This window comes from Sceloporus occidentalis, unplaced genomic scaffold (assembly GCF_023333645.1).
Source record: "Sceloporus occidentalis isolate IW3139 unplaced genomic scaffold, rSceOcc1.0.p SCAF_3, whole genome shotgun sequence".
Taxonomy (NCBI): Eukaryota; Metazoa; Chordata; class Lepidosauria; order Squamata; family Phrynosomatidae; genus Sceloporus; species Sceloporus occidentalis.
Genome location: NW_028316983.1, coordinates 5,071,650 through 5,143,738, shown reverse-complemented (window position 1 = coordinate 5,143,738; position 72,089 = coordinate 5,071,650). Strand labels below are relative to the sequence as shown.

The following is a 72,089-nucleotide window of genomic DNA, read 5'->3' as shown; positions in this document are numbered from 1 at the left end:
TCAACATTCATTAACTCAAAGAAGGTATCTCTTAAAACAGGAGCCAAAATCCAAGTTAAAAAACAAAACAAACTTAAGGTGATTCCATAAGCCCAAAGTCAGCCCTGCTGTACTACGAAGTTCCCAGGCAAATCATGATTTTTGCCCAGTACAAAATATTGTTAAACTAGTAGTGGCCTGACAAAGAAAACTGGTTCTTCTGCATCTCTAAGCCCTGGCATGAATGATTATGGGAAAACAGAGAAGGGGTCATAAGGAAATCAGGAAATTAAACGACAAAACAGACAAGAAGAAAATGAAAAGAAAATGGTTTGGAATTTTCATTGCCATGTACATAATCAATTAAAATAATATGGTTTGAATAGGTTTTAAAGTAAGGTGTAATGGCTATGTTCTGAGAATGAACCGAACTGAAGAAATGAGGTCTGTAAAGAAGGGCCATGAAAAGGAAGTCATAAGGAGAGAAGAGCTATGAATTTCAAAGTGTATGGAAACTTGTATAATAATAAATTTATAATAAATAAATTTTATTTGTGTTTCCCCGCCTCTCCCTTTTGGGTCAAAGCGGGGTTACAGGCTATTAAAACCAATACAAACAGTGTCATAGAAATCCAATAAAAATCCAATAATACAAAAATTACAGTAAAACTCTATACAGAATCATACAATCAACCAACATTCATATCTAGGGTAAGGCAGAGAATCAGTGGTGTCCAAAATACAACTTCATTCTTCAGGGAGAAAGGTTTTAAGTCTCTTTTTGAATGTTTCCAGGGGTGTCATGAGACGGAGCTCCTCGGGAAGACTATTCCACATCCGCGGGGCCGCTATAGAGAAGGCCATCTGGGATGTGGACACATATTTGGAAGATGGTGTTTCCAGCAAAATAGTTTATGTTGTTAGGAACACTAATAAAACTAATAATATATATAAAAAGAAATGTGAGGATGGAGTTTTTAAGGGACTTGCAAAAGCTCTCTCGGTCAGCCATGTGTGGGGTGCATGATTCTTTGCATGCATCTGCCTCCTTGGCCTTGTTAAAAATTCAAAATTCTGTTTCGTATTTCTTGTTGTTCTTCCTTAAAAATTAATCTGTTATGAAGTCAAAGGCTTTCATGGATGGCATCCATAGTTTTTTGTTGGTTTTTCGGGCTATGGGGCCATTTGCTAGAAGAGTTCTCTTCTAGAACATGGCCACATAAACCGAAAAACCCACAAAAACCTAATAATCTGTTTATTTACTATATGCCTTAGATCTAGGCTAGCTGGTAGACCATATCTCCCTATATGAGCCTACCTAAACTCTGAGGTCCTCACATGAGGCCCTTTTCTTGCTCCCACCACCTTCACAATTACGGTTGAGGAGGACCTGAGACAGGGCCTTTTTGGTGGCTGCCCCTATGTTCTGAAATTCCCTTCCCAGGAAGGCCAAAATGGCCCCATCATTCCTGCCCTTCTGTTGGCAACAAAGACCTTGTTATCCTGAACAGCTTTTTGAAACAGTTTAAAAAGAACATGCTTTTATGGGAGTACTATATTTGTTTAAACTGAACTGTTTTTAATAGCTTTTAATCTTTTTTTTTGCATGTTTATATTCTTTCAATCCTGTATTGTGAATAGTTTAATCCCCTTTTAATGCTCCCTTTTATATGTTTTTAGCTGTATTGTCCTTGTTTTTAAATTGTAAGCCACCGAAAGTCCATCTATGGGGGAAATGGAGGATACTAATACTAACAATAACAATTTATAACCTTTGGAGTTTATCACCCAAAGGAATTTATCCTGTGAATATCCCAGAAAAATCACGTAATTACGAGAAACGATTTCACACAACTTTGCACAAAACCTGCCATTTAAGTGGTCACAAAGAAGAATTAACACACATCTTCTTACTTTTGGGTTTTCAGTGACAACACATTTCCAATATTACTTTATTTGCGCAACTGCATGTGATAATCATTCGTGCAATTACTCGCCATTTTTGCTTTATTTGCGGGATGCTTCAAATGTGCCTTAAGCTCTCTTTAATACCAAAATTAGCCCCAGTGTGATAAACTCCTTCGTCTCCTTCATACTAGCAGAAAACAACAGAGACATGTAACAATTACTAAGAAGAGTCAAAGTGCAAAGGCAGGCTTACTGTGGATCATTAAGAAAACAAGTAGGACTACTGGACTAAGAAACTGGGGTTCGAATCCTTGTTGGACCATGGAAACTCACAGGGTGACCTTTGGCAAGTCACACTCTTGGTCTCAAAGGTAATGGCAAACCTCCCCTGAGTAAATCTTGCCAAGAAAACCCGGTGACAGGACAGAAACAACTTGAAGGCAAAGAGCAAGAAGAGCCAGCCCTTGAAGGGACAAGGGTTCCATCCCCAGATAAGAGGCATTTTTATCACTGTTGGAATATGTATTTCCCATTTTTTATTGTTTTGCTTGCCATTGTTGCTCTTGTTCATTTTGTATCTGTATTTGTTATGGATACTTTGCTGTATATGTTGCTACCTTTTAACAAAAAGAGATAAAATATTTTTTATATTACTTTTTGCTTTTTTGTCTTTTCAGTCTTACTGTTTCAAAAATAATAAGGGTCTGGCAACCCTAATTTCTCAATTCATAGCAGTTAAAGTGGAACAACAGCACTAAAATGGTGCAGTGTGATACTGTCCTATGACTCTGGGGACCAGGGTTTGAATTCTGGTTCTGCCAGGGGAAAAACCCCATTGGCTGATCCTGGGCAAGTCACTCTCTCTCAGTCACAGGGAAAGGCAATGGCACACCTCCTCTGAACAACTCTTGTCCAAAGAACCCCATGCTAGGGTCCTCTTAGGGTCCCCATAAGTTGCAAAGGACTTGAAGGAACCCAACACACACACATAAGGTGACCCTATCATAGGAGTTTCTATGCAAGATTTGTTTTGGGGGGGGGGGGGGGTGGTAGTCCTTTGCTTTCCTCTTTAGGCTGAGAGAGTGTGACTCATCCAAAGTCCCTCAGTGGGTTTCCATGGCTGAGGAGGGATTCAAACCCCGGTCTCCAGAGTCGCAGTTTGAGGTCCAAAACACACTGCTGAAATAATCCAGTTTGAGACCACTTTAACAGCCCTGGCTCAGTGCTAGGGAATCCTGGGAATTTAGGTGGGTTACAGACTGCCGAAAAGCGGCGGCCTGCCCCTGCCCCTTTCCCCACCGGATTGGGGCGTCAGTGACCAGAGCGGCAGCCGCTGAGGCCCCGATCCGCCGCTTTCCAGGCTGCGGGGAAGCGGCAAAAGGCCCCTTTCCAGCAGCCTGGAAAAGGGTGTCCTTGGGGCTTCAAGCCCCAAGGACACCCCACAGCGGCGGGGAGAAGGAGGGCTTGGCCCCTTTCTCCTCTGCGTCGCTGGGCGCAGCCGTCTGAAGGCTGCGCCCAGCGACACAAACGGCAAAAGGAGCTCCATTTCAGAGCTCCTTTTGCGGCCGGGGAAGGGGCGTACTATGCGCCCTGGCACGGTGTGACGATGTCACGTCTGCGCCGCCCCGTATAGAGGCGGCGAGGTCATGACGTCGTAATGGCAGTGGCCGTGTAGAACGGCCGCTGCCATTTTGTGCGCGCTCCGCGCGTGCTAGGGTTGGTGGCATCCGGAAAGGACGCCCCTTTCTAACCCTAGCACGCGCGGAGCACACACTTTTAGGCCTGGTTGTAACAGGCCTTAGTTTGATTGTGGCCCTAGGACTATCTGACAGAGAAGGCTAAATGTCCAACAAAACTACAAGCCAGGGCAGTTAAAGCCGTCTCAGACTGGATTATTCTGCAGTGTGTTTTGGACCACGCAAGAACAGCCATGCAAGAATTATTATTATTATTATTATTATTATTATTATTATTATTATTCTATTTATTTATATCCAGCCTTCCTCCTGGTATAGGGACTTAAAGCAGATAACAAAATTTAAAACAGTCTAAGTATAAAACAGAATGAAAAATATAAAGTTTTTAAAAACCATTAAACAAATTTAAAAGATTAAAAACATTACATTGTTAAAATTTAAAACTTTTTTTTTAAAAAAGCCTCTCGTATAACCCTATAAGAAGTGTGTGTGTGTGTGTGTGTGTGTGTGTGTGTATCTATAAGAAGTAGCCCCTGATGAAATTTCTCCTCCTTTCCAAATTCCCAGGAAAGGCAGAGGTGCCCTCTCCAGTTGTAAATGTGGCAACCTGAAAAGAAGTGGGCCAAACTCTACCTGGATGGTGTTTATAGTAACAATAACAATTTATAACCTTTGGAGTTTATCACACAAAGGAGATCAGGCACTTCTCCCATGAATATCCCATAAAATTCACATCATTGTGCGTAATAATTTCACATGATGTTGCACAAAACCCACCATTAAAGTGGTCACAAAGATGCATTAATGCACATTTTTTTCCTTTCAGGATTTCAGCAACAATGCATTACTGATATCACTTTATTTGTGCCATTGCGTGTGATCATCATTCGCGCAATCACCAGTAATTTCTGCTTCATTTGTGGGGGGCTTGATATGCTCTTTAATCTCTCTTTAATGCCGAAATCAGCCCCAGTGTGATCAACTCTGAAGGGTTAATATTATTTGGCTTGAGACCTGATTCAGCAAGACAAGAGAAGAAAACCCCCATCAAGCGATCACTCAATTGGAAGTCACATACTTTTTATGTTATCTTTCTATTTTACTTTTGTTGTTGTTGTTGTTGTTGCTGTTGTAATATCGTGTTTGTATGTGTGTTTTGTGTATTTTAAAACATATATATATTAAAAACAAACTGTACCTGGATGGTGCCCATCAGGCTCTCCACCTTCTCCTGGTCCAGGACTGGAGGGATGGGTCTGATGATGACTTTTAAGGGCACCTCATGGACCATGGAGACATTGGCAGAGTGGATGCTGGGTCTGATGCCTCCATCCTCTTCCATGGCAACTTTCTCAGATGACAGCCTCTGTCTCTCTGCACAAATCCGCCACCATCCACTTCTCACTCTGCCCCACATGCCCTCCTTGGCTGCATCCACATGTATAGTAAGCCAAGCACATTCAGCCTGGCACCAGATCCTCCCATGCTAGGGATGCAAGGAGAGTCAGAGGAAAAGAAGGACAGGACTGAAGCCTTTCCAAGAGGCTTTCTCCTCTTGCTTGAGCTCCAAGGACCCCCAAGATGAGTGCTTTGGGTTGCAGAGAAGCAAAGGACCCCTTAAAGAGGCAAAGGCAAGACCCTTAGGATTGTAAAATGGACCTTTCCCCCCATGCAAAGGAATGGAAGGAGCCGGAGTTGCACAACTGCCAGCACTCATGTGCAAAAATGGGCTTTCCTGGGCTGGCCTTGGCTTTTTTCCATCTCCGCCTCTTCTTGCTGAATCACTCCGAGTCAGCAGGAAAAGCTATGCCAAAAGGCGTGGGGAAGAAGCCAAGCTAACAAACTACACCTCCCAGGATTCCCTAGCATGGAGCCAGGATAGTTCAAGCAGTGTCAACATTGCATTGCTTCTCAGTTTGGAAGCAGCCTCAGGCTGCATCTCTGCATTGCAGAAATGATGCACTTTGACACCACTGTATCTGCCCTGCCTCAGTGCTATGGATTTCTGGGATTTGTAGCTTATTGTGAGAGAGTGAGCCATCTCTGGCAGAGAGCTCTGGGGCCTCAGCAAACTACAGATTCCAGGATTTCATAGCATGAAACCATGACAGTTAAATTGCATTGCTTTTGCAGTATGGCAGCAGCCTCAGGCTGCATCTCTGCCCTGCAGAACTGATGCACTTTGACACCACTGTATCTGCCCTGGCTCTGTGCTAGAGAGTCCTGGGATTTGTAGCTTGCCTTTGTGAGAGATTGAGCCTTCTCTGGAACAGAGATCTGAAGGCATGATAAAGTACTGATCCCAGAATTCCATAGGACAGTTAAAGTGGTGTCAAACTGTATTGATTCTGCAGTGTGGCAGCAGCCTGAGGCTCTGCATGCACTGCAGAACTGATGCACTTTGACACCAGTGTATCTGCCCTGGCTCCATGCTAGGGAATCCTGGGACTTGTAGCTTTGTGAGAGATTGAGTCATCTCTGGCAGAGAGCCCTGGGACCACAGCAAACTACAAATCCCAGAATTCCATGTCATAGAACAATTAAATTGTATCCATTCTGCAATGTGGCAGCAGCCTGACGCTGCATCTGCACTGAAGAAAAGATGCACTTTGACACCACTGTATCTGCCCTGGCTCCATGCTAGGGAATTCTGCGATTTGTAGCTTTGTGAGAGATTTAGCTTTCTCTGACAGAGAAGGACAAAAACTACAAATCACAAGATTCCATAGAATAAAGCCATGACAGTTAAAGCAGTGTCAAATTGCATTATTTCTGCAGTGTGGAAGCAGCCACATCTTTTTTCCCTCCATGACTGTATTCCTGGCATGTGAAAACGGAACTGCAGAGTTACAACACTATGATTCCACCTTGGATGGGTCCACAGTGCAGAATGAAAGCAGTTTAATACCATTTTAACCATCCTGTGGAACCCTGTGATTTGTAGTTTGTTGAGGTATTCAGGCTTTTCTGTCAAAGAGCTCTGGTGCCTCATCGTGGTGGTGGTGGTGGTGTGCCTTCAAGTAATTTCTGACTTTTGGAGACCCTAAGGTGATCTGTCATGGGGTTTTCTTGGTGAAATTTATTCAGAGGGGCATTGCCTTTCCCTTCCTCTGAAGCTGAGAGAGTGTGACTTGCCCAAGGTCACCCAGTAGGTTTCCATGGTCAAACCAAGATTTGAACTCTGGTCTCCAGAGTCACACTGAAATCACAGTCCTTAAAGGTCCTGCACACTCTACACAACCAGTTTGACACCACTTTAAGTGCTGTAGCTCCATCCTAGGGGATCCTGGGATTTGTAGTTTTACAAAGTCTTTACCCTTCTTTGCCAATGAATGCTGATGGATCACAAAACTACAAATCCAAGAATTCTGTAGGATGGAACCTTGGCAGTTAAAGTGGTGTCAAACTGCTTTATTTCAACAGTGTAGCTGGACCCTGAGATTATGGCCACCAATCCTGGGTCATAAAAATTCCTCCCCTTACTCCATAACTGCATTTTATTTTTTTCCAATGCGCCTTTCCCCCATCTATGAGGTTTAAGGTTTCTTAATATTTCCCTTCTGCCACTGTTTGTATATGCTTTGCTATTTTAATTTTAAAAGCATTAAGTAGGCAAATGTCACATTCTAACTGCCCACTTTTGCAACGAAAATGATTGAGGTTAAGCATACATGGCCAGCCCCTTTTGTAAGATCAGACTCTTCCAGTTTTCTTTCCTTTTGCACAGAGAATTATTGCTAATCAGAACGTTACTCATCTAAAGTTTTTCACTGTTAGTTGAGAGCTCCAGCTAAATATTGAAGCAGCTTAGGCTTCAAAATATCTTCCAGTGAATAGCACATAACTTCTTATAATGACTGTGTACATTCTTAGATGGAGGGCTTGGATGTATTGGTGGCTATTGAAACTTCATGTTCAATCTTGCATCAATAGCTAAATGAAATGCTCATCTTCAGAACTAGTGCGCCATTGGATATATGATGTGCCTTCAAGTCACCTGTTGATTTATGGCGACTCCATGAATTTCACAGGGTTTTGTTAGGCAAGGAATGCTCAGAGGTGGTTTTGCCAGTTCCTTTCTCTGAAATATGGCCCACAGCAGTCTCTTATCCAAGTACTAACTGGGGCTGACCCTGCTTAGTTTCCAAGATCAGACAGGATCTGTTGCCTTTTAAGGTCTTTAGGGCTGGGCACCATTGCATGCCAGTTGCAAATACCAGTTCAAGTGCAGAGGAGGGGAGCAAGAGTGACTGCTATACAGTGGGCCCTTGGTATCTGCTGGGGTTTGATTCCAGGATTCACCCATGGATACCAAAACCTGTGGATGCTCAAGTCCCATTATGGGGCTTGAATATGTGTGAGCCTCCATTTTTGCGGGCAGGTCTGGGACAGATCCCCCGCAAAAATGGAGGGCCAACTGTATGTATGTGTGTGTATATATATTCAAGCCATCGTTGGTGAATCTGTGGATGCAAAATCCATGGCTGCAGAGGACCAACATGTACAGGCTGGCCTCAGCTGACAAAACCTCTGACAAAGAAACCCCTTTGACAAAATCTTCCATCACCCACCCAGCCCTATTTTCCTCCTCATCCTTTGCCTTGCTGGAGCATTTTTAGTGGCATCAGCTTTGGGAAGATGGTGAAGGAGGACTGGAGAAACACAGACTTTCAGCATTGGGTTGTGTGGAGTAAAGTGTGAATTTGAATTTAACTGCTAATGCTTTTAAAGCTAAAATGTGCCAGTCTTTTTGGTCCTATAGTTCTGTTCTGCCCAACCCAAGGATGCACCTCTTGAGGACTGCTATGAAATTGAATTTGGCCTTTAAGCTAACAGACATTACTCACCTGATACTACATGAATCAGCTTTCCATCACAGCTAGTCGGCCTTTGATATCAACTCAATATTAAAATATTGAGACATGGGTTTTCTTTGTCAAAAAGGGGAAAGGTACAACTTATCAGGGCTGCAGGATTTTGCAGTCTTCGGGGTTGCCAAGTGAAAAATAGGACAGGGCTGCTGTCCCTTTAATGGTTGTATGGGAGAGAGAATTTCAGCAGGTGGGACTTATGGACAAGCAACACCTGCTGAAATTTTCTCTGCTGCACAACTGTTAAAGGGACAGGAGTCCTGTCCTGTTTTTCACTTCACAATGTTAGCTCCTTTTTAAGAACAGTGAAGAAAATGTTGGAGACCTGTTCTCTTGGTCAGGGCCGAATTATCATAAGCAGTTCTCCTGTCCCCTTGGGGCTTTACTACATTACACTGTTATATGACGATGATTCCACTTTAACTGTGATGGTGCCATCTCCTGAAATCCTGGGATTTGTAGTTTTAGAATTCCCAGCCAGGGAGCTCTAGCACCTCAGCAAACTACAAACTCCAGGATCCCCTGGGTGCAAATATGGCAGTTAACATGTTACAAGTTGAGTCTCTCTTATCTGGAATGCTTGGGACTAGAAGTGTTTTGGATTCTGGATTATTTTCAAATTTTGGAATACTTGCGCGCATATATATATATATATATATATAATGAGATATCTTGGAGATGAGACTTGAGTCTAAACACAAAATTTGTTTGTTTTGTACGTACTGTGTATACATAGCCTGAAGGTAATTTTATACACAATATTTTTAATAATTTTGAGCATGAAATTAAGTTTGTGTACACTAAACCATCAGAAAATGTCACTCATGGTCTCAGCCATCCATGTGGACAATTTTGGATTTTGGAATATTTTGGACCTAACCTGTATAACTATTTTAATGTGAAAGCCTCCTTGAGTTGACTTGTGTCGGTCTTTTGACTGCAAAATGTTCAGGTCTTAGCTTGTCCCATATTCCCCTGCCCCATTCAACCACAAGTGACACAGCTGTGTAGCGGAAAAAAGGCCCTTTATTATCCCTGAATTGTGTTACAATACTGCAGGTAGTTTCATTTTGGAGAAGGTCTGTACCTCCCTGTAATATATCCAGTCCAAAATCTGGCGTGAAAAAAGCTCTATCATGCAGAGACAATTATTGCTGCCATATTTCATATTTACAGTTATATAAACATTGAAGAGAAGCTGGGTTTCCGTTACCATTCTCAGTGCAAAGACAACGGGGGAGTAACTAGGAAACCAAGGAGACATCGTTTCCAGAAGGAAGCCTCCTGCCTCTCATTGCCAACACTGAAGGAGAAAGGAAATCTTTTCATAACCAAATGATACCAGCAGATCCTTGCCTTTGTACTTCTGGTTTCTATGTATGATTGTGAAAGCTGGACAGTGAAGAAAGCCAACTGGAAAAAAACATCGAAATGGAGTGATGGATGAGAGTCTTAGGGATACCATGGACTGCTAAAAAGACAAATAAATAGTTCCTGGAGCAAATCAAGCCTGAATTTTTCCCTAGGAGCCAAGATGTGGAAACTGAGGCTGTCGTATTTTGGCCATATCATGGGACGACATGATTCAGAAAAGATATTCATGCTTGGCAAAGTGGAAAGCAATAGGAAAAGAGGAAGACTGCATTACAGGTGGATGGAGTCAATCAAAGAAGCCGCAGCTGACCTGAGTTTGCAAGACCTGAGCAGGCCAGGTGATATCAGGATGTCCGGGAGGCCTCTCATTCAAAGCACTGCTACACATTAAAGTTGTCTTGATCTCTGTTAATGATTAACAATGATATCAGCAGAGGAAGACCCATGAGAGAGTCAATATCCACAATATCTGTGTGTGCCAATGTGTGATGATAAAATTGTTCCTGAAAACCCAGAAGCATCAATGTGGCACCAAAAGCAATAGAGTATTATTGACTTTATGGTTCTTCAACAAGCATAAATTGTGCTATTTGTTCCCCTTTTGAGGAACTGCAAAGCCCCACAACTGGGGGACCATTTCCAAGGTTTGGTGGGAACAGCTAAGGTTAGAGATGGAAAGAAAATTCTGGTTGAAAAATGGTTGGGGAAAAACAACAACAACAGGTTTTGGGGACATTGGGAAACCCTGAGAAGGAGAATCGGAAGCATGAGAATCATGGCAGTCGAGGGCTTTATTCTTTTTTTCTTTTTTAATGCATGTGGGATTCTTTTTCCAAAAGAAAAAGGGTTTTTTTTTTGCACAGAAAGCAAGTTTACTTCACAGAAAAAAAGCATTTTCGCAGCATAAATACCATTTATGTGGAGTTTTCTGCTCAGGAAACTTGTTTTCTGGGCATAATAATAATAATAATGTACATATATTTATTTATTTGTTCCAAAATCCACATGCATTTTTTGGGGGAACAGAATAAGTCCCAGGCTGTGAATCATCTTTGAAAACCATGCAGTTTTCAATAACTTTCTTGCAGTGAGCAGAAAAATAATAAAAAATTATTCATTCTTGCTTGTGAGAATGAAATGCATGAAGATTTACTTCTCTGGCTTCTCTGGGAAGGACTGCATCACTGTATGTTGCCAGACAACAACCCTGGTTCTCTCTTGCTGTGTGAGTTCATGGCGGAGTGAAAGCCTTCTTTGCTGATTCCACTGAAGAGAGAAGGTGAGAGTATAGAGAAAAAGAGTTGGGTAGGAATGAGGAAAAAGCAGGGGAGAAACCAACAACCAAGAAAATGATAGCTCTTCCAGACTGGTCTAAAGAAACAGGCGTTTTCACAATATAGCTAGCTCTTTGAGTTTTGCCAGTTGTTATTGCCATTGCGCTCATTTGTTCCATTCTTTTGGGAGGGCTTTTTGTCATGATTTCTTGGATCTGCACTTGAGGCCTTCCAAACATTTTAAAAACAAGAAAAACAATGAGTGTGTGGTTTTATGGTGCTGTGGTTTGAAGGACAATTTTGCACCTCTTAGGATTTTTCATTTTTAAGAGTCATAGAGTTATCATGCAAAAGTGCCATTTCAATGAAGTGCCGTCACTTCTGACTTATGGCAACCCTAAGGCAACCCTATCATGGGGTTGTTCTGGCAATTTATTTTCAGAGGAGCTGAACTCCATCTCTTTCAAGGGGCCTGAGGTGACATTTAAAACCATGGGATCTCAATACGCAAAGGAGCACTTATAGTGACCCTATGACAAACCTATCGTAGGGTTTTCTTGACAAGATTCGTTCAGAGGTTGTTGCCATTGCCTTCCTCTGAGGCTGAAAGTGTGTGACTTGCCCAAGGTCACCCAGTGGGTTTCATGGCAAAGCTGGGAATCAAGCCCTGGTCATAGTCCAACACTTAAACCAGTTTGCCACGTTGCAATGTTTAGGAAAGCCCTCAGGTTTAATGATTTTATCCAGTTGGTACATGTACGTGGTTTTAGCTGACTTGCTCTAATTTTTTATATAGTTTAATAAATTTTAAAAATCATTTTTGTTTTGTTTTGCAGTTTTAAATTTTAAACAGTTTTAAATTGATTGCATTATTTATATTACACTGTCCTGAGACCTCTGGGTGAGATGTATCATTATTTTGTAGAGAGCCACCGTTTGTTCCAAAGGAGAAAAAGAGCAAAGTGGGATGCGGAGAGAGGAACCAGGATTTTTAAAAAGCATCTAAAAAAGAGAGGGCCTGCCGCTGCCAAGTCAGAACAATTGGAGGGCATGAGACCACAAAACTATGATAATGGGTATAGAAAATTGTGCAGAAAGGAAACTGAAACAGAGGATGATAGGAAGGAGTGCAGAGGAACTTGAGGTAGTGTAGAAGGGAGTGGGGTACAAAAGGGATGGACATGCTATGCAGAGAAGAATGAATGCAGAAAGAGAGAAAATGAGGATAAAAGGGGTGCAGAGAGAGACAGGGAATGCGTCTGTAGGGCAGAGACAGAAGTAGGGACAATGGAGAAAGGCTTTCACTTCAGTCATGGTGTTGCAGTGTAAGGAAATTAAAATGGGATCAACCATTACAACATATAAAAATGGCACCAAAACTGTGTTTCCAGCTTTAACATAATGATTTGGACCTGTCTTAAACAATGAAACAGATCAAAGCGGCTATTGCAGAGAGTTAGCTGATGCGCCACTGAAGCAAGCGATGTTGGATGAGCGATGCCTTCCGCAAAGAAATTGCAAATACAAGGGAAATCATTGTCCAGCCCACTGTCTCATTGCAGGGCGGATTCTTCTGAGCAGTCTATCTCAGACTTTGGGTCACTGAGGCATATTTTCCTCCCCTGAATTAAAACTGGAAGCACTTGTCACTTTGCCATCCCTCGAGAGAAGTAAAAATAAATGTTTCTGTACAAGTCGTAGGTCTCAGCGGGACTCTCGCACCAGATATTCATGCAGATTCAGAACAGGGAGCTTCCTCTTAACTAGATTCTTTGAGCTCACCAGAGCTTTTGACTGTTCGCTCCACGGGGTTCTGATAACGCATGAGAGCAGTCCTCCTGTATGAAAAACTAGTGCCTCTTGGCGCACTATGTGGGAATTATGACACTATAAGATATTTATGGAAGAGCTTATGCAAGAAGTGTGCATTCCTTGCATGTGGTGTCACCAGACGTTGCGTATAGCGATCATGCCTTATGAACTGTGGCCTTCTTGAAGCTCCTGACACGGCCACATTCTTAGACAACCATGGTGACTCCCAGCAGAGTTCCTCTGAGATGAGCCGTTGGGTCCGAGGTAGAAAATCAAAAGTGCCCCAGAGGCGATGATTCCTCTGGGGATGTCACACTGCATTTGAGGTGCTTCCTTTCCTAGATGTTGATGTCCATCCTGGGAAGACATGGTGTCATCATCAATGGCTCTTATCACCAGTGTTGAAAAGTTAATCCATGGACAAAGTGGCACACGTTCAGACAGGAGGTGCAGTGCCCACCTGGAGAGTTGCATAGAAATGGCCAGCTGGCTCCCATTACCTGAAGTTACAGCCATGGGGGACTAGGAAGAAGGACCTGATATATTCACCATCGAGGAAGACCAGATAAATAGAACAGCTTTGCTTTGATTGAACTGAACAGGGCTACTAGCACAGTCCAAAATACAGTCTGTTTAGAAGGGGACAACAATGCAACAACAGTGATCTTCCCCAAAACATTCCTTTCCCATCATGGCTTTTGCTTGTACAGCTAGAATATACAGTTTTGTCTCATTGCCTCGCTATAGCAGGGGCTGGATTGGATGGCCCTTGTGGCCTGTTCCAATTTTTTTCAGAGTCTATGAAAGCCCATCAGTTCAGCAAAATAGATTGACAAATACCATGGAAAGAAAAAAATAGCTCTTCCCAACTCGTAACTCTAGTCTTATAACGGAGACAATGGTGCAATTAAACTCTGGATTGCATGGGACCTAATCCTATTTTTCTCCTAACTTGAGCTGAATATTGAATTGCTTGGATTTACCTACATGTTGACTCACCAATCAATAATCGAGTCAATGAGTCTACTGTAGTCAGGACATGGTCTTCCTGCGGTTGGGGTTCCAAGTGAGCCTCGCTGTATTTTGGGCTCCATATTGCTCATTTACTTGGGTGAGGCTCCCAATTTTGCCCAAAGGTTTAACACAAACACTGCTCCTTTTTTAATCTTTGTGTTTTGCTAATCCCTGCAATCTCAGAAGGTCTGCCCATAGATATGCTTCAATAGCCCACCCCAAGTCTTCCTTGAACTCACTAGGCAGTAGACGGAGGCTGCATTTGCACTGCAGAAATAATGCAGTTTGGCACCGCTTTATCTGTCATGGCTCAGTGCCATGGAATTTCTGAGGTTTGTAGTTTTTCGGGACACCAGCGCTCTCTGACAGAAGATGACAACAACAATGATGTATTATTATTATTATCTATTTAGACCCTGCTCTTCAGTTATGAAGACTCTCAGAGCACCTTACAAATTATTAATTTGTCAGTCCTTGGCCTCAGGCTACAATCTAAATCCACAGCATTGAGCCACGGCAGTTAAAGTGGTGTCAAACTGCATCATTTCTACAGTGCAGATGCAGCCTTAGGCTAAGGAGCTCTGGTTGCTCAGTGGTTAAATGCTGGTGCTGCAGCCACAAGGTTGTGAGTTTGATCCCAGGGCTCCAAGGTTGACTCAGCCTTCCATCCTTTCGTAGGTCAGTAAAATGAGTACCCAACTTGCTGGGGGCAATTTGCTTACACATAGTCAACCGCTTAGAGAGTGCTGAGTTCACTATGAAGAGGTATAGAAATGTAAATGCTTTTGCTATTATTATGCATTCTCTCTGAGTCCCACTAATACTTAACTGTGGCATAATACTTGGTGAGGGCCTTTGCAGGGTGACAATCTCATGATTCACATGTGAAATGTCCTATCTCTGTTTCCCACTGTTCTATCAGCTAAACACATCTCTGGTAGAAGGGCTGAGGAAACCAATGCCTGAGAATTTAGGCTTACAGAGACGGATGTAGCTACAGGGTATGTGTGCAAAATGCCTATCCTCAAACTGTTCTGACAGACAGGTTCTGATTATTCCCTGTGCTGTCCCACATTTTCAGCTGCTTTTAAAATGTCCTAGTTTCTCTCTCCTCCTCCTGCTTTCCTCCTTTGTCCTTAGCTTACTTCCATTGCTGCAAACTGAGTTCAAAGTGCAAAACTAGTTTCTATTCTATTAATTCAGCAGAGGGAGAGAAAAGGAGGGGAGGAATCTGGTCCTTCCCAGTGGGCTCAGGCAAAAGCAAACTGCTCCATCCTCCCATTGCTCAGGGGTTATTTCTCATTAATAACTTCTGCCCTCTTGACCACACACTGATGAGACTGGGCCTAATGTATTTCACAGCACTTCCACGCTGCATAAATGAAGCAATTTGATACTACTTTAACTGTCGTGGCTGTGGAATCCTGGGATTTGTAGTTTGGTGAGCTTGGTCTGCCAGAGAATTCTGTTGCTTCACCAAACTACAAACCCCAGGATTCCATAAGATAAGAGTCGTGACAGTTAAAGTGGTGCCAAGTCGCTTTATTTCTGCAGTGTGGATACAACCCTCAGTTTTCATCGGTGAAATCTTGGAGGGTATGGAAATGAAGGCGCTGCCCCTTCCAGATAAGGATTCTGACTCCTGAAGGAAATTTTCTTTTGTCTCCAACTTTCTAGCATTGCACTCATTTAAAACTTAGCTGACCAGTTAGGAATTGAGTGCAGGCTTCAGGAAACGTTCTGGGTGTGAATGATTTTCAGCTAGAAATTTGGAGAGTGAACAAAAATTTCATGGGGGAGGCATAAGTCTTACTTAGGGGGCAATGCCCTTATCTACTCCACCCCAGTAGCTACATCCTTCTGATTCAGAGCATAAAACATTAGATAGGTTGGAACCATGCAAACCTCCGGATATTGCCTGAGTGCAACTCCCAGCAACACCTAGCCAGTGGTGTGGTATGCTGGAAGTTGCGCTTCAAAAGTATTGGGAGGGCCACACAGTTTCCCACTGTGCAATATGGAAGCCAGCTGGACTGGTGCTCTGATTCAGTGCAGAACACGGGAATATTTCATTTTTGGACTACAGCTCCCAAAATCCAGGTGGCCATGCTGGCTGGGGATTCTGCAGGTTGTCGTCCAAAAAGGCAATGTTTCCAATCCCTCACTCAGTATAAGGCAGTTAGGTGGTCTAATGTCCTTGCCAAATAGATTGGGGTATTAAAAAATATATAGGAACCCTGTTCAAAGCAGGTAAAAGTAAATGGGTGAGATCCTGCTTCCAAATTGCTGCAAATGTTTTTTTTTTTCTTTTAAAACAATCACGACGCAAATATAATCTGCTCCTAGCCTTATTTAATCTCATGCATCTGCTGCCTGCTACCGACACTAACCCTCTCTTTACTAAAATGCATGCATGCAAAGAAAATACAGTTTTCCCCCTCCTTCCCCTCACCCCTCCCCTTATGAGTTGGTAAACAATAAATAGCATAAATAGGATAAATTAGAACATTTAAATAGATATTTCTAAATTTATGGCAGCAGCTGCCCTTCTTGTTTGCTCCGGTCCCCCGCCCCATTTTTAAAAAGAACTTCCATCAAAAGGAAACAGATGGACTATTAAAATCCCTCCCCCCACACCCCTTCCCCATACAAGTGTGTGAATAGCACCCTATGCCTGTACCTCCGATTGGCTGGCAAAGGTGCCAGGAAGAGTGCTGAGCAACGAGGTTTCCAGATTTGCTGAAATGCCAAAAAAAATGGTCCACTGTATCCCCATTTGCTGATGCGAGAAGGAGAACAGAGGTATTGAATGGAGCAAATTGGGTACCACTGCACTTTTGCAAAAACAAACAATCCAGAAAATGACAAGCCAGATACCATCGGAGGGTTGGATTTTCACCTATGCGGTAAATGTCTGGGGAGCAACTACACAAAAGTACAGTTGGCCCTCCACATTTACAGCTTCAACTTTTGCGGCTTTGATTATTCACAGATTTCATTATCATGTTTTCTCTAGGACTCTCTAAGTGTGACTCTCTCACACTCATCCAGTGTGACTCTTTTGGAATTTGACCATAGAGTGATGCTATAGGACCTAGAGATCGCTAGAGAGAACACTACTCTAGGCATTTGTAAGTCCTCCAGCATGATTCTATGGCCAAATTCCCACAGATGTTGACCATAAGAGTTGTGCCAGAGATTCCTAGAGAGGTGATCTCTCAGATTGGTTTCTTATTTGTGGTTTTCCCACTTTCATGGGGGTCCTGAGCCCCTAACCCCAGCAAATGTGGAGGACCCATTGTACATCTGATTTGCTATCTTGGCCTTTTTAGTTCTCTGCCAAAGGATGGAAGAAAGAAAAGGTTTATTGTGCTGGTGCATCCACCTTTAGGCCAGTGGTGGGAAACTGTGGAAGGCTAGGGGGCCACATTAGCCCCCCAGGACCTTGGAGGGCTGATCTCCCAATGCACCCACTCCTATAAAATAATTGACCCCAATCAACCTCTAGTGGACATGGGAGCATCCTCTCTCTGGGTTTGGCCCTTTCTGAGTTTGGCCCTTTGGCCTCTCAACAGCATCTGGGAAGAAAAACGAATTGATAATTTTTTGACCCCTTGGAAACTCGAGGGGGGTGGTGGCTTCCAAATGTGGCAGGCATGCCCTGCATATCTGCACAATATCATTTTGGGGGCATTTTGGAGCCATTTTTTTAATTTTATTTTTTTTCACTTCCCAGGTCTGCTAGGTACAAATTAGATCAGATCCCTTTTGATGGTCCATTGGAATGTGAAGAATGCCAGAAGTGGATCTAGGGCTGCTAGAGTAAAAACTGCAGAGGGCTCCTGTGCCTTTGATGGTTGTGTAGATGAGGGACTTTCAACAAGGGCTGCTTGTTACCTGGTTGCATGACAAGCAACACCTGGAGAAATTCCCTTGTCTAGTGAATGTGGTGCAATACTTTGAGCATTCAACTAGGATAGGCTTGCCATATCTCGCCTGGGGGCGGGACTTTCCCAGTTTGGGGTGGGTCCGCACGGTCCCGCCCCAGTTTGGCCCCAGCCCCGGGATTCCCCCCCCCCCCCAGCGAGGCCCTGGAAGGCTTCGCCTGGGGCTTGGGAGACACTCTCTCCCAGGCCCCAGTGAGGCCTTGGACAATGTTTTAAAATGTAGGACCTTTTTTTTTAATTTCCTGGCCAGGAAATTTAAAAAAAAAAGGTCCTACATTTTAAAACATTGTCCTACATTTTTCCTGGTTTGGAGGTCCTCGGGGATGGCAACCCTAAACTAGGACACTGACTGGGAGAGCAGGGTTCAAATTCCCATGTGACCATGGAAACTCACTGGGTGACCTCCAGCAAGTCACATTTTCTCAGCCTAGGAGACTGGCAATGGCAAACCCTTTCTGAATAAACTTGCCAAGAGTCACCTTAGGGTAGCCATAAGTCAGAAAATGACTTGAAGATGAACAACACATGCACTATAAAAGGTACAGCAGCCAAGTCCTGTATTTCACCTGGTAACCTTAACTGGATCCAGTCTACATCCCTAAAGGGCCTGGGAAGAGCTAGATGTACCTGTTGTGCTGAGGATTCTTGAGCATCATATGAAATGTTCTTCTGAAAGTCACATTATTTCCTTGGGTGAGCAATGCAGGGGTATTCAGGTCCTATGTGAAGCCTTCATGCTGCAAATGGTCCCTTAGCAACTGTCACTTTCACATCCTTTCACAAGAAGGAAGGAGGAAGCAGCAGCGAGAGCAAATTCACAGCAAAGAAGTTCAGGACTTCAGGTCTTGGTGTGCACAAATGTGTATAAATTATGGCCAGGATTCTGCATGAGCTAATTAGTTAGGGATGCTAGGTATAACTAACCATGGGTGCATCTACACTGTGGAAATAATGCAATTTGACATCACTTCAGCTGCCATGGTTCCATCCTACAGAATCGTGGGAATCCAGCACTATTTGGCAGAGAAAGCAAAAGACCTTGTAAAACTACAACCCCCAGGATTCCATAGGATGGAAATACAGCACTTAAAGTGGTGTCAAACTGCATCATTTCAATAGCGTAGATGCACTCTTTGTTAAGTAGACCTAATTAAGCAGATGTTTTAGAACACAATCACCTCTTCACATTTGCGGCTTTGACTTTTGCAGATTTGATTAATAGGCTCTCCTTAGGAATCTCTAGGTCCTCCAGAGAAATTCTACTGGACGTTGACCATCAAGTTGCACTGAGGATCTAAAGATTCCTAGAGAAAACACTTCTCTGGACATGTGTAGGTCCTCTAGCATGATTCTATGGTCACATTCTGGGAGATGTTGACCATAGAGTTGTGCTGGAGGACCTAGAAATTCCTAGGGAGGTGTTCTCTCGGGTTTGAAAAGTACTGCTTCTTTACAGTTGTTTCCACTTTCACAGGGGTCCTGTGCTCCTACCAGAGAAGATGGGGGGACCATTGTATTGCCCTATACCACTATTTTTCCATCAGGGTTACAGGCTGGTCTTGTACTAGAGTAATGTCTGGCTTGAATTTACATTTGTCCTTCAGCTATATGGGAAATTAATGTGGATGTTCCTTCTTGGTGGTGACAGTCAACAGACTGTTGTAACCCATCACACCAGTTCTGGCAATATGCATGTATTAACCACTGAAATTCCTATCTCCCTCCCCTCTGGCTGTTCTTGCGCATCTCAAACTCTTCATTCAAATGCACAAAAATCCCATTTTACTACACCTAATAGGTTAATCTCTTCCTTGCTTGTAAAAACTTGACTTTTTAAACCAATCATTCACCTAACCATTCAATACCTGACCTTTGACAGCTCCACAAATAACCCCATTCTTGCAACAACCCCTCTTGCAAACTTTCACAGCTTAGGCATTGGTTCTTGTACTCCCAAGACAATCATTTCCCGAAGGGCAACACTGAAGAGTTTCGTTCTTCCCCCAAAAGGGGAGAAGGAGCAGCACTCAAATAAATACTGTAAATAAATTAAATAATAAATAGACCCAGATCCCCCCCTAAAAGTTTTCTGAAAAAGAGAGAAGAGATCCCATCTTTCTTCTTCTCTTTCAGTAATCCTGAAAAACAGTCAAGCGTCATCTTGCTTATGAGAATTTCCAAGGTGTCTCTCAGCTCTTTCTAGCAAGATTGGAGTTATTGCTTCAGCTGATGATATGGAGATGGAAGGAGAAAAAAGGAAACGGGGTGAAAATGTCATTGGACCTCAGCATCAACTGTTGATACCCTTCAAAAGCCACAAACGTGTTTGACGAAGGAAGAGATTCCATCGAATTGACAGCCTCCAAGGTTTTCTCCAAGAGCATCCTTCCTGTAACTCAATGACTTGCAATTTGTTCCCGAGGTCCTATTTGCTTCTCCGAGTTTGCCACACCCTCCAACATTTCACAGAGGGAAAAATTGGGACACGTGTGGCCAAGCAACATCCCATCATGGTCAAGATGGCAAAAGTTATTAATGAGGAAGAACAGACAAGTGAGGAGAGGCTGCAGCAGTTTGTTTTTGCCTGAGTCTACAGGGAAGGGCAAGATTGGGTCCACTCCTCTCCCCTCCGCCCTGCGGAGTTAATTGAGTGCCAACTACCATATACACTCATGTATAAGTCAAGGGCAGGTTTTGGGACCCAAATTATGGATTTAGATATAATCCATGAATAAGTCAAGGGTAAAACTTAGGGGCATGTAACAAAGGATATAAAGGACAAAACAAAGGAAAACGATGCCAAAGAATGCTACTCTTTTCCTGCTCAGATATTCAAAGAAGCCAGAAGTAATGCCATGGTGGAGTACATAGAAGGGTTGGTGCTTCTTTTAGGTATTCCCTGGACTGACTAAATTCTCACTTTTCACCACTCTGCTGAGAGAAAGAGATGGTTCATTTTTTAAAATAAGAGTTAAAGTACAGAGTTGACACTGACCCATGGACAATTCAACCCAGGTTTTGGGGGTCAAATTTTTCCCTAAAATTTCTAGACTTATACATGAGTATATACAGTAGTTTCCCATTCTGAATGCAGTCTGCAGAAATTGGAGTAAGCGGAGGATGAAGGCGGAAGTGGTAGGAGGCAAGAGAAACCAGGACATTTTAAAAGCAGCTGAAAAAAATGGGATGCCAGAGGATTAGTTAGGTTGCACTCATTTCTCCCTTTGTTGCTTTCTCTCCCTCTTAGCTTCAGATCCCTGAATGTGGCCGATGCGGGACTCCTTTGCCCTCCCAAGAAAGGGCCTCTCAGTCCTCCATTTCGCAACTGTGCTCAGCCCCCTTGAAACAGGCCGACTCGTAGTGCTTGTTGAGGTATGACTTGAGGGCGAAGGTCTTCTCACACTGCTTACACTTGTAGTGCTTGAAGGCCGAGTGGGTCTGCATGTGGGCTCGCAGGTTGGAGCGGTCGGCAAAGGCCTTCCCGCAATGGGAGCAGCCAAAGGGCTTCTCACCCGTGTGGGATCGCATGTGTCCTTGCAACAGCCATGGCCGGCTGAAAGCCTTGCCACAGACCTCACACTTGTGTTTGAGGTTGTGGGTCAGGATGTGCATGGCCAAGGCTGGCATGGAGACGTAGGCTTTGCTGCAAGTCGGGCACTTCCTCGCCATCTTGCTGTCCAGGCTGCGGTGGGTCTGCTTGTGCCGGCTGAGGTTGGATGAGGTGGCATAGGTCTTGCCACACTCGTTGCAAGAGTGGCGGTGGCTCCCTCTCCGTGGGCCGTCACTCCGCCGTCGGGAACGCCCGTCGGTGATGAAGAAGGCATCCATGGAGTAGCTCTCAGTGACAGCAGCTTCGCCATGGAAGTAGTGGGAGGAGAGGCTGGACTGGGGGCTCTCTGGGTCACTGTAATCCTCATGGATCGGGACATAGATTGGGTCTGAGGAGGGCAAGCGGAGCCCCGGCTTCTTCTTTTCATTCTTATAGCTTGACGATGAAAGGCAGGTCTGGACATAACCTGTGGAGAACAAGCAGAGACATTGCAAATGGTGCCATTGGTTTAGTAATAAACTAATTTAAACAAATAACTCAATTAATTTTAAGTGCATTCAATAAATATATAAATAAATGGGTCCTGAGAGCCAGCATGGTATGGTGGTTTGAGTGTTGGATTACAGCTTTGGAGATCAGGGTTTGAATCCCTGCTCAAGCGTAAATACCCACTGGATGATTCTGGGCAGGTCACACTTTCGCAGCCTCAGAGAATGGCAATGGCAAAACCCCTCTGAAGAAACCTGCCAAGAAAACCCTATAACAGGTTCACCTTTTGGTCACCATAAATCAGAAACAACTTGACAGCACACAACTACAAGAACAACATTAACATATAATATATTGTGTTATAGGTAATACATTATTAATATGTATTAAAATTGAAGCACACAACAACAGTGACAGTACTGTATGTATTAATTAATATGTGCCATACATTTCTCCCAGTGTGGGATTCACGCTGCCATACAGAGCAGATTAAAACAAAAACTGTTGTCGTTGTGATGCAAAGGGATCTTGTAACTCGTCATACTGTTCAACGCCATTTTCGTGATCTTCAATCTGTTGACTCTAACCATCTTGGTCAGACCCTGGATTCATCTCTCTCTTCCCTAAATCTCGGGGATTCTACTGATTCAGCAATGTCTTTATTTAACTCCACTCTCTCCTCGACTCTTGACCATTTTGCCCCTGTCTCTGTACGCACTTCTTCCTCTAAGACTAGGCCTCTGCCCTGGCTTACCCCCATCATCTAGTTTCTCCGGTCCTGCTCTAGAGCGGCTGAACGTCTTTGGAGAAAGTCCAAACAGTGGGCTGCTTTTATCCACTACAAATTTGTTCTTTCTTCCTTCTCACGCGCCCTGTCTATGGCAAAACAGAATTATTACAAATCATTGATCTCCGCCAATGAGAGGCATCCACAGCGTTTGTTTTCCACCTTCAACACTTTGCTTAAACCTCCCTCTCATCCTGTCTCTTCATCATTCTCTCCTAATGACTTTGCTAATTATTTCATCTCTAAGATTACCACTATTCGCTCTGAGATAGTCTCCCCCCCCCCCCCCGATTCTTGTCCTGCTCTTAATCTTCTATTGCCCTCACCTAAAAAAATTTCTGTGTTTCCTTCTGCCTCTTTGGATGAACTCTCTACACTTCTGAACTCTTCCAAACCTGCAACCTGTTCTCTTGATCCAATTCCTACTCGTCTTCTAATCTCTATAGCTCCCTCCCTTCTGCTCTCGCTTCTCCATATCTTGAATCTCTCTCTCTCTCTCTACAGGCTTCTTTCCGTCAGACTTCAAACATGCTCTCATTTCCCCAATTCTGAAAAAAACTTCTCTTGACCCCTCCTCTTTGTCTAGCTATCGTCCGATTTCTCTTCTTCCCTTTCTTTCTATGGTTTTGGAACAGGTTGTTTATTCTCGCTGTCTTGAGTTTCTTGAAGCCAACTCCATCCTCGATCCCTTTCAGTCTGGTTTCCGCCCAAGGCATTCTACAGAGACAGCTCTCACTAAGATCTCGAATGACCTTTTACAGGCCAAGGCTAATGGCCTTTACTCTGTTCTCATCCTTCTTGATCTGTCTGCAGTCTTTGACACTGTTGATCACTGTCTCCTAATTGACATACTCTCTGACCTTGGGTTCTCAGACTCTGTTCTTGACTGGTTTAGATCTTACTTGTCTGGCAGATCTTTTGCAGTAGTTGCAGGGGGCCAGACTTCTTCTCCTGCTCCCTTATCTGTTGGAGTTCCCCAGGGCTCTGTTCTGGGTCCCCTTCTGTTTTCTCTCTACACACTGTCCTTAGATAAACTCATTAGTTCTTTTGGTTTTTCCTACCATCTGTACGCTGACGACACCCAGTTGTATATTTACACCCCCGACCTTTCTCCAAGGCTTGAACAGCAAGTTTCATCATGTCTCACAGCTGTCTCGCAGTGGATGCGCCATCGGCGTTTGAAGCTCAACATGTCCAAGATGGAGCTTCTTGTCTTTCCTCCTAAGCCCACCCTTCAACACTCCTTTTCTGTCTCTGTGGTCAACATTTCTATTCAACCAGTCCAGCAAGCCCGCAGTCTTGGTTTTATCTTTGACTCTTCTCTGTCGTGTATCCCTCAGATCCAGACCACAGCCAAGGCTTGTAGATTCTTTTTGTACAATATTGCCAAAATCCGACCATATCTCTCCACCTCTACTGCCAAGATCCTGGTCCATGCCCTAGTGATCTCAAGACTCGATTACTGTAACGTCCTCCTGGCTGGGCTTCCTCTTTCTCACCTCCGTCCTTTAATCTCTGTTCAGCATTCAACTGCACGCATTATCACTTCCACCCACCGCTCTGACCACATCTCTCCTGTGTTGGCATCCCTTCACTGGCTCCCCCTCCCTTTCCGCATTCAGTATAAGTTCCTGCTGTCGACATTTAAAGCCCTCCATGGGCTGGCCCCTCCTTACTTATCAGACCTTCTTTCTCCTCACCTTCCCACTCGGGCCCTCCGTTCTGGTAGTCAAGGTCTGCTGTCCCAGCCCAGGATTTCCTCTGCCCCATCTCGGATTTGCCCCTTTTCACTCGCTGCCCCTCACTCCTGGAACCTTCTTCCCTCGTGAGACACAAGGGCCATCACTTATTTAACCAGCTTCAAAACAGAGCTGAAGACCATCCTGTTCAGAGAAGCATTCCCAGGCATTGCATAATTGTCACCTGCTATTTGATGTTCTTTTGATGCCTGTTTTATCAAACCATTTCCTGTACTGCTATGTACTGTATATGTATTATCCTACTTGAGAGTATGTATTTTCCCTGGATGAAGATTAACCTTCCATTTTGAAACCAAGCCCTCCCTCCAGTCCATCTGCCTTGGTCCAGGCCTCAGAGGTAGAGAGGAACTGCTGGACCTCTTACCCTTTCCCTCCACCACTCCCTTCTCCTTCTGTGTCATGTCTTTTTAGATTGTAAGCCTGAGGGCAGGGAACAGTCTAACTAAAAAGATTGTATGTACAGCGCTGTGTAAATTTACAGCGCTTTATAAATAAAGGTTAATAATAATAATAATAATAATAATAATAATAATAATAATAACTGTTGGAGTATCAGCATCAATGCTTGTGTGTAGCTCTATGTGTTCCTTGAGAAGGGGGTGTCTTCTACACAGGAACACTGATATATATCTCTATGGTCCTTTGGTCAGTGTGACTATGAAGAGGTCACTTCCAATACCCCTCCTTTTTATGGGGGTCAATAAAGTTTATTGCTCTTTGTTCAGTCTCTTCCTCTCTCTACTCTCACCAAGCATGGATGCAAAAACCAGGCTGTGCTACTAAAGATGTTTTTCTTCTTACTTACACACATGAGAGTCAGCTCTAGAGACTCTTCGACCAAGCATAGTTTTCTCTACCGAATATTTTTGTAGAACATAGATGTAACAATAAAATAAGTTTCTTTTTACCTACCAGTGTATCCTGTTTATTTACCAGAAGCTCAGATCTAGATTTTTACCAAATACCTGTGGAGTACACACTTATTGCTGTGTTGCTGCTGCTGCTGCTAATCTCCTTTTGACCACAAATAACCAAACTATTTTTTTTTCTAACAGTAACTAACAGTGCATCTCCTTCATGTATCTGAGGAAGTAGACTAGTCTCAAAGATGGTACAAGATCCCTTTGCATACTGATATTCCAGACTTACTGTCTGCAAAACGTGAGTGATCTGCTGCTGTGCAGTGCTGAAATAAGTTACTTTTTGTACTATAGGACTCAGAATCTTGCACCCAGCGTGGCATGGGAACTTTCCCCAAAGCTCCCAGAATCCCATAGATTCTGGATGGGGAAGCACTTTATGGATGGGGCAGCACTGATGAAAATGATAGCCATGGGCCTACCAAAGAAAAGTGGGGAGTAGGATTTGCAGATGTCAGGGTCTGGCCCCACTTCTGTGGGCCTCAATGCAAAGGAAGGGATCTCAGGGTGAGAGTACCACCCTGGAAAGGAAAGGCTTTGTTGCAGTGGCATCTCTAGGGTTGGTGTCACCCGGTGCAATAACTCATGGTATCATCTCCCTCACTGACCTCATCCCATACCACACCATGCAGAATCATTAGCAATGTTTTTTACACTATCATTATCCATAACTCACATATCACTGAATGCAATGGTCATAGTTGTGACATAAACAACTAGCCAAATTAAAGCTATCCCTTTAAATTACAATCGCATACACACAGCCATAATGTATTTGCATGCACATATTTTCGTGTGGTTAAAATGAAAATTTGGAAGGATGTGATGTTTTTAAAGAACATTTTGAAAGACTTTAAAAATAAATTTAGAATATTGCATTTTCAGCGCTGTTTACGCACAGTTCTAAATATACACTGGACTGACTATGTGACAAATGTTGCTGTCCTTGAACAAGCAGGGATCACCAGCATTGAGGCCATGCTACTGAGGACACAGTGAACTCGCCACGGGTCAGCGTAAGAGGGGCGCCCCAAAGAAGAGATACAAGGACTCCCTGAAACAACATCTCAGGCTTGGCCAAATTGATCACCAACAATGGTCCACCTTGGCCTTGCATCGGGAGGCATGGAGACACACTATTCACGATGCTGCAGCCTTTTTTGAAAGCTCACGCCGAACGAGTCTCAAAGAGAAATGACAATGCAGAAAGAACCACAACCCGGAAACATCACCCAAGGAGATTCTCTGCTGTGCTTTCTGCAACCGGACTTGTTTATCTCAGATTGGCCTTTTTAGTCATCAATGCACTTGTAGAAAGCGCGGGATGAGTCCTTCCTGAATCTTCATTCGTGAAGTAAAGCCAGAGAGAGTTATAGTTTTAGGAAATTAGTCTATTTTAATATTTTATAGTGTGGTGTTTTATCGTTTGTTTTTGATTATAGGTGTTTGATGTACCACCCTGTGGTGGAAAGGTTGTTATAAATAAACATTATTATTATTATTAGTAGTTATGTTTTTCCCCCCCGGGTACGTGGCCATGTTCTAGAAGCGTTTATTCCTGATGCTTTGCCAGAATATGTGGCAGGCATCTTCAGAGAAGATGACAGCTTCATTCTCTGAAGATGCCAGCCACAGATACTGACAAAATGTCAGGAATAAACTCTTCTAGAACTTGGCCACATTGTCTGAAAAACCCACAAAAAGCTATGGATGCCGGCCATGAAAGCCTTTGACTTAACATTATTAGTGTTATTAGTAGTAGTAGTATTTTTAAAAAATTAAAATTATTAATTTTTTTAAAAAGTGCAATTAAATTTTTTAAAAGACTAGGATCTCTCCTTTCTCCTTCCACTGAACTTTGCCCCATTCAAACAGTCTCTTTGGTGTTTTGAAGGGAAGCAAGTGAACCTCACAGGCCATTTCTGCAAAAAGGCAGATATTTGGAGAGCAATGGTATCACCCCCACTTTGCATGTCACCTGGTGCACCATGCACTCCAGCACTCCCCTTGTGACACCCCCAGCTTTGTTGTTGTTGTTGTTGTTGATATTATTATTTTTTTAAAACCTGTGTTTTCTTGGTTTCCATTGCTGCAGGCTGCATTGAGGGATGGCTGCAGACTCTTGCACAACTTTTGTCACCTTTCTGTTGGACTGTCGAAGCTACAGCCAAAAGAAAGCTCTTTTCCATCCTCTGTCCTCTGAGCTATGGTTGTTGTTATTTATTTATTTGTCACCTTTCTCCCAGTATAAGGACTCAAGGTGACTGGATTGCACTAATGTTAGGTCTGCTAAGTCTGAAAACAGGACATGCCCCCAGGCGCAATGCGGGGAGGGTGGGTTTACAGGTCTGTGTCAGCAGAATGCAAAATACATTTATTTGGAAATAACGAAGCCAAGGGATTAAGGGGAAAGAATTCTCTTTCTCTCTCTCAGAGCTAATTTCTTTTTCAGAGGAGCAATAGAAGCCAGCTATTTCTGCCAGCAAAGAGCAGATAAGCCTCGGATCGAGCTCAGCAAACAAAGGAACATCATGCACACAGTCCCACCGCAATAGGAGAGGCTATGGATGTGCTTGTCTTTCCTTCTCTGGGGAAATAAGAGGAACTGAAGTGGAAAGGAGGTAGGTAACCTCTTTTGCAGGCCTTTCTTGTCCAATTTCCTCTCTACTGATGAAGGGAGAAGCAGAGGCGAGATGGGTCAGCACACTTGTCTGTGTCTGAGTGATGCCAAAAATAAATCAAAAGGAATTGGATAAAGTTGGCTGCCAAACAGCCCAGCAAAGCTTTCCTCAATGGAATGGCTTACAGAGGTGCTGGACCCATGCTTTTGACCAAAGCTGGCTGGGGATGATAGGAAGTGTGGTCCCACAAAGCTGGAACGCTCCAGGTTGGGGATGGGTGACCAAGGAGAAACAAAATGGAAATGGTTTATAGATGTGATTCAGGAAGAACATAGAGACTCTTGAGAAGAGCACTCCGTGCAGCATACAGCCAGCCCTCCATAGCCACAGATTTATCCACATTCAACCATCCATGGCTTGAAAATATTTTAAAGATATATAAATTCCAAAAAGTAAACCCTGATCTTGCCATTTGGTATAAGGGACACCATTTCATTGTGCCATTGTACTCAGGGGGACTTACCAAGGGCCCACTATCCTGATTTGGCAGGGAAAGTCCCTATTAATCCTTTGTCTTTCCACTTTTTCAACCGCTATTAAAGCTTCCCGGTTTCTCTTTCCTCATCCCCCTTTTCCTTGCCTGCAAACTGACATCAAAGTGCAAAGGTAGTTGAATATCACACTGCACTATTATAGTGCTATTATTCCACTTCAACTGCTATTGCTGGGATTTGCAATTTAGGGGAGAGGCATTGATCATTCTCAGCCAGAGAGCTCTTAGGCCTCACTAATGCACAAAACCTGGCATTCTACAGGAAGCAGCCATATCAATTAAAGTGGAACAATAGCACTAGAACAGTGTAGTGTGATACTAGTCGTAGTTTGCTGTTGTGTGCCGTCAGGTCATTTCCGACTTATGGCAACCCTAAAACCAACCTATCACAGCGTTTTCTTGGCAAGTTTCTTCAGAGGGGGTTTGCCGTTGCTGTCCTCTGAGGCTGAGAGAGTGTGACTTTCCCAAGATCACCCAGTGAGTTTCGTGCCTGAACAGGGATTTGAACCCTGGTCTCCAGAGTTCTAGTCTAACGCTCAAACCACTACACCACAATTGTTGCACATTCAGTTAAACTCAGCTCGGGGAAATGGAGAAGAGGAGGACAGAATCCTGCCCTTCTCAGTAAGCTTCGGCAAAAGCAAACTGCTGCAGCCTGTCCTAGCTTCTCAGTCCTTTTTCATTAATAATGTGTTCCAACTTCACCATGCTCTGATGTTGCTTAGCCATGTGTATCCTGATGCTAGAGTCTGTTCATAAGTAGTCCTCTCCCTCTTGGACAAAACTCTGAGAAAACTTGGTAGGTTAGGTCATTACAAATCCAGGCACTATTACTAGTGGCCATACTGGCTGGGGGATTCTGGGAGTTGTAGTCATCGAAAGTAAATTTCTCCAAATGTTGCTGCATGTTTTTGTGGCTGTATCCAGCTGTGCACTACACTGACTAGTGGACTATTTATCACCTCCCTCCCTTCCTAAGTGCCCTTTTCCAGCCCTTTAAAAATGTTGTGGAGTTAAAACACACACACACACACACACACACACACACACACACACCACTCAATAATAATAAAATTGGTTACAATACTATTATCAATAATAAGAATACAGGTTGAGTCTCCCTTATCTAGCCAGCATAGTATAATGGTTTGAATGTTGGACTATGACTCTGGAGACCAAAGTTCGATTCCCTGTTGGCCATGAAACCCACTGGTTGACCTTAGGCAGCAAGTCACACTCTCTCAGCCTCAAGGGAAGGCAATGGCAAACCTCCCCTGAACAAACCTTGCCAAGAAAACCCTCTGATACGTTTGCCTTAGAGTCGCCGTAAGTCGGAAATGACTTGAAGGCACACGACAAGAAAGAAAAATCCTTTATCTGAAATGCTTGGGACCAGAAGTATTCCCTATTTTGGAATTTTTAGGATTTTGGAGTGCCTGTATTTGCATATACTTAATGAGATATAATGAGGCTGGAGCGAGGCATAAGATCTGCGGGAGGCATGGATTCCCACCATTTTACAGATCTTTGTGTCTCTCTCCAGCTGCGTTTCTCTCCAGCCTTACAAATACAGTACTTTGCTACTTGCATTATAATTTCAAAAGTTTTGGATTTTGGAGAACTTTCAAAATTCCGGCTATGGGATGATTAACCTGTAATAATAATGATACTAATGATAATAACAATGATGATGATGATAATTGGGAGAAAAGCAGGAATTATTATTAGTAGTAGTATTTGTATTATTCTTCTCTCCCATTAATTACCAAGGGAACCTTTGAAGTCTTTAAGAGAAAGGCAACCTGCCAGAAGCACGGTTAGAAGCGAAAGACAGAGGACTCCCTGCAAACATACAGTTCACTGATAAGTAGGCCTGTCATTGAGAAGACAGGGGGAAATTGGATTTCCTTCGGAGGAAGAAGGGGGAAAAAGACCATCTGTGAATTACATTGTCAGTGACAGTTTAGCTCAGCATCTAGCAAGTCGCCCTCCCTTGCAATTCAAAGGATAGAAATGTAAGAATGGAGACTTTCCCAAGCGATTAAAAACAGCAATTGTCCTGAAGTGTGTAAAATAAAATGATATTTTTATGCTAGGACAGCAGTCAGTGGTTTGTGTGTTGGACTAGGAATCTGGGAGTCCTGAGATTGACTCCCCACTCAGCCTTGGAAACCCACTCTGTGACTTTGGCAAGTCACATTCTCTCAGCCTCAGAGGAAGGCAAAGGCAAACATGCTCTGCAGAAATTTTGCCAAGAAAATCCTGTCACAGAGTTGCCATAAATCTAAAACAACTCGAAGGCATGCAACAAACAATGGCCAGTGTGGTATAGTGGTTTGAGTGTGGGACTATGAATCTGGAGACCAGGGTTTGAATCTCTGCTTGGCCATGGAAACCCTCTGGGTGACCTTGGATGCGTCACACACTCTCAGCCTCAAGAGGAAGGTAAAAGCAACCCCCCCTCTGAAAAAATCTCCCCACCCCAAAAGGGTAGGTTTGCCTTAGGGTCACCATAAGTCGGTGACAACTTGAAGATGCACAACAAAGACAAGACCTGTTCTTAAGAGAAAGGCCATTCAGAAGACATGGGTTAAGGGCAAGCTCCACTGTAGTTCTCAAAATTATCCAGTAGAAGGAGTATTTGTGCAAAAGAAAGCTGAAATAAGGAGGGCATGCTTGCAAAAATAACAAATCCTCCTCCCACTAGCCCTTCCAGTAATGTTCCTATCAACACTCATCAGTAGTATTCTTGCCACAGTTTCCTGTGCTTCAAGTTGGGCTGAACACGTCTCATCTCTGATGCAAATACACATGAGTGCACACAATGCGCAAACATTAGCGTGCCACGCGGGTGCTCAGTTTTCTAGTTCACACACTGGGGAGTCTTTTTTCCAACTGTTGATAACAGGCCACCGGGTAATTTTGCTTTCCAAGCATGGTTTTAAACAGAATAAGCATAGCAGGACAATTTTTTTTAGGGCAAGTGAATGTAGCTGAAGGAGCAGAACCTTCAGGAGAGTGGAAAGAGTGATGAGCTGTGTGAGAATAAAATTATCCTAACTGTGGCGCTTTACAGACCACCCAAAAGGGCAGTCTGCCGGCACCGGTGTTTGCTGCGCCAGTGAACCGCAGCAGACAAACCACGCAATTCCCTGGCTCAACAAAAAGAACTCGCAAAAAGCAGGTTCTTTTTGCGGCGCGGTTATGACACCACAAGGCACCAATGATGCACTTGTGGCATCATTTCTGCACTGCGACATGCGTCCATTAAGCGTCCGATATGTCAAAATGGCGGTGCCCATATAGAATGGGCGCTGCCATTTAGTACATGCTTGGCACATACTACGGTTAGGGGCGTCTGGAAAGGACGCCCCTTCCTAACCCTAGTACGTGCCGAGCACGTATTTTTGGCGGTGTGAAACCTGCCTGTGCTTCTCTTTTGAGCCTCTGAAAGATTGGAGAGGATGCGGTTTTTACTAGAAGATTGATATATATATATATATATATATATATATATATATATAATGAAAGAAAGAAAGAACGAAAGACTCTAGAAACACTGAGGTTGAATCCAGAGAAAACGGAGGTACTTGCTGTAGGATCCTTAGACCTGGGGAAGGAAATTTGTCAACCACTCCTAGACGGGCTCACACTTCCCCTGAAGGATTAAGTTTGCAGTTAGGGAGTACTTCTGGATCTGTCTCTACGTTTGTCATCTCAAGTAGATGCGATGGCCAGAAGTGCTTGGTATCAACTTCGGTTGATACGCCAACAGCGACCCTACCTCAACCGAAGGGACCTTGAAGCTGTAGTACATGCTCTGGTAATCTCTCATCTCGACTTCTGCAATGCGCTCTACATGGGGCTACCCTTGTATCACGTTCGGAAGCTCCAATTAGTGCAAAATGCAGCAGCGAGGTTGGTCACCGGATCCTTGAGATTTGACTACATAACACCTATTCTGAAAGATCTACACTGGCTTCCGATTAGCTTCCGGGCACAATACAAGGTGTTGGTTATTACCTTTAAAGCCCTACATGGCTTGGACCCGAGTTACTTATGGGAACGCATCTCCCTATACAATCTGCCCCACACTCTCAGAACAAATGGGAAGAAATTGTTAGAGGTTCCAGCATCTAAATATGTTTCTACTTCCCAAAAAGCATTTAGTATAGCTGCCCCCAGACTATGGAATGGACTCCCAGAGGAGATCCGCCTTGCTACATCCCTGGAAACTTTCAGGAAGGCGGTTAAGACAGAGCTTTTTTACCCAGCTGACCTTCTATGAATTACAGACTGTTCTGTATGGAACGAGAGCATCTGACCCATGATTGTTAATTTTATGTTTTTAACTCTGATTTTAACTTGTGTGATAATATTGGAATGTTTTAATTGTATTTTTTAAACTCTGCTGTGATCCCGCCTCGATCCAACTGGGAGAGGCGGGAAGATATAAATAAACTCTATTATTATTATTATTATTATTATTATTATTATTATTATTATTATTATTATCAGTCTATTTGGTTATATTCTTACATCTATATTTGACTATTAACAATATTGGAAGGAGTGTCTCTCCCCATATATACCTGTCCAAGGACCGAGATCATGTGGAAGGGCCTTCCTCTGCTTCCCAACTTTGAGGGCAATATACTGTTGTTATTGTTGTTTATTTATATAGCACCATCCATGTACATGGCACTTTACAAACAGTTGCGGAATAAAACATTTATACACGGTTCAATAATACTATATTAGAATACAATCAATAAATAAAAACCTACATAGACAGAACACAAAATAAAACAAAATAGGCAATAGAGATAATCAAATACACATCCCTCTATATTTGCAACTTTGATATTTGATATTTGATTATTCACAGATTTGATTAATATATTCTCTCTAGGAATATCTAGGTCCTCCAGTGAAAACTTTATGGTCAACTTTAACTAAAAGTAGCACTGAAAGACCTAGAGATTCCTGGAAAGAATACATTTGTAGCTCCTCCAGCGCAGTTTTGTGGTCAGTGTCTGTTGGACATTGACCTCAGAGTTGCACTGGAGGACCTAGAGATTCCTAGAGAGGTGTCCCCTCAGTAAAACATGGCGTTTTTGTTATTTGCGGTTTTTTCATATTCACAGGGGTCTTGTGCCCCTAATCCTAGTGAATATGGAGGGACAAATGTATACCAAAGATGTGGGAGGATGTGAGAGAGGGCAGTGGTATCACAGACGTTGGGTCCTGGAAAGGACAGCGGAGTGTGTTGTGTGGACTGCTCCTCCCTGTCTCCTTCCCGTTGCCTCCTGTCCCCCTGTGCAGCTGGTTGACCATGGCCTGGCCAAACTGCTGCTTCCTCCGGAGGGCTTGTTTGGGGTCTGGCACTGCCATCAGTCATACCAAACTCTGGACAGAAGGCACTGCCTCCCCAGCAGGAGCCACTCCTAAGGGACAATGGTACTGCTGGGAGAGTGTGGGGAGTTGCACCCTGCACAGGGTGACACTCCAAAAGAGAGGTGACACCCAATGGGGCCGCCTACCTGCTGCAGGTGAGGAGGGCCCAGTATGCCCCTCCAGGTTTTGCCTCAGTGATGGAGGCCTTCCTCTCTGGGAAAATAAGAGGAACTGAAGTGGACAGGAGGTCGGCAACCTCTTTTGCAGGCCTTTCTTGTCCAATTTCCTCTCTACTGATGAAGGGAGAAGGAGAGGCGAGATGGGTCAGCACACTTGTCTGTGTCTGAGGGATACCAAAAATAAATGAAAAGGAATTATATAATTCAAAGCCTAGCAAAGCGTTCCTCAGTGGAATGGTCTGCAGAGGTCTTGGACTCATGTATTTGGCCAAAGCTGGCTGGAGGATGATAGGAAGTGTAGTTCCACAAAGCCAGAGGGCTCCAGGTTGGGGAAGGGTAACCATGGGAAAACAAAATGTAAATAGGCTATAGCTGTGCTCTGGGAAGATGGTAGAGACTTTTGGGAAGAGGACTGTATGCAGCAGTTCTGATGAATCCTCTGTCTTCCCACTTGTTCACCATCTATTAAAATGTCCCAATTTCTCTCTCCTCCTCCCACTTTACCCCCTTTGTCCTTTGTTTACTTCAGTTGTTGCAAACTGACATCACTGTGCAAATGTAGCTGAATATCACACTACAGTGGTATCACTAGGGGATACAGGGGTGCAGTGCACACTAGGTGACACCCCAAAAGAGCGGTGACACCCAGTGGGGCCCTTCTCCTGCTGTGGGGTGAGTATGGCCTTGTTCTGGCTTTGCCATGGCAAGGGAGGCCTCCTTGTGACATCCACCGCCATGCCAAAGGTTAGGCCTGAGTTTGCCTGTCCTGCCCTTGCTGCAGTGATTTCTAGAGAACACTTCTCTAGAAATCTCAAGGTCCTCCGGTGCTGAAAGTTGATTGTGCAATTGTGCTGGAGGACCTACAGATGCCCAGAGAAGTATTCTCTCTAGAAATCTCTAGGTCCTCCAGCATGGCATACAGTCTTGCTGGAAGACCTAGAGATTCCTAGAGAGAACATATTAATAGATTCCATGAATAATCAAATCTGGAAAAGTCAAAGTCACAAGCATGGAGAGCTGACTGAACGTTGCAAGTTAAGGGGGTGATCTCTCGGTAGTGCTTGGTCCCCAGGATAGTGACTACTCAATGTCCTTCCTCTCATCTTCCAGCCCCAAGGCAACTGACACTCACTCTGACCACTGATGGATTTCATAGAAGTGGGACTGTAAACCCAGTTTTGTTTTAGTCCAAAGTTTAAAGGCACTCCCCAAGATCTGAACCTATTTTGGAGACAGGGTTCAGCCCCTCAGACAGCTCCTTTAGACTAAAACCCAGAGCAATTCACTGTCCCAGTGGCTGAAATGTCTTAGCATCAGTCTCAGGCTGCGTCTGCACTGCAGAATTAATGCAGTTTGACATCACTTTATCTGCCATGTCTTAGTGCTATGGAATCATGAGATTTATAGTTTGATTAGATATTTAGCCTTCTCTTTCAAAGTGCTCTGGTGGCACAACAAACTACAGATCCCAGGGTTCCATTGCATTGCATCACAGCAGTTAAGCAGTGTCAAACTACATTACGTCTGCAGTGTAGATGATGCCTGAGCCAGCATTGGACAGTCACTGGTGAGTTCCTTAGGGGAAAGGGGCAGAAAACCACCCTTGCATTTGGATTCAAACATTAAGATCAGGGTGATCTCCTTCTCCTTGTGTTATTGCTAGAAGAGAGGGAGCAAACTCTAATTAGGAATAGGGCGGGAATCCTTGAAGGCAAAAGAAAGCAAAGCTGTCAAAGATTTTGAACCATTTGCAAAAAAGAAATTTGCAATCTGAGTAAATTCTTCAGAAACATACAGAAACAAATTTCTCCCTTGTTTGCATTGGGAAGGGAAGAAGAGTGTCTTGTACCTGCCTGCCATTACAGTGTTAAAAATGAGATTCAGTACAACCTGTGGGACTGATATACATGGTTTCACTTAACCACGTCTGAAAAAATATGTGTCTCTCTCTAGGCATTTTCTAGGCCCTCCAGTGCAATTCTGTGGCATGCTTCTGGTGAAGGTTGGCCATAGAGCTGTGCTGAAGGGCCAAGAAATGTAGATAGATATTCTTTCTAGGAATCTCTAGGTCCTCCAGTATGACTCTATGGTCAACTTCTGCCAAAACTTGTTCATTTTAATAGGATTTGCTATTATCTATGGTTTCACATCTCCACAGTAAGTCCAGGAATGTATCACTCAATAGATATGGGGGTTGTGCTGTACCTTTCAGAAATAGACTAGGGATGGAAAGAAAATTTGAAAATATTTGGAAAATTGTTGAAAAAAGTGTTTTTAGAGTATGAGAAAACTTGATGAGGTGAGTCCCGAAAGCAGAACCTTGACAGATGAATCTATCTCCCCATTTTCTCAATTAAAATCTAAGTTTGTTCCATTTCAGATCATAGAACCATAAAATCGTAGTGTTGGAAGAGACCATAAGGGCCATCCAATCCAACCCCCAGCATGCAGAAACTCACAATCAAAACATCCCTGAAAGATGGCCATCCAGCCTCTGTTTAAAGACCTCCAAGGAAGGAGCTTCCACTTTCGAACAGCCCTTACTGTCAGGAAGTTCCTCCTAATGTTGAGGTGGAATGTATGTTCCTGGAGCTTGCATCCATTGTTCCGTGTTCTAGTCTCTGCAGCAGCAGAAAACAAGCTTGTTCCCTCCTCATCATGACATCCCTTCAAATACTTAAATAGATATCTACAGATGTTCAGATTTTGGTACATTTTTATCCGAAAATGAACTGAAAAGTAATTCTTACCCTTTCTGACCCTCCCATAGCCTTTTTGCTCTGGATAATTCTAACATTTTTGTGGTGTGTGACATTTTGTGTAGTGGTGTGGGAAAGGACTTTGTTTTGCCTGTCCTGAACCTGTGAAATGGAAGCAGTCTGTTTCACTGGGTGATTTTGAGAGCTAGCGTTAAGGCTCCTTGTGTATATAATGGTGATTAAAGTTCATAGAATCCTAGATTTGGAAGAGACCCCCAAGGGCCATGTATTCCAACCCTATTTCTGCCATGCAGGAATCCACAATCCACAATCCATCCTGACAGATGGCCACCCAGCCCCTGTTTAAAAACCTCCAAAAAAGGAGACTCCACCACACTTTGAGGCAGTGTAAGTTAAGACTACAATAATATCATTGGCCAGATAATCAGATTCTGAGCAAGGCTGCAAATGTCTTCAGTTATGCATTTGGCTCTAGATGGTGCTAAGAAAGGGGAACGTGCCATTTTGGGGTCCATTTGAGAGCCAAGCTTTTTTGTTTTGTTTTTTTTGCCCTAACGTCTGCGCTTTGTGGGAAAGAATCAGGCAAATCCCTTCCATTTGGTGTACTGTAAAAACCACAGATGGTCCCCCATTTGACAAGTGAGAGATTTGAGGTCCCAGATAAATAAGATGTTTTACAAATAGCTAAACTAGGGGTTGTCTTCTGTTTTCTCTGAATGTTTTGGATTCTGTGCAGAAACACACATGGTTTTTCTGCACAAAACTCATTTTTAGAGTATTTTGCAAAATAAATTTTACTTTGTACATAGCAAAACCAAATATGTTTCATGGTAGAATAATTTCCTGGATCACGGCAAAATGTGAATCCTGGCAGAAAATGTTCAGAAATCTTGCCACTGCATTATATTTTTTCCAACCGGCTTTCCTGAGCATCAGGGAAATGAATAAAAACAACGTTTCCTTCCATACTTATTCTAAATGGATTCCAGTTGGCAAAGAACACCGACTGGCTTTGGAAAGAAATGTATGTATCTTTCATAGCGTCCCTGGTCTGAACAATGGCTGCCCCAAGCTGGTTGTTACCATGGCCTATATATCCAATGTGCCCTAGGAGCTTATCACATGAGCGAAATCCCAAAGAGAAATGGGATTTAAATAAGATTTAAAAAAAATTTAAACCCCCCAAAATGCAGGAAGTTTATCACACGAAATGGGAGCCAACATAAAATAACACAAAGTTAAAGTGAAGGTAAAATGGAGGAAAAGGGCAGCTTTTTCTTTCAGGAAGTTCTGAAAATAAAAAGCTGCCCCTTTTCTCCATTTTACCTTCACTTTAACTTTGCTTATTTCACATCAACAGTGTGATAAACTTCCCACATTTGCTGTTTTTTGTAATTTAAATCTCATTTAAATCCCATTTCTCTTTGGGATTTCGCTCGTGTGATAAAGTCCTTATAGTCATTGTGACAATGAAGTGGATTCATGGTGTTACTCCAAGGGTACTTTCACACCACACAGTTATAGCACTATGATTCCAACTGTCATGACTGCATATTATGGGATCTTAGGTTTTGTAGTTTGGGGGTGATACTGGAGCTCTCAGACTGAGAATTCTAAGTTGTATTCTTCTTATTGGCCATCAAGTCTTCTTCAGCTTATAGTGACACTATGAATGAGAGTTCTCCAAGGGCCCCTATCAACCATAGCTCTGTTCAGGTCTTGCAAATGTAAGGCAGCTGTGGCTTCCTTGATAGAATCAATTCCCCGATAGTGCAGTCTCCCTCTTTTCCTACTGACTTCTACCTCATCAAGCATTATTGCCTTTTTAAATGAGTCTCATGCCTTTTTATATGAGTCTCATGGTTTCATGATATATCCAAAGTATGATAGCCTCAGTTTAGCCATCTTGGGCTGCTACCATAATAGTAATAATAATAATAATAATAATAATAATAATAATACTGTTTATTTATACCCCGCTTTTCCAAAAAAATGATCAAAGCGGGGTACAGCATAAATGTAAGCAATATACAATACAATACAATATAAAAACATAATAAAAACATCCCAGTAATAAAGCACAGTAAAATTCACAAGAATAAAACCAAAGAAACAAACTAGCTGGATAAGCAACTGTATAATGGGGGAGAATAACAGATGTCAAGGCAGATGGGGGAATGCTTGTTGGAAGAGATAGGTCTTAAGTTTCTTCCTGAACAGGTCAAGGGAGGTGACAGAGCGGAGCTCGTCGGGAAGGGAGTTCCAGGTCTCTGGGGCAGAAACAGAAAATGCCCTTTGGGAAGACGAGGTGTATCTCATCTTGGGAACCTTTAAGAATTGCTTCCCGACCAATCTGAGAGTGCGGGGTGGATTATATGGGGAGAGGCAGTCCTCCAAGTACCCCAAGTACTGCTTTAACTGCCATGGTTCCAGCCTACGGAATCCTGGGATTTGTAGTTTGTTGTGGCACCAGAGCACTCTGATAGAGAAGTCTAAATAGCTCGCTAAACTACAAATCCCAGAATTCCATAACACTGAGCCATTGCAGTTAGTGAGGTCAAACTGCATCAATTCTGCAGTGTAGATGCAGCCTTGGTTTCTACTGAGAGTTCAGGCTTGATTTGCTAAAAGGCTTTTTATTGGTCTTTTTAGCAGTATGGCTCTTCTCTGGCACCAGATTTCAGGTGAGTTGAATTACTTCCTCTCAGCTTTCTTCACTGTTCAGCTTTCATAGCCATACACAGAAATCAGAAATACGATGGCATGGATAATTCTGACTTTGCTATTTAATGTTATCTCTCCAAAGTGCAACTGTCATAGAACTATGACAGTTAAGGTAAAATATAGGGCTTATAATTGTGAATGGGTCCCAACTGCTGTACAGTTAGGTTATTCTAAACAAGGGGTGTGCAACCCCAGAGCATTGGGGTATGTGTGTATGTGTATACATTTCTGATAAGAAGGGTTTGTGGTCCACTGACCCCCTTCCCACTATGAAATGCAGCCTCCAGTGACACACACACACTAATATATCTTTAATATATATATTAAAGAAACCAGTGTGTTGGAGGAATATTATCTAGAAATCTTTGTAATGTGTCCTTTGCACCTCAATAATAGTTCCAGAATCTCTTTCTGGATTATTATGGTCCCATCTATGTCTTTCTGTGGTTTGAAGGATGGAATGGATCACTTAGGGAACACGTTGCAAGTATTCGAAAGTTTTCAAAATAGCAATTAAGAGATGGCTGAAATGCATGGCTGGAAAGCTAAGTGTGGTTTAGTGGACTGAGCGCTGGACTGGGACTCGGACAGACCGGGGTTCAAATGCCCACTGAACCATGGAAACCCATGGGGATGATCTTGGGTAAGTCATGTTCTCTCAGAGGGAGGCAAAGGCAAACCCTCTCTGACCAAATCTTGCCAAGAAAACCCCATGATAGGTTTGCCTTACGGTCGCTATAAGTCGGAAATGTCTTGAAGGCACACAAAAAACACAACAACAAGGGCTGACAAACTGTAAACATCTATTAACAAGAGTTTGTGTTCTGGAAAAATATCAAATGAAAGTACTGATTTCAATTAACCCAGGCATGGATTTCTTTGTAAAATTAAGATATTGTCCACATTTATAAATTAAATTCATTATAACTTATTAAATTACACATACATTTCTGTCTTTATGAAAGACCCACACCAAAAATTCCAGGATTTGAGGCAGGGAGGTCATGTTCATTTATGTGAAAGGAAAAGATTTCCAATCTTCAAATAAGGGACATCTCATATAATAGGAAACACCTGACAGTCTTGATAATGGACATGTTTTCAAAACTTCAGATAAGAGCCATCTTTTGGCACCTGCCAACACTACATGGAGGTGAAATTTTCATATGAGAAATCAATCACAACTAAAACTATGCCAGTGTGAATGTGCGTCAGAGAATAAGAAAGAGTGAAGATCTGTCTGTCTGCTTAGAGGACCATTATTTGGGAAGTCTTCAAAGGCTTATGCCTTACTCATTTCTTTTCAAAGAAAAGAAAGTGATGGCATCTCTGAACAGAAGATGGGATTGCCAAGGACAGAAAAAAGCCACAGCAATGCCACTCAATACCAATGGGTTGGTGTCACCCGGTGCCATAACTGATGGTGCCATCCCTTGCATTAACCTCCTCCCATACCACACCATACAGAGTCCTTAGTAATCTTTTTTTGTACTAATGTTACTCATAAATCATAATCCCCATATATCACTGAATGTAATGGCAATATTTCTGACATAAATAACCAGCAAAATTAAAATTATACCTTCAAATTACAGTGTCCTACACACAGAATGGCATAGTGGTTTGAGCGTAGGACTATGACTCTGGAGACCAAGGCTCAAATCCTGGCTCAGCCATGTAAATTCACTTGGGCAAGTCACACTCTCTCAGCCTCAGGGGATGGCAGTGGCAAGCCCCCTCTGAAGAAGGTTGCCAAGAAAATCCCATGAAAGACTCACCTTAGGGCTGCTGTAAGTCAGAAACAACTTGAAGGCACATAACGGCAACAAAATACACAGAACCGAAATGTATTTACACACTCATAGGAGTTTATCACACAAAGGAGGTCAGGAGTTTATCCTATGAATATCCCAGAAAAATTGTGTAATTATGCAAAACGATTTTACATGACGTTGAACAAAATGGTCACAAAGAAGCATTAAACATGCATTTTTTTACTTTTGGGATTTCAGTAACAGTGCATTTCCGATATCATTTTATTTGCGGAACTGCGTACGATAATCATTCGCACAGTTACTCACCATTTTTGCTTTATTTGTGGGATACTTTAAATGAACTTTAATTTCACTTTAATGCCAAAATTAGCCCCAGTGTGATAAACTTCATAATTTCATGTGGTTGCAGTGAACATTTGTTAAGCTACGATGTTTTTAAAGAAAATTTGAATAGAATATTTCTTTTAATTCAAATTTTTTAAAATATTTAAAAATCTGGGGCTTCTCCTTTTGTTTCCACTAATAGTTGCTCCACTCACCCCATCTCTTCCACTGAGCTCCCATGTTTCAAAGGAATGCACACAAATGACACAGCCCTTTCTGCTAAGAGGCAGATCTTTGGAAATCAGTGGTATCACTCCTTTAGGACATCGTCTGGTGTGGTCCAGACCCCCCAGTGATGCCCATGCTCATCACCACTGCATTGTGCACTTGAGTGCCAAAGTCACAACAGGCTGGCAATGCCCTCCTCTCCTTACCCCACTCCCAGGTCACTGTCAGAATATCAAATTTGTGTGGGGGAGAATCATAGATTTGGAAGAGTCCTCAAGGACCACCCAATCCCCCCTTCTGCCATGCAGGAATTCACAATTAAACAAACAGCTTCATTTATGTACCACTTCATACTGAACTGACAGTGTCTAAGTAGTCTACAACTGGAAGCTAATTGCCCCCACCAATCTGGGTACTAATTTTAGCGACCTCTGAAGGATGCAAGCCTGAGTCAAGCTTGAACCCTTTTGCTGGTATTGAATTTGCAAACTTATGGTTTTGAGTGAGTGGCTGCAGAACAGTCATTTAACCACTGCGCCACCAGGGCTCAAAGCACTCCTGACAGATGGTCATCCAGCCTCTGTTTAAAAACCTCCAAAAAGGAGGCCGCACCACCCTCCAAGGGAGTGTGTTCCACTTCTGAACATCTCTGACCATCAGGAAGCTCTTCCTAATGTTGACATGGAACCTCTTTTCCTATAGTTTGAATTCATTGCTCCAGGTCCTGCTCTCTGGAGCAGCAGAAGACAAGCTTGCTCCAGCTTCAGTATGACACTTGTTCATATACTGAAACATGGCTATTGTATCACCTCTTAACTGTCTCTTTTCCAGGCTAAACATACCCAGCTCCCTAAGTCTCTCCTCATAGAGCATGGTTTCCAGATCCTTCACCATTTTAGTCACCCTCTTCTGGACACGCTCAAGTTTCTCAACATCCTTTTAAAATTGTGGTGCCCAGAACTGGACACAATATTTCAGGTGGGGCCTGACCAAAGTAGAATACAGTGGCACTATTCCTTCCCTTGAGCTAGACACTATACTCTTATCAATGCAGCCTAGAATCGCATTGGCCTTGTTAGCTGTCAAATCACATTTTTCACTCATGTTCAGCTTGTGGTCTACTAGGACGCCTAGATCCCTGGAGTTTATCACACAGGACGGGAGGCTCTCAATTTCGAAAGGGAAGATAGTGAGGTCTATTTGAAAATTCACACAATTACATGATTACGTATCATACCTTAAATTCGCTGTAATGGCCTTCCCAAAAGTGACCCAGATTCTGTGCAAAGTAAGCCATCACATCGGTGGGTTCTTAATCGTGAATTGACACCCTTGCACATGCTCAGTGTGACTCCAGAAGACTGGAGCATAGCATATTTAGGCGAGTGAGAGAGAGGAACCAAGGAACCCCACAATTTACAAAAGAGGTTGGGGGGGGGGCGGGAAGAATAGTTGAAAGAACATGCTCTATTCACATTAAAATGAGCATATATTCACTCGTGTCATGTTAAAATGTGAATATAATGGTTATCCAATAGCTCCAGGTCCATGCCTCTTAATTAGCAGACAGCAGCCCCCCCCCCCCCCCTCAGCAATGCTGAAGGACTAGTGGAAGCAAAATTGAAGCGGAATCGCAGTGTGGCTTCATGGGAACCCCCCTTCCAGATTAGGGGGGGACCAGGACCAAAGGAGACATGCACATCACACCAAACAGCGCACTGAGTGCAAAGTTGCCTAGGAACAGGGTTTGTGACTTCGCTAGTTCACCGAATTTACTTAACTGTGGATTGACGTGTGATTGCATTCGGAGTGCGTTCGGACTGCCAGCGATCGTATATGGTAACCTTTCGCGCAATAACGCAAATACACATGATTCTGTTCAGGATGACACTGGATTATACTTCCAATTTCAGTTCTGTGATATCCTCCCCTTTCACATGTAGTCATGTTAAGCCAGGTGTCCCTCATCTATGCATGTCATTTCATTTCATTTATTTTATTTTTTGTCTAAGTGCAGTACCTTACATTTTTCCCTGTTGAAATTTGTTTTGTTAGTTTGGGCCGGCTTTCTAATCTATTGAGGTCATTTTGAATTCTGATCCTCTCCTCTGGGGTATTAGGAGAGCCTTAAATGACAGAAAATTGTATTTTCAGGCTCTTCCTCCGCCTTTCTGTCAAGGTGAGGTGGTGTCCTGGGCTCACATTCAAAAACAAGCAAACCACAATTTATAATGATGATGGGGTGATTTTGAGCCATCTGAAATTCAAAGGGTTTAGCAGACATCTGCTCTTTCTTTCCTCACCCCCCCCACCCCAGTGATTTTCCTTTCTCTCCTCTGCAGATCTCTCCTCCCTTTCTCTGCTTCTCTCCCTCTTGTTTACCGAGTGCAGTCACACACGCTTGATGGGGAAAAAATACTGCTCTCCTCAGCAATTTTTCACACCTTCTCCGGAAGGCGCAGCATGGTGGGTTATTGCTACGAGAGACGCAGCAATGCTTCCCTCCCTCCCTCCCTCCCTTGCACTCCTTGAACCAAGAGCTTGCAAACTATTTCAGAGAAAAGGCTCTTCTGTCCCGAAGGGTGGAAAGAAAACTGTGTACAGTGATGGCAGTCTTTGGGAGTTCATTCTGTGTTTCATGCCTAGCAAGCGCCTCAAAATTATTATCACACAATGAATTCCCCATCTCTTTTGTACTGCGTAGGGCAGTGGTGAATTTGTAAAAGGATGTTGTCTGAGGCTGAGGGACAATAATGTACTCATTACTCATTTGGAGGATGGCAATGGCTGTACTCATTTCCGTTACTAAGCCAAAGAGCCAGCATTGTCCAAGGACTGCTCCGGTGGTCATGTGGCTGGTATGACTGCACCGAAAGCTGTTACCTTCCCATCAAAATGATACCTATTTATCTACTTGCATGTGCATGCTTTCAAACTGCTAGGTTGGCAGAAGCTGAGGCTAGTGATGTGGCACTTGGGCCTCAAACTGCCAACCTTCCAACCTTACGGTCGTCAGAACTGGAGTCTTAACCACTAAGCCACCACATTCCAAACCTTTCTGGGGCTGAGAGGGTGTGACTCACCCAAGGTCACCCAGTGGATTTCCATGGCTGATCAAGGAATCGAACTCTGATCTCCAGAGTTGTCATCCTATGCACAAACCACTATACCATGCTGGCACTCAAAAGCAGAGTTTGCTCTCAACTCAACTCAGCAGGGAGAGGAGCAAGTGGAATCATGCCCTCCACTGCAGACTCGCGCAAAAGCAAACTGTTGCAGCCTTTCCTAGCTTATGTGTTCTCTCTTCTTAATAACTTTTGCCATTTTGACCCTACTCTGATGTTTCTCGGCCATCTGTATCCTGGTTTTCTTCTGTGAAATGATAGAGGGTGCGTGAGCAGAATAGGAAGGTTTAGCTAGTCACCTTTCTAATCTTAACTGAAGATGATTTGGAGAGGGGAAAAAACCCTAATGCTTGCTTGGTGCAGAACTGGCCCCATTAAGCCTATGACTTGCCTTGCCTCATGGTGGAAAAAAACCCACCCTGGATTTGCTTAGTTGGTACTCAGTCAGCATGATTCAAATCTGTATGTGCTGGTATCCACCTCCAGAAGCAGTTTGCTTCTCAAGGGCACCCCTGCTCCCTCTGACAAAGAGCATGCGGCGCTTTTATGCTTCGCTCAGCTTATTTTAGCATTGGAAAAGGGCCTCAAAGCCCCTGGGCAGGTATTTCTGAGTTGAGGAGAGAGAAAGTGGAAAAGAGGGAGGGAAGAAGGGAGGGAGCCAGTCCTGATGCCAGCAGGCCTGCCTTGCCTCTCATGCCTTTTCCCTGACTCTCACTGTTCCTACTCGAAATCACTTGACATTGATTGCTCCTTAATGCAGAGTGCCTCATTTCCCCCCTGATTCACAAAGGGAAGAGTCTTTCTCCCCATTCCTTTGGCTTTTCAATGCACACTTATGCCCTGAGTGGGGATTCAGCCATGTTGAAAGAACACTTGCGCACTCTTTCAATCAAAGAGCCATCTAAGGCAGCATCCTGTTTGTCCACAGGGTTGGCAAAGGGGCAGGATCCGTCCATATGCACATGCACTCAACTCTGTTGTATTTTGCAATGTCGAATAAAAACTGCTTTGATATGGTCGCCCAAGAAATCAATAAAATGTAATAGTTTTTGTAGGTTTTTCGGGCTATGTGACCATATTCTAGAAGGGTTTATTCCTGACATTTTGCCAGCATCTGTGGCTGGCATTCTCTGAAAAGGCCAGCCACAGATGCTGGTGAAACATCAGGAATAAACTCTTCTAGAACATGGCCACATAGCCCAACAAAAAACTATGGATGCTGGCTATGAAAGCCTTTGACTTCACAATAAAATGGAACTTTATCCCATATGCACTGTGCATGTGTGAGTCACTGGACAGATTCAGTGGATGGGTCAATGCAAGGAAGGGTCTATACTGAACCACTGCAATTCAGGAAGAGAATGAAGCTGATGCCACACTGTAGAATGAATGCATTTGACACTGCTTTAACCACCCTGGTTCTATCCTATGGAATCCTGGGATCTGTAGTTTGTTGTTGCATGAGAAGTCTATGACAGAAAAGGCTAAATATCTTGTTGGGTGCTTCAAGTCACTTCCAACTTATGGCTACCCTTGGGCAAACCTATCATAAGGTTTTTGGGGGATAAGAGTGTGTGATTCATCTAAGGTCACCCAGTGGGTTTCCATGGCTGAGCAGGGAATCGAACTCTGGTTTCCAGAGTCATAGTCCAACACTCAAACCACTACACCACAATGACTCTCAAAACTGCAAATCTCAGGATTCCGTAGCATTGAGCCATGGCGGGCAAAATGGTGTCAAATTACATTAATTCTTCTGTGCAGATGCTGTCTGAGTGAGCTGTGAATGCCAGGGACAAAAATTAGACCCTTGTCATAGCGAATAAAGTTTGCTGTATTGTATGCCTCCAAGTGGACTGAGATTTATGGGAACCCTATCTTAGGGTTTTTTTGGCAAGATTCGCCCAGAGGAGTTTGCCATTGCTTTTCTTGTTAGGCTGAGAGGTGTGACTTGGCCAAGGTCATTCAGCAGGTTTCTATATATTGAGCAGGGATCTCCTGGAGGCCTAGTCCAACACTCACACCACTACACTACACTGGTTCCTCACCGTTGTTGGAGTAGTCAAGTCAACAAAAACTTATGGCAGCCATATTCTAGAGTTTTATTAGCAAGATTTGTTTAGAAGAGGCTTATTGCTGTTTTTCTCGGAGGACGAAAAAGTGTCTTACTCATAGGCTGCCTCCCTCTTCACTCCCAAGTGGCCTCTCAAGGTTAAGAATACCCATTTATCCCTTACTTAGAATCATCAGATTGGAAGAGACCCCCAAAGGCCATCCAACCCAAACCAGTTCTGCCATGCACTCCCAACACCGTCCGAGCAACAAATGGTCATCTGGGCTCTGTTTAAAAACCTTCAAAGAAGGAGACTCCTCCACTCTCCAAGACAACCCATTCCTCTGTCGAACAATTCTCACCATAATCTTTAGGTGGAATTTTCCTATAGTTTCCTGTAGTTTAAACCCATTGCTTCATGTCCTAGTCTCTGGAGCAGCAGAAAACAAGCTTGTTCCAACCTCCTTAAGACATCCCTTCAGTTATTTAAAGATGGCTATCATGCCCTTCCTTGAACCATCTCTTTCCTAGGTTAAACATGTCCTGCTCCCTAAGACTGTCCTCATAGGGTAGACCTTTCACCATTTTGGTTACCCTCCTCTGGACACATTTCAGCTTGTCCACATCCTTCTTGAATTTTGGTGCCCAGAACTGGACACAAGTATTTAAGGTGGGGTCTGACCATTTTGGATCCTTCCTGATTTCCTACCCCATCTCAACCAACCAGTGCCCTTCTGTCACACATTACCTAGAAACCCCTCCAGATTTGCATCTCCAATATACCATATATTCAGCCACAGATATTCCCTATTCTGTTACACATACATTTGATGACATCTGTATTCCCATACTGCTGCTTGCAACAGCGACACATTATGGCTGAGATTCTCTATCCAGCAGAAAGAGTGTACCCTGATGCTGAGTTATGTAATGGAGGTGGAATGCTGCCTCATGAATAAATAGAGAGATTACAAGGGCAAAGTCCCATTTGCAAGGCATGTGAATGCACAATTATGTGCAATGTGCATGCATATTAAGGTACAACACCTATCCACCAATGCACGTTGTGCCAGTGTGCTCAGTGGTATTGCCTATGTAACTCTGCTTCGATAACCTTGAATTAGACATGATGGTTCTGCATTGGGCAAAAATGTTCAGCCGGTTCCATAGCAGAAGGGATGGATGCATATATCACCAACAGGATTCTGACATACATTTGGAAACATTGCATTCCTCTAGGGAGCAGGAGTAGGGCTAGTGGATGCCAGGAAACAGATTTCAGGCAAACTATAGGAGAGTGATGTAGTGGTCTGAGTGCTGGACTATGACTCTGGAGACCAGGCTTTGGATCTTGGTTAGTCCATGGAAACCCACTGGAGTGACCTTGGGCAAGTCCCATTCTTTCAGCCTCAGAGGATGGCAATGGCAAACCTCCTCAGAAGAATTCTGCTAAGAAAACCTCTGATAGGCTCACCGGAAATAACTTGGAGGCACAACAACAACAACAACAAATAGGAGAAACCTCCAAGTGATGGGAGCTTTCCAGCAGTAGCCCATATTGTCTTGGGAGATGGAGGGATTTCTTTTGTGGGAAGCATTTAGCAGAAGCTGGAAAGAGAGCTATTGGGGACGTCGGGGTTTCATCCTATCTTGAAGAGCCTTCATTGTGCAGGGTTTAGGCCAGATGACCTTCCAGTTTTGTCCCAGTTCTGACTGTGCACACTTGCAAATCACAAGTGTGCACTTGAAGATGGAGTGTCAGAAGGGACCACATGGGTCAGCTGTAATCCTTTGTGGCTAACAAAGACTGTGGCAGATTTTCAAGGGAGTGAGCCATAGAGAGTCAGGACTTTGTTGGCTGTGCCATAAAAGAGGATGGAACATTGTGTTGTTTGGCAGCTTAGCTGCTATTTACCTTTTTTCACCTCTTGGTTGGCAGAGCCTTCTGGGATGTTGGCCAGCAGATTTGGGGAGTCACAAAAGAGAAACAAATCCTTAGCTATCTAGACTAGAAACCTGATGGTGGCATTGCTGTTGTTGCGGTTGTGTGCCATCGAGTTGCTTCTGACTTATGGAAACCCTTAGGCAAATAAATATATCACTGGGTTTTCTTGGCAGAATTTTTTTCAGAGGAGATCTGCCCTTGCCTTCCAGATGTTTTTTGGTAATTCCCAACAGCCCCAACCAACACAAATTGTTGGGAGATGATGGGAGCTGCAGTCCCTGCCCCCATTGCCAACCAATATGTTGGCTTTGGACAGGGAAATCTGCTGGGTGACCTAGGGCAAGTCACACTCTCTCGGCCTCAAGGGAAAGCAAAGCTAAACCCCCTTTGAATAAATCTTGCCAAGGAAACCCTAGGATAGGTTCACTTTAGGATCGCCTTAAGTCAGAAACATAAATAGTCTACTTTGCTATTTTAGGGTGTTTTATTTTATTTTTTAAATTACAGTGGAGGGGGAGAAATGCTTGTGAGATTTCCTGCTTCATATGCCAGGATAACATGGCTGGCTTTGAGCTGTATGCACCTTGACTTGAGTGGTTCATGGGGCTTGTTGGTTTTTGTTGTTGTTGCGGCTGTGTGCCTTCAAGTCATTTCCGACTTAAGGAGATCCTAAGACAAACCTATTGTGAAGTTTTAATAATTTTTTTATTTATATACCGCTTTTCCAAAAAGATCAAAGTGGTTTACATAGAGTTTAAAACCAATTACAAAACACATCATAAAATAGATAAAAGCAAGAGCACTAAATACAATATACAATCTAAAAACAATCATTTTCTTGGCAAGATTTGTTCAGAGGAGGTTTGACATTACCATCCTTTGAGGCTGAGGGCATGTGGCTTGCCCAAGGCCATCCAGTGGGTTTCATGGCTGAGCTGGGATTAGAGCCCTGGTCTCTATAGTCATAATCCATTATGCCATGCTGGCTCTGGCTCATGGGTACCATTTGCTGTTCTGCTTCAGGCCCACCCTGTTGCTTGGCAAGGAGGCCAGGGAGCAGTGAAGGGCTAGAAAAGAATAGGCTTCCATATTCCCCCAGAGGCTTTTGGACCAATTTGTGCTGGATGGGGCTGATGGGAATTACCATAAACCAGGAGCCCTGATGGCACAGTGGTTAAAAGCCAGTAGTGCAGCCACAAGGTTGTGAGTTCGATCCCAGGAGTTCTGAGGTTGACTCAGCCTTTCATCCTTTTGTAGGTCGGTAAAATGAGTACCCAGCTTGTTGGAAGCAATTGTCTTACAGATTGTAAACTGCTTAGAGAGAGTGTTGAGTTCACTATTAAGCAGTATACAAATGTAAATGCTATTGCTACAAACACCTGGAAGATTGCACTTGTCCACTTTTGGGTTGGGGAGGAACCATTCTGAGGGTTCAAGTGATACCCAGGGACCTCCAGCTATGGAACCCAATGGTGTGCCAACTTCTGGGCAAAGCAAAGCATTTTGTTGAAGGACATGGCAGCTCATGCTTTGCAAGACGTACCAGGCAGCAAGTTCCACCCTGCTGGAGTTGCTAATACATTTAGCTGTCAAAGCAGTTGTTCCAAGATCTCAGAGGAACTGGCTTTTTTTAAAGGAAGCACAGAAAAGGAGAGAGAGAAAGCCAGAGAGTGTGTCACAATTTCTTTCATTGCCCCATTCATGGACTGTTAACTGGTGGCCGGATTGCCATCTCATTTAATTCAGGACAGCTGAAAGAAACAAGTTAGTAGTGTGAGCTTTCATGGACTTGAGCCTACTTCTTTACAGGTATGCTTACAAACCACAGTGCTACATTAGCTCTCATAAATAGAGGTTTGCCTGTTGCCGTGCTCTTGCCTGAGATAATGTGACTTGTCCAAGATCACTCAGTGAGTTTCAATATATGTGCCTTCAAGTCAACTCCAGTTTATGGCACTCCTGTGAAAGGGTTTGCTAGATACGATCTGTTCAGAATAGGTTTTACCATTGCCTTCCTCTAAATCTCAAAGTGTGCGACTCTCCCAAGGTCCCCCAATGGATTTCCATAGCTGAGTGGGGACTTGAATCCTGGTCTCCTGGAGTTCTAGCCCAAACTCAGACCACTAAACCACATTGGCTAGATGTTGGAAAGAGAAGGTAAAATACAGTTCTGGCATAATGCGGCTCCATGCGTGGATGAATATGGTTAGTTGTACAATGTACAAATGGTAAAATTCTCTTTCTTTCTTTCTTTCTTTCTTTCTTTCTTTCTTTCTGGGTTGATCATTCTCCACCCGCTACCCTCTCTCCCTGGGGAAAAAGAATCCATATGGTTCTGTTGTGTTCTTTCGCCATTGATTCGGCCCCCCCCAACACACACACTTCCTAAGACAAGAGAAAAGAGCTTTTGCCAGTCAATTTGCCTTTGTTTTGCCTGGGTTCCACCAGCAGAGAATTGACTGCCTCCTTCCTTGAGACACTCAACAACCCCCTTTGGAGAAGATACCCATTGAGAATTAATTGTCTTGCAAATAATGGAGCTGTTCCATTTACAGTTTGCAGGAGAAAGCTGTGAAAATGCATGCCCATTCCTACCATCTAGGATCAGAACATAATGTTGACAGGATCACAATGAAACACAAAAGAAAAAAGCAGGAGCTTGGCAAAGTTTTGTTTTTGTATCACAGCTCCCAGAATCCACCAGCCAATGGGACCAGTGTTACTTTTTAAAGGCCTAAATCCAACTGACAAACCCAACTAGAGGAGACCCACTGAATAAGTGGAACTTACACTAGTGCTGTCTCCATTGACTCTCGTCATGGACAGCTGGGCTGGGACATTTAGGAGACCAGAGATCAAATCCCCGCTAAGCCATGGAAACCCACTAGGTCACCTTTGCGAGTCACACTCTCTCAGGCTCAGAGAGAAGCAATAGCAAACTTCTTCCCAGTACATCTTGCCAATAGAATTCTAGTATGGGGTTGCTATAAGTCAGTTTGAAGGTACAAAGCAACAGCATGATGTAGTGGTTTCAGCATTGGACTAGGACTCTGGAGACCAGGATTCAAATCCTGGATTGGCCATGTAAGCCTACTGGATGGACCTGGGCAAGCTGCACTCTCTCAGCCTCGGAGGAGGACAATGGCAAACCCCCTCCAAAGAAACTTGCCAAGAAACCTCCATGATAAGGTCTCCATAAGTCAGAAACTGCTTGAAGGTACACAACAAAAACAACAGGGTTCAAATCCCAGCTCTGGCATGGAAACCCACTGGCTGACCTTAGGCAAGTCACACTCTCTCAGCCCCAAAGGAAGGCAAAGACAACCCCCCTCCCGTCTGAAGAAATCTTGTCAACAAACCCCCATGATAGGTTCTCCTTAGAGTCACAATCAGTCAGAAGCAACAACAATACACAACAAGCACACAACAACAATGTCAACAATTCTAGTCAGGAATAACTATTGGATTTAAGACTTGGATTACAATTTCTAGAATCCTCCAGGGGAAGTCTGGGAGTTATAGTCCAAAAATAGCACCCAAAAAGATCTTGCACCATGAATGCATTGTATAAATCTACAGTACATTCATACTGTCAAGTGGTAGTTGTACCATGCCAACCTTTTCTTGAATGCCATTGTTGTGCAACCAGCTGGTTGCCTGCAATTGCAAATGTAAATGCTGTTTCCAGGACTGAGATGCCAGGCGACCAAGAGTCACATTCCTGCTCAGCCATGGAAACCCACTGGGTAACCTTCGGCAAGTCCCACTCTCTCGGCCTTAGAAGAAGGCAATAGGAAACCTCCTCTGAACAAATCCTGCCAAGAAAATCCTGTGATAGGTTGGCCTTAGGGTCACCGTAACTTGGATATGACTCAAAGGCGAACAACAACACATTCATTCATTTAATTTCTGTCTCATCTTTCTCCCAACATGGGTCGGCTAGCAGTACAGATTAAAAGCTAGCGCAGCTAAAAAAGAATGATGACTATATAATGGAATTTTGAGAAACTGTTAAATAAACTAATTTATCACAATGACAGTAATTTCGACCAGCATGGAAGCATTTTAAAAAATATAACATTGTGCATAAAAGTACAGTACACCCACCCATTAATGATCTTTCTGCAAAAGCAGTGAATTGCCCAGTGCCAGTTTCAATAAAATGGCATTTGCTTGCTGGTGGAGGGAAGGAAGGCAGAAAGGGGGTCGGTCAGTTGAGCTTCTTGTTGGTCTTGTTGTTTTGTGCCTTGAAGTCATTTCCAACTTACAGCAACCCTAATGTGGGATTTTCTTGGCAAGGTTTCTTCAGGCCTCATTCCCACTACCTTTTAAACTGGATCGCAAATCAATTTGAACTGGTTTAAATGACCTTGGTTCGCACTTGAACTGAATCGCTAAAGCAATTCGGAGAGGGGGGCCATGCTAGACCCATTTAACCTGCATCTTTTGGATGCTGATTATTTTCTGCATCTTTTTGGATAAATCAATTCTGCACAAGTGTGAACCTTTCAATTTGCCCTTTGGCCAGCTGGAGTGGATCCATTTTGAATCGATTCATTCATCAATGTGAACCACAAGTGGGTTATTTTATTTTATTTTGCAGCACGAAAATGCGATCGGGACAAATGTAGTGGGAACCACACTCTGCTTCCAAATTGATCCATCGATTCAGATCATAAAGTGATTTATTTGTAAGAGGTCTCAATGTGGGATGGTTCCTTTGCTTTCTTCTGAGGCTGAGAGAGTGTGACTCACCCAAGGTCACCTGGGGGGTTTCCATGGCCAAACCAGGTTTTGAACCCTGGTGGCACACTGGTTATGTGCCTGTACTGCAGCCACTCACTCAAAACCACAAGAGCAAAAGGGCTCAAGCTTGACTCAGGCTTGCATCCTTCTGAGGAGGTCGCTAAAATGAGTACCCAGATTGTTGGAGGCAATTAGCTTACTGTTGTAAACCGCTTAGACGCTGTTAGTTCAGTATGAAGTGGTATATAAATGAAGCTGTTTGTTTGTTTGTCTCCAGATTCCTAGGCCAATGCTCAAACCACAACATCAAGCTGGCTCTCTCTACTGAACTGCCTACTGGAGGAAACTCCATAGCTATCCAAGCTTCTGAATCCTCTCCACCTGAATAGTTCCATTACAGTTCAAGCTAAAACATAAGGTGGATTCACTTCTCCATAAATATGAAAGCCACCTCTGATGCTGCCCAATGGTCTCTTGACCTAAAGCCACCATAATTCCACATCTAGATGCTTCTACTTCTCATTCTCTGTGATGTACCTTCACTGGTACATCTGGAGGCAACACAGAAGAGGAGACCTTCTTGGTGGTTGCCTCCAGGCTCTGAAACTTCTTTCCCAGAGAGGTTAGACCGGTGCCTTCCATACTCTCTTTCTGCAAACAGCCAAAGACCTTCCTGTTTTTAAAGACTTTTCAGGATGGTCCAAGACTTTCCTGGACTGGAAACCCCAACTGACTTTTTATGAAAAAAGAAAACGACTTCAAAATTAGTAGACGTTTAGTAATGAAAGAAGCGTATGATGTAGTTTTAGAGGCAGAGGTATGATGATACTAGATGTATCTATAACTGCCAGAAAGGAAGTCTGATTAGCCATTTTTCTACTTCTTTACATTTTCCTGAATATCTTACTTGCCTTTTTTCTCTTTCTCTTTATTCCTTTTTTCTTTCCTTCCTACCTTTCTTTTAAATCTTCACAGTTTTTATTGTTTCTTGTTGTTGTGTGTCTTCAAGTCATTTCTTATTATTGTTGTTGTTGTTGTTGTTAGATTTTTAGATTAAAACTCACAATGTAAAAAAGTCAAAAAGTAATTAACCTATATATTTTTTTTAAAAATTAAAATTAAGCTTTAAAGCCACCAGCACAACAATGGTAATTTTATGTGTGCATCTGTCGGTGTGCGCATTATATATAATTACCATTTTAACTTCTGTATTTTGTGGATTTAAAATTATTTTTTAATCTATTGTAAGCTGCCTTGAGTCCCAAACTGGAAGAAGGGGTATTAATATACATAATATCAGTAATGACCGGTATCCTATTGATTAGACCCAACTAGAGAAGATCCATTCAATCAGTTTTTGAATGGAGTTGAGCCAATATGTAGATAAATCTCACTGATTCCATGAGTCTGCTCTAGTCAGAAATAACAATAGAATTTGGGCTAATAATAATAATAATAATAATAATAATAAATTTATTCCTCCTTCCTTGCTTCCTTCTTCAACAGAAAAATGTATTCTTGTCAATGTGAGCACTGGAGTGAAGTCTCCTCTGTCAGATGCAGAATGAGCAGAGCTTGCAGTAATGGGAGTGGGTGGGTGCATTGGAGGATTTGAAAATCCCCTTAGCTTTTCAATCTCCCTCATTCCCTGGCTCCTGTCACTCATATATTCCCCATCCCTAGTCTTCAGATCTTTTCTTATTTCCCTCTTGCCAACTTGCCTTCCCAGAAGTCTCAGATTCCCAAGACTCCCCTTTCCTTTTACATACAGAAAGGCTTTTACTTTAGAAAAGGAAAGCAAAAGAGGGGATTTTGCTCAATGTGGAGAGATTGTTCCAGTCACTGGAATCAGCTTCTCTTGGGAGAGTAAATATATGGTCACCATAAGTCGAAGTCAAATTGATGGCACTTAATAACAACAAAGTTCAAAACTAACAGATCTTCAAAGCACACTAACATGAGCTCCTGTGTTGTGCCATGCTCTGGGCTGTGTCTGTGTGCAATTTGGGAAATAGATATATTTTCCAAAGAAGCGTAATAGCCATTCACAGAGTCATCATCCCAAATTGTACACATACACAGTCCAGAGCATGGCACAACACAGGAACTCATGTTAATGCGCTTTGCAGATGCGAGACACCAAAAATAATTCACACCTGGATCTCTTATATTTGCTGCATTTCTGTTATCCTTTTGTAACTGTGCCTGTCCTTTTTCTTAAACTGGGTTTCTCAGTGCTAAACTGAAGTTTTGAAGTTACTGCAATGCTAGCACAGTGTAGCGGTTTGAGCATTGAGCTGAGACCTTGCAAAATCGGGTTTGATTCCCTGCTCAGCCATGGAAACCCAGTGGGGGAGCTTGAGTAGGTCACACACTCTCAGCCCCAGAAAACCCCATGATAGGGTCGCCATAAGTCAGAAACGACTTGAGTGCACACTACAACAATGCTACAGATTTGGGGACTGAAGGAAATTTTCATGGAGGGGAGGACAATTCTTCTTGGTGGAGAAGATTTCTTATTTGGGAGTCAGTCCCATCATTTTGCTTCCCTATTCATAGCTACACACCTACAGTACGCATGTATGATCCAGGAATATTCTGGTTCTGTTTTGTTTCTGGGTTAAGGTTACAAGCCACATGAAACTGTCAAACCCCTTGCACACTTTTGCAGCAGGGTGGGGGACCATGCAGCCTTCCAACTGTCATTGGACTGCAACTCCCAGCATCCCCAGACAGACCTGATAACAATGAAGGGTGATGGGAAATGCAATCCCCCACATCTGAAGGGCCCCCCTCTCCCTGAGACACAAGCTACAGGGCAGAAATAATGACTGCAAAAAAAGAGAGCAGTGTGCACCAAAGGACGTATTCCTCAACAGGAATTCATCCTCCAGACAATAATGCAACCCAACAAAGGACTATATTAACCAGCGCCAGCCCTTCCTTTCATCTACTCCAGAGCAACGCAGATGGCAAGGAAGAAGAGAAGAAAAGCACACCCACACAAAATGCTGACACACAGCAGAAAAGGCACAGCAACTTTTCTTAGGAAAGCTGCATGCCCTTCATGCAGTGTAATAAGAGAATGAACAAACCCCATAAAGTCTGATTTTCTCCATGCGTGCAGGAGGGGGCTGACCAGCCCTTCAGGAAGAGGTGGACTGGAAGATATTCCTTTGCTTTAGGTCATAAATTCAGGTGAAGGAAAGCAGAAGAGAAATCTAGTGATGGCAGGAGAGGGATGGAATTAACAGCAAGAGTTGGGCATCTCCTCTCCCTTTGTAGGATGGGTTTAGCTTTTTACAAAGCCACCTTTCATAGCATATATTGTTTTGATCACTTTAATCTTCTACTTTAAGCTGCTTTGAGTCTTTTCTTGGGAGAAAAGTGGGGTGTGAATTTAATTGGAAAAGAGCGAGGCTGCATTACAGGTATATAGACTCACTCAAGCAAGCCACATCTCCCCTGCCTTTGCAAAACCTGAGCAGGGCTTGGGATGACTGGGGATCTTGGAGGTCTCTCACTCATAGGGGTCCCATAAGTCAAAGCTGACTTGACAGCAATGAACAACAAATAAATATCGTAAATGCATTTTGAAATCTATTGGTAAGGCATCTAAGGAGTTTGGACTATTCAGTGGTAGCACTGCTGATCTCATCTTGAACCCAGGACTCTTTTGGTGGCTGTGAGCATCTTTCTCTCTCTCTCTCTTCCTTTGTGTGTGTGGATGAGTATCAAGATATTTATAATTTCCCAAACGGTAGCCCAGTCTGTCTATTTCAGTCTCGAAAGAAAAAGGGTGGGTGGGGAAGGGATCTAGCAGCACCTTGAGGACAAACCGATTCATTTGTACAGATATTTATAGTCATCCTACTGCTGGCATCTCTCTCCCTTCACACCTTGCCTGAAATGGTTGCAGATGAATTCTCAGACTCTCTTTGGAATCCTGATTATCCACTCCAGAAAGAATAGCTTGCATTTGCTCATTACAGCAAAAGTAACAAAGACTCGTAAAGACTTGTTGAGAATTTGACCTGGCACAAGCTTTCATGAACTGCAGCCCACTTGGGCCTAAAAACAATGTGCTACTCCTCACTTGGGAAGTCCAGACTGACTACACAGGTCTACTTGAGTTGGGACAAACAAGTGAGTTTAGGCCTAGGTTAGCTGAAGTCCATGAAAGTTTTGTTGCTGTGTGCCTTCAAGTCATTTCTGACTTACGGCAACCCCAAGGTGGACCCTATCATGGGGTTTTCTGGGGCTGAGAGTGAGTGACTCATCCAAGGTCACTCAGTGAACTTCCACTCGAACCCTGATCTCCAGAGTCCAACTCTCAAACCACTACACCACACTAGCTTTCTGCAACAAACTTGCTAAAGTGTCCCAGCATGGAGGCAGGAGGGCTCGAGTTCCCCCAAAACATAGACTGGAGGGCTGAGCTCCTTACGAACCATTTGGCAAATCTGGATCACTTCCATGGAGCTGAACTTCCTCAGGAATGACCAATCGCAAGTGTGTTAAATGATCAAATGCTAAGGAAAATCAAGACAGCGATTGTCGATGAGCCTTCCCAGAAATAATAAAAGCTGCCTGCAGTCTATCCTATGCATGCTTACTTATAAGTGAAATACACTGGACATACTTTATGTACATGTTGAACTCATAACAGTCTTCACATTTTGGTAGGTTTGAAGGATAATGGATGGGGAAAATCCCAGCATGGTGTACTAGTTTGTGTTGCAATATGACTCTGGAGACCAGGGTTTGAATCCTGGCTCAGTCACATAAACCCATGGGGAAAGGCTCACTCTCTCTCAGCCTCAGAGGATGGCAATGGCAAACTCCCTCTGATGAAACTTGCCAAGAAAACCCTTGGGCAATAAGTTGGAAATAACTTGAAGGTACGTGACAACAAGAAAACCCCTTGCAAAGACCTGCAAGTATGCAAAATTAAGAAGAATCTGCCCAGCAATTGTGAGTTCCCTCCAAACACACACCTTTCCAGGGTCCCTGTGCCCCACGATGGTCTTTGTTGTCCATCCTGAGGAGATGCTTCCATCACCACTCCCTCAAACCCTCTTTGTAGAGGGTCACTGAGACATTTCCCCACCCTTTCCTCCTGATTTCCCCAAAGAAGGAGGAAAGGAGTTCACACATTTGCCAGTCAGACCTTGGGAAGGTCACTCAGTATTTCTGCAACTCATGCGCACCAAAGAGATGGTGCTCATCCAGGCTTGCCTTGTGTTATCTAACCCTCTGGGCGATCCCTCAAGACAATGATTTCTGGGATGGGGAGGCGGCAGAGTGCGAGAGACCCTGCCTGCCTGTTTTGAAAGGGAGCATCTTTTCTCAGGAGCCTGCCTGTGATGGTGTCCTCCTGCATGGTCAAATGGCATTGGACTGGATGGTCCTTGAGGTCTTCTCCAACTCTAGGATCCTATGATACAATGCTCCTTCTCCCATTCTTGTGGTGTGTGTGTGTATTGTTGACTTAGGGAAGACAAAGGATGTGGGAATCCATCAGCCTAGTGCATCTCAAGCTATTTGAGGAGGCTGTCATCCCCTTCCTTCCCAGTGTGAAAGGGACTGGGGACCATATTGTGGCCAGATTCACATTCCTATTTGGAAACTCTCCACTGACCGGTTGAGCATGGCTTGTCCCTTGGAGTGGCACCACACTAACCCAGCTGCAACGCTCACGCATATACACCACAGTTGGGATTAATCCCCTTTCTGCACACAAAAGCACACACACCAGAGTTGTGGATCAAGGAGAACCCCTTCTCTGCACACACACACACACACAACACAGTTGGGATGAAGGCAAAGCCCCTTTCTGCAGACCTACGCTCACACAACACAGTTGGGATCAAGGGAACTCCCTCTCCATGTACACACATACACAGAGCACAGTTGGGCTCAAGGAAAGACCACTTTATGACACACACGCAACACAGCTGAGATCAAGGAGAACTCCTTTTCTACACACACACACACACACACACATAACACAATACAACTGGGATCAAAGAGAATCCCCTTTCTGAACGCACACACACAACACAGTTGGGATCAAGGAGAATCCCCTCTGCGCGTGTGCGCGCGCGCACACACACACACACACAAACAACACAACTGGGATCAAAGAGAACCCCCTTTCTTAACACACATGCACACACAACATAATTGGGATCAAGTAGAACTCCTCCTCTACACACAACACAACACAATACAACTAGGATAACTAGGTTGGGATCAGGAATGACCTCTTTTCCACACACACATGCACAACACACAACACAACTCAGATCAAAGAGAACCCCTTTCTGAACACACAACACAACACACTTGGGATGAAAGAGAGCCCCTTCTCTGCACACACACAAGAGAACACAACACAGCTGGGATTAAAGAGAACCCCCTTTCTGAACACACACACAACACAACACAGTTGGAATCAAAGAGAACGTCTTCTAAGCACAGAACTCAACTGGGATGAAAGAGAGCCCCCTGGCACCGCTTGTAGAGCCTTGCCAGGGGCTCCAGGTGCCAGTTCTATGCCGACCCCAGATCCTTCCTCTTCCTCCCCAGCCTTGCCTTCCCTGCTCACCGGTCTCTGGAGCCTCGCTGGCCCCGAGCAGCCTGGGTCCGTTGGCCAGCTCCTGGTAGGAAGTTTCCAAGGGGTGGTAAGTGGGGGTCTCGCCTCCTTCCTCCTCCTCTTCCTCCTCCTCTTCCCCTTCCTCTTCCTCTTGGTCCGCTCCGGCTTGAAAGGCGTCGGCTTTGATCTTCTTGACCAGGAAGGAGCGCGGCATCTTGGCGGCGGAGAGCGCCTTCAGCACCTTGGAGAGCTCCGCGCGCCTCTGAACGCCCCAAAGGCAGCCAGGAAGGAGGAGGAGGAGAAGGAGGAGAGAGAGAGAGAAGGAGGGAAGGAAGGAAGGAAAGGAAAGGAGGGGGCCGCCGCCCAGGAATCGCTGAGCTCAGCACCACGTGCTCCAGGCAAACCCCCCTCTCCCTCTCTTTCTAGGGGATGAGGAAGGAGGGCAGGCGCAGCAGCCCTCCAGAGGTGCTCCCTTTCCCTCTCTTTCTATGGGATGCTGGGGCTGTAGGGGATCAATAGCACTCCAGACCCCTTCCCCACATTCCCCTGTCTTACTATAAGATGCTGGGGGGGGGGGAGAGGTGGGATGAGAGAGATGAGGGGCTCAGTAGGACGCCAGAACCCCTTTCTCCTTGTCTTTCTATGGGATAGGGATGGTAATGAGAGAGATGGGGGGCTCAATAGGACTCCAAAGCTCCATTCCCTATCCTGGGGTGGGTGGGTGGGATGAGACAGGGGGGCAGAATCAACCTCCCTCCAGAGATCCCCAGATTTTCTATGGCATGCTAGGGGGGCGTAGGGGGCTCAGTAGCACTCCAGACCCTCTCCCCACATTCCCCTGTCTTTCTATAGGACGCTGGGGAGGGAGGTGGGATGAGAGAGATGAGGGTCTCAGTAGGACTCCAGAGCCCCCTTCTCATTGTCTTTCTATGGGATGCCTGGGGGGGGCGTAGGGGGCTCAGTAGCACTTCAGACCCCCCCCAATTCCCCTGTCTTTCTATGGTATGCTGGGAGGGGTGGGTGGGATGAGAGATGGGGGCTCAATAGAACTCCAGAGCGCCCCCTCATTCATTGTCTTTCTATGGGATGTTAGGGGATGGGAATGAGAGAGATGGGGGGGGGGGCTCAACAGTGCTCCAGAGCCCCCATTCTCTATGGGATGCTGGGGGGTGGGAGTGGGATGAGACAGGCGGCAAAATAAATCTCTCTCCGGAGGTGCCTTTTTTCCCTGTGCTTTCTATGGGATACTGGGTGGCTGGGCGGGATTAGAGAGATGGGGGACTCAATAGGACTCCAGAGCCCCCGTTTCCTTGCTTTTCTATGGGATGCGGGGGGGGGGAGATGAAAGGGAGAGGGAGGATCAACAACCCCCTCTTTCCCTATCTATTTTTGGCATGCTGGGAGGAGGTGGGATAAGAGAGATGGGGGGGGGGCTCAGTGGCACTCCAGAGGCCCCCTTTGACTGTCTTTCTATGGGATGCTGGGGGGAAGGATGAGAGAGATGGGAGGCCCTTGGCTCCATCAAGACTCCCTCAGGACACCCCCCCCACTACCGCTTGAGTGAAGGAAAAGAAGGGGGGACATGGGGGAGGGGGAGAGGCAGGGCCTGTGGGAGGGGGAGAAGGCCAGGGGAACTGGGGTGGGGGGCACAGGGGGGCTTCCCCCGGCTTGTTTCACAGGGCAAGGAGGCCCCATACCACTCCCCAAGATTTCATCCAAAGGAGGATCTCCAGCCCCCTTCCCCCCAAAAAAAAATCTAAAAAGGAACCTAGATCAATAGAAGTATAGTATCTAGATGAAGGGGAGTCGTAGTGCCACTCTATTCTGTTTTGGTCAGGCCCCACCTGGAATAATCCTGTGCCCAGTTCTGGGCACCACAATTGAAAAAGGATGTTGAGAAACTGGAGCGTGTCCAAAGGAGGGCAACTAAAATGGTGAAGGGTCTGGAAATTATGCCTTATGAAAAGAGACGTAGGGTGCTGGGTATGTTTAACCTGGAGAAGAGAAGGTTAAAAGGTGAGATGATAGCCATGTTTGAATATTTGAAGGGGTGTCATGTTGAGGATGGAGCAAGCTTGTTTTCTGCTGCTCCAGAGAAAAGGACACGGAGCAATGGATGCAAACTGCACAAAAAGAGATTCCAGCTCAGCATTAGGAGGATCTTCCTGATAGTAATAGCTGTTTGACAGTGGAGCACACTCCTTCCTCGGAGTGTAGTGGAGTCTCCTTCCTTGGAGGTCTTTAAACAGAGGCTGGATGGCTATCTCTTGGGGATGCTTTGATTGTGAGTTCCTGCATGGCAGAATTGGATTGGATTGAATGGCCCTTGGGATCTCTTCCACCTCTTGGATTCTATGATCTAACCCTTCTCCCCAAAATGCCTGCCACCTAAACATTAGGAAGATCTGTACAGTGTCCAGAAGTTGCCCCCTTTCCTTGTCTTTCTATGGGATCTCTACCACCCCTCCCCAATCTTTCTGTCTTTGTGGCCCTAACAGTATGGAAGAAGTTCTCCCCCATTATTATTATTGTTATTATTAAACACACAAATAAATCTAAATAGCCAAAACCATACACAAATCTTTCAACACTAGTACTACAACGTGCAGCCCTCCCCCAGGACCGTACTATAGACCATTTCATTCACCAGTTTTCCAAAAGTGCAATGACTCTGGTGGAGGCATGCGCCCCTTTTTTCTTATGAAAACACACTCTACAAATTTATTTGGTACATCTTCAAAACCATTCCTTCTCCATAATCTTTATTGAACTTTAAGTCTACCTGTTAATTTCTCATTAACAGCAATGTCTCAAACTTCTTTAAGACATTCCTCTATTTGGTAACTAATTTGGATTTTCCATTTTCTTGGTATTATTAGAATCTCTCTTTATTCACTTTCTCTAATATTGTATTTCTCTCTCCATTTCTTCTCTTGCTCTTTCTTTTTCTCTTCTGTCTTCTTTAGCTGTTTCCCCATTTATTCATCTCTTTATTCATCTCTTTATTCGTTATTCATCCCTGACTTATTGATTTCTTTTTCTCTCTACGTATCCTTACTTCTTCCCTCCCTTCCTCCCTTCCTCCCTCCCTCTCTCTTTCATCTATTTCCCCCTCTTTATTCCTTTCCTTTCTTTCTTCCCCTGAAGTCTGTTCAGGGGAAATGAATCCTTCTTCTCTCTTTCTCTGTCAAACTATTTCTTCTTCCTTGTTCTTTCTTTTTTCTTCTCTGTCCCCTTCTCTCTTTCTCCCCCTTTCTTTCTCTCACCTATTCTTCCCTCTTTATTTCCGTTTATCTTCCTTTCCCTCAAGTCTATTTTTCATGAATTCTTCCTTTTATTGCCCCACTCTTTCTCTCTCAGTCTATCTCTTTGCATTATTTCCCGTCTCTTTCCTTTTCTGTCCCCTTCTTTCTCTCTCTCATCTGTTCTTCCCTCTTTTTTTCCTCCTTTCTTTCTTCCCCTCAAACTATTTTTCACGAATCCTTCCTCCTCTCTCTCTCTATCAAAGTATTTCTTTTTTTGTTTTCTCTTTTTCCTTGTCTATCCCCTCTCTCTCTCTCTCTCTCTCTCTCTCTCTCTCTCTCTTACCATCTTCATTTTCTCCATGTGTTCATCTGTTCCTCTTTCACTCTCTTTGCCTTCCTTTCTCTATTACCACCTTTCTCCCTCTCTCTCTCCATCTGCTTCTTTCTCCCCTCTCTCCCATTCTGTATCTTATTTTGCCCTATCCCTCCCTCCCTCCCGTCTTTCCTTTTTTGCATCCCTAAACATCAAATGCAATGAATGGGAAGTCAGACAGAAGGAAGCAAAGGGAAACATCGCCTCTCTCTTTTTCTCTCCAGGCAGGCTGGCACACACACACACACCCCACAACTCCTTTCTTCTCCCCAGTGTTTCCCAATGCAAAAATCCCTCCTTGCCATGCAGGGAATTCCTCTGTCCTCCATCCTTCCTCCTCCCCTATCTGCTCCCCACCTCGTTCCCCTCCTTCTCCAACATCCCCCTTTCTCCTACAGACATTATGATTAACTCTTACCTCCCCTCCCCTCTCTTGTGTCCAGCCAAAGGCAGAACAATAGGGACACGTGTCTGAGGAGGAAGAGGAGGAGGAGGAAGAGGAGAGATGGAAGGGGGTGATTCTCTCTCCCTCCACTGCTGCTCCCATCGTCCCTGGTTTCTTTGTCTTGGTGCAAATAAAATCACATTCACACACATGCACAACCTCCTCTTCCTCCACTTCCTCCATCCATCTCCTCCTCCTCCTCCTCCTCCTCCTCCTCCTCAAGAGGATGGGGGAATGGTATCGCCTTGCCAAATGAGCAGATCCCCCCCTCCACAGAGCAAGCAAAGATGAAGCATACTGACTTTTCTGGAAAACATAGGGCCTGAAGAGGCAGGCCAAAATAAAGCTACTTCGGGTCACTTTGGAGGTATGCTGTTTAAATGTCACGTACATCTTAAAAGGCCCAAAGCTATGCCAAAGCTGTGCTCCAGTCCTTAGGACTGGAGCATGGCTTTGGCACAGCATCTGGCTTCTTAGGACACATGTATCATTTAAACAGCATACTTCCAAAGTGACCCAAAGCAGCTTTATTTTGGTCTGTCTGTTCAGGCCCATAGTGAGCAAACCTCTCCTTCTTTGGAGCTTTTTAAACAGAGGCTGGATGGCCACCTGTCATAGAGAGTGCTTCGATTCTGTGTGTGTTCTTGCATGGCAGGGGGTTGGGTTGGATGGCCCTTGAGGTCTCTTCCAGCTCTATGGTTCTGTGAAAAGGAAGGCTGGGTTCTGGAGTTGTCCATGGCTTTCCTTTGTCCAGAGTCAGGTGAAGTCCAAGGTGGCAAACCTAAAGGGCAAAGGCAACCCATTGGTGCTAGAGGAGACCCATTGAATGCAAAGCAGTGCTGTGTAGTGGTTAGAACGTCAGATTGTGACTGTGAAGTCCAGGGTTTGAATCTTGTATCAGCCATATAAATCCACTGGATGACCTTGGGCAAGTCATACACTCTCAGCTGCAGAGGATGGCAATGGCAAAAAAAAAAACACCTTTAAATAAATCTTGCCAAGAAAACCCAGTGAAAAGCCCAAGCTTTGCCATAAGTAAAAAGTGACTTGTAGGCACACAACAACAACTGGGCAGGAGCGCTGTTGAGCTCAGAAAGTGACTTTTCAAAATGAGACTCATAGACTTGGAGAGGATCCCAAGGGCCAAATAGTCCATCCCTGTGTCAGAGCAGGAATCCACAGCTGAAGCTTCCCTGAAAGGTGGGCATCGAACCTCAATTTAAAAGCCTCCAACAAAAGAGAGTTGACAACTTTCTGTGGCAGTCCATTCCACGGCCAAACAGCTCTCACAATCCAATTACTGTATTAGTTTCAGTATTTGAAAAAGAAGCAGTGGGGTTGCTTATTGCAGTATCAACATGGTAACTTGTTCCACTATTTCCTGCACAACTTCATGCTTTCTGCAGGTCGGGTCTCCCTTATCCAGAATTCCAAAATCTTCCGAAATATTCCAAAGTCCAAACTGCCCACATGGGTGGCTGAGATAGTGACACCTTTGCTTTCTGATGGTTCAGTATCCACAGACTTTGTTTCATGCACAAACTTATTTTAAAATATTGTGTGTAAAATTACCTTCTCGTTATGCGTATAAGGTGTATATGGAGCTTAAATGAATTTCATGTTTAGACTTGGGTCCCAGCTCCAAAATAGCTCATGACGTATATGGAAACATTCCAAAATCTGAAAAATTCATAAATCCAAAACATAACAACAACAGCAATGCTTATTTAAAATGTTCTTGTCACCAACAGGTGGAACATCAAGCCTATATAATCAAAAATGGACTATAAAACACAACACTATAAAATGCTAAAATACTAAAGTAATATACGAATATACTAAAAACAAACTCCAAAACACTTCTGGTCCCAAGCATTTTGGATAAGGGAGACTCAACCTGTATTACTTTCCATCCCTTTTTGAGGGGGAACTCAGAACAGATACAAGAGTTTCATAAAACTTAAAAAACAAAACAAAACCCAAACTCTCTCTCAAACTGCTTATTAATAGGTCCTTCAAAAGTAACTTTTGCAAATAACAACCATCTTTGCACCCTTAGAGCAATTTCACTGTTACCCATGATTTGACTTGAAACATGGCTTCAGTCCACCTTCAGTACCCAAAAGGTAACAAAAATATGTTTCAGTTATTTCTATTTCTGTGAATTACATGTTAACAACCCTTTTTGTATTCTGTTACCTGTGTGTGTGTGTGTGTGTGTGTGTGTGTACACACACCCAGCTGTATCAGTTTTAATTTTTGAAATCTGATTTGAGTCCTGGTTTGACGCTTAATCCAGGTTTTAAAGGCACAGAAACACCCTGAGGAAACTGAGTTGTGTTTTAAAATCTTGCACAGATAAGAAACTGGGAACTAGAAAGCAGCTTTAACATCATGGATAAGTAGGGCATTTGTAGGAATCTTAGGGTGCACTCTACACTGTAGAAATAATGCAGTTTGGCACCACTTTAACAGCCATGGTCCCATCCACCAGAATCCTATAATTTGTAGTTTTGCACCAGCACACTTTGGCAGAAAAGACTAAAGACTTTGTAAAACTACAAATCCCAGAATTCCATAGGATGGAGCTATAGCACTTAAAGTGGTGTCAAATGGCATTATTTCTACAGTGTAGATGCAGCCTCCATGGGATTCAGTATATTTCAGCCTCAGGGAACTCTTCCCTGAGTCATTCTAGATAATTTTCCAGCTTACTTTGAGGCCCGTCTTTCAACTATGCCACTGAGCAAAGCTTCCACTCAAAATGCACCCAGCATTTGAATAATGGCCTTTATAGTTTTGGCCGGCTGTCAGTGCCTCCTGGTGCCCCGGCCAAACTGCCTGTTGGAAGGATTCCCTCGGAAATCCACAAAGTGTTGCCAGCTCAGTGATGAGATGAATTCTGTCCTCCACATCATCACCAGAGAATGAATTTTATAGCCCCTGGAGAAAAGCCAAGAGCATTTGTTTCTCTTGTCTTCTGTTCCAGCAGGGCTTGGGCTTTCTGAATGTTCCCTGTAGTTTTCAAGATAGTGCAGGCAAAACTCTGACTCCTAATCCTCTATGTAGTTGGGTGTCTTTTAGCAGTATCCACACTGAGAGAATGGTGAAGGAGAGCTGACTGTCAGGTTGGAAATGCAGTAGTTGTTGTTGTTGTTGTGTGCCTTCCAGTCATTTCTAACTGATGGTGACTCTAAGGCAAACCTATCAGGGGTTTTCTGGGGCTGAAAGTGCATGACTTGCCCACGGTCACCTCCCCCCCCCCCCCCAATTGTCCCTTTCTAAGGAAAAAACTTTTCAGTCCTCAAATTTCTACCATTGTTTTTGTATATTCAAGTCATTTCCACTTATGGCAACTCTTATCACAGGGTTTTCTGGGGCTGAAAGTGTGCGACTTCCTCAAGCTCACCCAGTGGGATTTCATGGCTGAGCAGGGAATAAAACCCTGGTTTCCAGAGTCATAGTCCAATGCTCAAACCACTACACCATGCAACATTTCAGAATAAAGAAAGCTTGAGCTGGGAAGAAACAGGATTCTACTCTGGCTGATCCTAACTGTGTGTCATTGCCTTGCCTTCAGGATCCCGGAACATGAATGAACAAGAAAACAGAGAGCACATGAAGAGCAGAGAAGCATGCCTCACCAGTTACCCTGGTGCATAGGTGTATAAGTGTATAGGTGTATATGTCAATCAGAATGGAAGTCATAAGAATAGTGGGGGCTGGTAAAAGAAAAAGTCATCCTTGGATGCAATTTGAAAAAAGTCTTCAAAGGGTCTCTTTTGTTTACTTATGCAAGGCTTACCTGATGGAGTAGTTTCATTTCATAGGTACATATTCTTAGGGTTTTTTTGCGGTGGGGAGGGAGGGAGGTTACTCTTCTTTTTTTTGTAGTGTAAGAAGCCAGATGTATGCTTTCAACTTATTTCTGCCTCTGGTACCAAATTTTCTGTTAAAGAAGTAATGCCCAGGAACACATCTGCTTTGTTAAATCAGGTATGTGTATAGCATTCCCTCCCATACACATCTGTATCTCAACTCCTGATCCTGAATGTGGAATGCCATCCTTCAAGGCTAGGTACCATCCCAGGCGCTATAACTATGCAAGTGGCTGGCTCCTCTGTGTTTTCAGGGATGTGCAGTTATGGCAGGTTGGTATCACTTCAGCTTTCCTGGCTCCACCCTATGGATCTCTGGGATTTATAGTTTAGTTTAGTCAGGTGCTTGGAAAATCTTTGCCAGAGAGTGCTAGTGTTTTAGTTCGTGGAAGTGGATCAGAACTCCCCAGCAGAGGATTTGTAATTCATCAAACTAAAAGTCCTAGGATCCCAAAGGATGGACACTTGATGGTTAAAGTAGTATCAAATTTCTGTAACTGTGCAATACAGATACAGCTATCCATTTCAGGTTAAACAGTGGCCTGTTACAGACAGCCAAAATAAAGCTGCTTCGAGTCACAGTGGAAGTATGGTGTTTCAATGATGCATGCGTCCTAAGAATCCAGAAGCCACACCAAAGCCACACTCCAGTCCTTAGGGCTGGAGCGTGGCTTTGGTGCAACTTCTGGACTTTTAGGACGCATGCATCATTGAAACACCATACCTCCACTGTGACTCGAAGCAGCTTTATTTTGGCTGTCTGTAACAGGCCAGTGATTCCTGCTAAAGCTTTCTTATGCAGACAGCTACAGCTGCTCACAGTAATAGAAAATGGTGGATTAGGTGGATCAGAACCCGGAAACTTTACTTTAGGGACTACAATTCTAAAATTTGTCCTCCAAAAAGTAATTTCCCAAGCTCTAAGCTGGGCAATAGTCTGTTTCAGCAAAAGAAAGTTTCCAATGGCTCCCCCCCCCCCCCCCAGATCTTTTTCAGAATGTGTGCATCTTTGAGAGATGCAGCAGTTTTCTGTATTCGGTGGAGTGGGGAGGATCAGAGAACTGAGAACCACCTTCAACATTTAACATAAAACCTTGGCCCGTAACAGCTAGCTGCAAGCTGAGGTAGATGGATCAATGGCTTGGAACAGCATACGAATTACCCTCCAACTTTCCTGATTTGGCAGGGACAGTCCCAGTTAATAGTTTATCACCCCACTTTTTCAACTGCTTTTAAAGTTGGCCTCTCTCCTCCTCCCACTGTCCCCCTTTGCCTTCAGCTTACTTCAACCGCTGCAAACTGAGTTCAAATGGCAAAAGTAATTTCTACTCTATTAACTCAGCTGGACGGAGAGGAGAGGAGAGAATTCTGCCTTTCCCAGTAGGTTCAGGCAAAAGCAAACTGTTGCAGCATCTCCTAGCTCCCACATTCTTCCTCTTTAAGAGCTTTTCCTAACCATACTCTGATGACGCTTGGTCACAACATGTCCCAGTTCTCCTCTGTGAAATGTCAGAGGCATTTCTCAGCTTCCGGGAAAGGCAAACATAAATCTCCTCTGAACCAGGGGGACCAGATGTCCTTTTCCAGGACATGTCCTACATTTCAACCTTCTGTCCAGCAGGAATTCCAAAATGCCCTCCATTTTTAGCATCACTAAGAAACATTGATGTACATTTATATGAGTGTTTTTAGTTTGTATTTGGTGATGTCCTACATTTTTCTTGAATCTCCTACATTTTGCAGTGCCTTGTCCTCCTTTGCTGTTAGGACATCTGCTTACGCTGGCTCTGAACAAATCTTGGAAAATGAGAGTGTATCACTCATTTTCAAGCATTTCACAGTGGTTTCTCCCCTACAAACTCTCCTCTGAACAAGTCATGCCAAGTAAACCCTTAGGGCTGATGTACGTTGGAAATGACTTGAAGGCACACAACAAGAAGACATGATAAGGAAGCGTATGTGTTTATCTCTGCGAACAGGTTCATTAAAAGGATATTTGGTTTATTGCGCTGAAGGAACATTCACAAGCTAGCTTGGAAAGGCACTGAGGGCAGGGCTCTCTGCACTAATTCTTGTTCAAACTGAGACCCGGGTGCAGGTTTGCACTCCCAAGAGATCTGGCCAAACATGTATACAGATTGTGTCTTGTCCGTGTTCCCATTCATGCTTTCCACCTCCAAACTGCACACTCCCCCGATGCAACAATGGCCCCCATTACAACACATGGCCTAGGAAGACAATCAGAGCCCTTTCTGCCATCCGAGCCCATCTGTCTCCCCAGCAAGGAGCTGTGAGAGCACATGGCCTTGCAAGTTCAAGGTTACCGGTCCCCTGTTTCAAAGTCTCCAAAAGGCATGTCTTTAAATTTTAAATGCCATGGGTGAGCATCCCATTTTCTGTTTGCACCTTCCTTGTTCTTTTGCTGCATGCTTGGAAGATTCCTTCCCCCAACCCAACAAGGCCTTAGGGGGAATGGATGTGTGTGTTTGTGTGTGTGTGTGAACCCACAGACCCTCCCCTTATTTATGAAAATAGAAGCATGTCTCCTCTCTTTATTCTTTCCTTGAAGGCACACACACACACAGCAGCAGCAGCAGCAGCAACAAGAGCAGAATTGGTGATTACTCATGCCCTAGTTGTGCCAAGCTCACTTGCCCGCTGCCCTGTGATATTTCTCTCTCCAGGGCTGGAGTGTAATAAGTGAGGTAATTAAGTGTAAAAGACAAGGTGGGGAATGGGGATGGGAGCAGGGCTGGGGGGCTGGGGAGGGATGGATGGAGGACCAAAGAGGGGAAGAAAGAATAGGCCATCCCCCCTTTTCAGGAGCAGGGGAGTGAGATAATATATGCTAATAACCGGCAATCAGAGCGGTTGCTGAGTGGCGTTAATACTGCTGACTGCTGGAAAGCTCCCCATGTGCAAGCCCCCCTTTCCCAGTATACACACAAAGAAATTCCCCCCACCACCTTCATGCACACTCACTCATACACACACACACATCACAGAGAGGAGGCACCAGAAGAAAAAATGCTCAGCCTTTTGTTTCCCCTCCATAGGAACCCCACAACACGCCACAATGATCTCCACATCAGTGGCTTTATGGGCAGCTGTATGGAAATATACTTCTCTGGCTGAATCCGATCATCCCCAGCATTGGCAGTTTTGGAGCAAGGGGGGTGTAGGAGAGGAGTAAAGGGAAAAGGACGGGAGCACCAAATGCTGAATCCAGAAAGAAGGAAGAGAAGCATAAGTTGACATGATCCTAGAGCTGGGAAGGATTGCAAGAGGTGTTGGGTTCACCTCCTGCCATGCAGGAAACCCCAGCTAAAACAGGCCTGAGAGATGGCTGTCCAGCCTCCAAAAACTATAACACCAGTTTTAAAGGTATTGCAACTGGCTACCAATATGCTTTGTTGCTTTCCATCTGAATTCAAGGTGCTGGTTAATTGGCAAGTCAAAGGCTTTCACAGCCAGCATTCATAGTTTTTTGTGGGTTTTTTGGGCTATGTGGCTGTGTTCTAGAAGAGCTTATTCCTGACGTTTCGCCGGCATCTCTAAAGATACCAGCCACAGATGCCAGCAAAACACCAGGAATAAATTCTTCTAGAACATGGCCACATAGCCCGAAAAGCCCACAAAAAACTATGCTTGTTAATTCCGCATTACATTTCTTCTCAAAGGAAGCCATGAGAAATTTTGGCATTTGCTTCCCACTGCTGTACAAGAAAGTGTAGGAAAAAGCACCCCATTTTCAAAGGCTATTCGTACTGGGACTGAA

The 72,089-nt window shown here is 44.0% G+C and overlaps 2 protein-coding genes across 2 annotated transcripts in view; both read right to left on the bottom strand.

Moving 5' to 3' along the window:
• Positions 1-5,059, bottom strand: part of SRXN1 (sulfiredoxin 1) — an 8,240-nt gene extending 3,181 nt beyond the window's left edge. The window contains exon 1 of the mRNA XM_089518448.1: positions 4,783-5,059. Coding sequence (XP_089374574.1) covers positions 4,783-5,001 — 219 coding nt within the window. The 5' untranslated portion in view covers positions 5,002-5,059. The remainder of the gene's footprint in view (positions 1-4,782) is intronic.
• A 14,612-nt stretch (positions 5,060-19,671) lies between these two features.
• SCRT2 (scratch family transcriptional repressor 2) lies at positions 19,672-60,596 on the bottom strand. Its single transcript, XM_089518447.1, has 2 exons — positions 60,383-60,596; positions 19,672-21,892 (listed from the first exon to the last, which is right to left on the bottom strand). The coding sequence occupies exons 1-2, from the start codon at positions 60,582-60,584 to the stop codon at positions 21,183-21,185; spliced, it is 912 nt and encodes a 303-aa protein (XP_089374573.1). The 5' UTR covers positions 60,585-60,596; the 3' UTR covers positions 19,672-21,182.
• Positions 60,597-72,089: the final 11,493 nt, after the last annotated feature.

Bases quoted from the DNA above. Each gene is read 5' to 3' on its own strand.
- SCRT2 (XM_089518447.1), bottom strand. From the start codon at position 60,584: ATGCCGCGCTCCTTCCTGGTCAAGAAGATCAAAGCCGACGCCTTTCAA. The intron at 21,893-60,382 runs GTGAGCAGGGAA...TGTTCTCCACAG, and splicing joins CAGCGAGGCTCCAGAGACCG to GTTATGTCCAGACCTGCCTT.